This window comes from Lycium barbarum, chromosome 8 (assembly GCF_019175385.1).
Source record: "Lycium barbarum isolate Lr01 chromosome 8, ASM1917538v2, whole genome shotgun sequence".
NCBI classification, from domain to species: Eukaryota; Viridiplantae; Streptophyta; class Magnoliopsida; order Solanales; family Solanaceae; genus Lycium; species Lycium barbarum.
The window spans coordinates 124,836,366-124,908,454 of record NC_083344.1 but is presented as its reverse complement, the minus strand read 5'-3'; the positions used below and the strand labels follow the sequence as shown (position 1 = coordinate 124,908,454).

At 33.4% G+C, this 72,089-nt stretch overlaps 5 protein-coding genes across 7 annotated transcripts; 2 read left to right on the top strand and 3 right to left on the bottom strand.

Annotated features, from left to right (window-relative positions):
* The first annotated feature begins 25,531 nt into the window (after positions 1-25,531).
* On the top strand, positions 25,532-33,154 carry LOC132607153 (F-box protein PP2-A15-like). 2 transcript variants are annotated; one of them, XM_060320993.1, is made up of 3 exons: positions 25,532-26,074; positions 30,450-30,568; positions 32,426-33,154. In XM_060320993.1, exons 1-3 carry the CDS (start codon positions 25,760-25,762, stop codon positions 32,886-32,888), a joined length of 897 nt encoding a protein of 298 aa, XP_060176976.1. In that variant the 5' UTR covers positions 25,532-25,759; the 3' UTR covers positions 32,889-33,154. The 2 variants fall into 2 exon arrangements, with proteins under 2 accessions (XP_060176976.1, XP_060176978.1); XM_060320995.1 differs by lacking the exon at positions 25,532-26,074 and adding an exon at positions 27,488-29,206.
* Positions 33,155-48,557: 15,403 nt separating this feature from the next.
* Positions 48,558-50,643, bottom strand: LOC132607152 (large ribosomal subunit protein eL24). The gene is made up of 5 exons (XM_060320992.1): positions 50,550-50,643; positions 49,679-49,754; positions 49,467-49,568; positions 49,111-49,259; positions 48,558-48,931 (listed from the first exon to the last, which is right to left on the bottom strand). Exons 1-5 carry the CDS (start codon positions 50,558-50,560, stop codon positions 48,781-48,783), a joined length of 489 nt encoding a protein of 162 aa, XP_060176975.1. The 5' UTR covers positions 50,561-50,643; the 3' UTR covers positions 48,558-48,780.
* A 622-nt stretch (positions 50,644-51,265) lies between these two features.
* LOC132605421 (probable glycosyltransferase At5g03795) lies at positions 51,266-56,149 on the bottom strand. Its single transcript, XM_060318573.1, has 4 exons — positions 55,748-56,149; positions 54,397-54,608; positions 53,106-53,451; positions 51,266-52,306 (listed from the first exon to the last, which is right to left on the bottom strand). The coding sequence occupies exons 1-4, from the start codon at positions 55,904-55,906 to the stop codon at positions 51,629-51,631; spliced, it is 1,395 nt and encodes a 464-aa protein (XP_060174556.1). The 5' UTR covers positions 55,907-56,149; the 3' UTR covers positions 51,266-51,628.
* A 2,399-nt stretch (positions 56,150-58,548) lies between these two features.
* LOC132607150 (probable glycosyltransferase At5g03795) lies at positions 58,549-62,720 on the top strand. 2 transcript variants are annotated; one of them, XM_060320991.1, is made up of 4 exons: positions 58,549-58,876; positions 59,441-59,637; positions 60,424-60,769; positions 61,559-62,720. In XM_060320991.1, the coding sequence occupies exons 1-4, from the start codon at positions 58,670-58,672 to the stop codon at positions 62,225-62,227; spliced, it is 1,419 nt and encodes a 472-aa protein (XP_060176974.1). In that variant the 5' UTR covers positions 58,549-58,669; the 3' UTR covers positions 62,228-62,720. The 2 variants fall into 2 exon arrangements, with proteins under 2 accessions (XP_060176974.1, XP_060176973.1); XM_060320990.1 differs by having other exon boundaries at positions 58,552-58,876; positions 59,438-59,637.
* An 829-nt stretch (positions 62,721-63,549) lies between these two features.
* On the bottom strand, positions 63,550-69,378 carry LOC132607149 (threonine dehydratase 1 biosynthetic, chloroplastic). The gene is made up of 9 exons (XM_060320989.1): positions 68,950-69,378; positions 68,662-68,813; positions 66,484-66,663; positions 65,916-66,392; positions 65,161-65,409; positions 65,003-65,076; positions 64,582-64,699; positions 64,148-64,282; positions 63,550-64,033 (listed from the first exon to the last, which is right to left on the bottom strand). Exons 1-9 carry the CDS (start codon positions 69,239-69,241, stop codon positions 63,893-63,895), a joined length of 1,818 nt encoding a protein of 605 aa, XP_060176972.1. The 5' UTR covers positions 69,242-69,378; the 3' UTR covers positions 63,550-63,892.
* Positions 69,379-72,089: the final 2,711 nt, after the last annotated feature.

Sequence of the window (72,089 nt, the reverse complement as noted above, 5' to 3'; positions counted from 1 at the left end):
GGGGTGGGGGTTTCATGTGATGTCTGGTACCAGATTTAAAGCCTCGATTAATTCGGATTCGCGGTGCGTAATTCCTATTAAAGGAAAGCGCTCTCTACTAGAATTTTTTCCTGTCCCAGGTTCGAATCCAAAACTTCAGATAAAAAAAGGGAGGGATCCTCTCCATCCAATCCCAATCCTTGGTGGTTCTATCTGTCAATTTCAACTAGGTCTTAGAGTCAGAAAAAAACAAAACAAAAAATCACTTTGGAGATGCAAGCAGATGGTTTTTTTCTTTTCCTTTTCTTTAATTTGTTAGTAATGTACATTCCACGAAGACCATCAATTCGGTTTAACATGATGTCCTCAAGGAGTAAGACTAGTCTTGTTGTCATGTCTTTTTCTCAATTTTGAAACGGACCAAAAGAGACACCAAGATAGATAGGCATGTGAATTAATAGATAAGAGAGATGACAACGCTAGGCGTTTGGACAGTACTGATTGATTTTAAAAAACGATATATGTATTTGTACATATATTTTTCATAGAAAAGAAGTCCAAGATTTGTGTTTCAAAACCGTTAATTTACTTGATATATTTCTCAAATAAGTTTTTTTTGTTAATTAGGACTTTAACTCTATTTCAAATACTGAAGCTTCATATTTACAACTATCGAAATATCAGTTATAGCAAACGAAGTACAGAGATGGATCCAAGATTTTAAATTTATGAAGTTTGAATTGTAAGTCAGAACAACGACTTAATTGGGGATAGATATTGTATACATTTTAACTGAGTTTCTTAACACAAATAAGATGTTGGGCATATAGCCAGGGGCGGAGCCAAGTGTAACCGAGGGGGTTCGGAACCCTCTCGGCAGAAAATTACAGTGTATATTGAAGGTCAAAATTATTTTTTTATGTATATATGGTAGGTGTTGAACCTCCTTGGCTTCTTCGTATGTTTACCTCTTCATATTTTTGAACCCCCTTACTGAAAATCCTGGCTCCACCACTGCATATAGCTACCAAGTTTTGCTCAACTCACGTAACTTGTGGTGTAGATCCGCCCCAGCTCTTCGATAAGCATTGCATGTCGATTCGAACATATTAAATGGTGTGTGGCTAGTTAGTTAGATACGTTATTAAAATGTTGTTGACAATAAGTAAGGGTGTCAACCGGTTTGAACCGGAACCAGACCGGTAACCGGTTATAAAATCGGCCGGTTTCCGGTCTAAAAACCGGAGCCTGCCACCGGTTGCGGTTTACCAGTTAAAAATCCGAAACTGGAACCGGTCCGGTTCAAAACGTCCAAAATCTCTTTTTTTTGTTTTTGTTTTTTGTATAGTATATATATATTATAGTATTTATTAGTATATTGTAGGTATATTTACATATGTTACATAAGTTTATAAGTAAAGTTTATATATTTACTGACTAACAGGCTAACGGCAAGTCAGCATATATATATGTATATATTAAGTTATATGCTTAAGTTATACTACATATACCTAAAATATAGTAAGAATATACTTATATATATCAATATACTTAGGTTATACTATAACTTAAACATATATATATATATAAGTTATATGCTTAAGTTATACTACATATACCTAAAATATAATAAGAATATGCTTATGTATATCAATATACTTAGGTTATATAACTTACTTACATATATATATATATATGTTTAAGTTATATGTATACTATATATTATAAGTATATTCTTAGTATATTTTAGTTATTTTTCAAGTATATAACTTTCTAGTTTTTAATTTAAGTAGATGTATATTATAAGTATATTCTTAGTATATTTTAGGTATATTCCTAACTTAATATAAGTAAAAATATGAACACAAGTAAATAGAAGAAAGCTCAATGAGCCATATATTTTATTCATTCTTGGATAATATTTATTTGCAAGTTGTAGTTTTTTTTAACTTGCAAATAATACATGAGTTGCAAAGAAATAGTAGAATAATAAAATCACCAATTCTCAATCATTTGGTTAATTTCCCCCGTATCATATTCGGCCATGGAGATATCTTCAAAATCTTCCATTTGGTCCGGTCCACTTGCTATCAAATCTTCAATCTCTTCCTCTTCGCCTTCCTCCGCTTCTAAGTTTTGGTTGCGTCGCTCCGATCTAATCCAATCGCGAATGCACACTACTACTTGCAAGCTAAAGCCGGATAATGAGTGTCTATGGTCTCCAATTTGTTGTCTTCCCTGGCTAAATGCACTCTCCGAAGCCACGGTTGATACTTGAACCGTAAGGATATCTCGAGCCATTCTTGAGAGTATCGGATGACTATCCTTGTATTTCTTCCACCATGCTAAGACGTCCAGCTCATCTAGTTCCTTGATATCCACATTTGGTTGCATCAAATAAAATGATATTCATCAAAGTTTGCATTACAAGAAGGAGTTGGATGTGAATGTAAAACTTTTAAACCCGACAAGCCCTTTTTGCTACTTTGAGAAGTAGTAGGGCGTGGAGCAACGGGTGTAGCATGTTCTTCCAAATTAGAATAATGAGTAAAAACTTTTCTAAACTCGTCATCAATAGAGGTTTCGGCTTGAGCTAAAGATGGTTGAACTCCCTCTTCAATTTCTAAAAATGTATAAATTTGACCAACCAATGCTTTAGTATAAGACACTTTTAAACAAGGATTTAAAAGAGGACCCAATTTTCCATCGTGATGACCTTTTCCTTCATCATATAAAAAAGCTATAATTCTTTTTTGCATAACCCAATTGTCATCAACCCAATGACATGTAATAGCAAAAAAATCTAACTTGTTAAGACTAAGACCCAAATCAGCGGTAAGACAAACATTACAATTTAAAGAATTAAATACATGGCGCAAATAAAATCTATATTTTTTTATACAAATCTATAACATCCGCTCTACAAGTACTTCTAGGAATACCCTCAAATAATGGATTATAACAACGTTGAATGTAAGTAACAAACCCCAAACCCGAAGGAAAGGAAAATGGTAAACAATCATAAGCTACCATTTTAGCTATTTCTACACGCTCTTTTTTCTTGTCATACTTAAAATTTTTACCGGTTCGGGGGTCTATCGTCATTTGAATACCCCACATTTGAACCCCTTTGCTCTCCCCAAACATCCATATGTTTCTTTCTCATACGAGCATTTAGTGTACCCGTTCCACCATCATTACTAGTTTCTTGCTTAAAAGTAAATATTTGTCCACATAGGGTACATTTAGCTGTTTGACTTTCCCTATCCTTAGTCATAAATTTCCAAATTTTAGCGGTTGGCTTACGAGTTCTAGGCGGTTTGTCTTGTGTATGTGATTGTGCAGGACATGTATCTCCTATGAGATTTTCGGGGGGTTGTGTTTCATCATCATCATCATCATCATCATCATCATCATCAATTTCATTAAAAGTGTCGGTATAATGTTGTTGCATTGCCTCATGACCTAAAAGTGGATTATTTCCACCAATATCAATACCTAAATTAGGTGTTTCTTCCACAAATGTTTTCTCATTAAGCCCACACCTAACAATACCACTACTACCGGCACCACGTCTAATCTCTTCGCCATTATTAAATAGAATTAATTTAAATCACACTTAAATAAATCACAAGAAAATGAATTGCAACAAATTAAATTGCTAGAATTAAATTGCGAAAAATAAAGATAGAGTTGGAACGAAGGTACCAAATTGCTGGACTAATTTCCAACAAAGTGAATGGCGGCTAGAATTGCAAATCCACCAAAGCTATTTCGGATTGTTGCAAAATCACCAACTCCACCAACAATATTATAATTGCAAAATTAATAATTGAAACTATAATAAGACCTTAAAATATTTATTTGAGAGAAATTTAAAGTGACTAATTGTTGCAAAGTAACTATAATTGAGAGATTGAGATTTGAGAGAAAGAGAAGAATGAATTGATGTGGATTAAAATGGAAATGGAGAGGGGTTTATATAGGGGTGGGAGATGGGTTAAAGTGTTAAAAAAAAGTTTGGGGGGTTTGGGGGGGGGGGGGGGGGGAATGAGTTGGGGACCATTGGCAACGACCATTTTTGCAAATGGATCGTTGCCCAACGGTCCAATTTGGGGCCCAAGCCTGCAACGGCTACAAACTTTTTTTTTTTTTTTTAAATTCCACCGGTTTCAAAAAAATTAAAACCGGACCGGTATAAAATAAACGGTTAACCGGAACCGGTTCCCGGTTTGAACCGGTAAAACCGGACGGGTTTAACAATAAGTAACTGGCCAAATTAGAGATGAACAATCAAATCACCTGATCAAACTTGAAAGATCACGACAAATACAAGAATCAAGATCAATCACTTATTAAGTGAAGACATGCATGCCAGCTCCAATTTAGGAGTGAACATGTTGCATCAATCACTTCAAAAATAGTAAAAACAGTGGTTGCCATGAAAATGAGGTACTACAACAAAAGGAGTTGCATGAGAGAGAGAAGTGTGAAAATCGTTTGGTTCTTAAATGAGAAACAAAATGGAGCCCATTTAATTTGGTTGGATCTTGGTATTAGCTGTACACCTCTTGAATATATTCACCACAAACTAACATGGTAGGTACTGAATAGGAGTACATAACCTAGCGGATTCAGAATTTTAAATTTATAAATTTTGAATTATATATTTTTTTTTTTGCTTATTGCTTCCGGATACATAATTTATATATATTAGTTGAATTTCTTAATTATAGATATAGGGACTGAACTAAAGCTGCTGAATTTTCCTTTAACTTGTAACTTCTATTTTGTTGCTCCACCACCCTGCTGGAGTATGATGGGATGATTGAATCTTTTATGTTTAACCATAATTCTCGAATTCAAGTTTTGTAAATGAAAAACCTCTTAGTAGAGAGCGTTTTACAATTGCTCAATGAACTTACCGATGCAAATTCAATTAGTTGAACCGGTAAATTTCAAATACCGGATATTTTTTTTAAAAAAAAAACACTATAGGCTGAGAATTGAGATCTTCCCAAGAACAGATGACAAACATCGATCATATGGCTTTTGTTTTATATATGTGGAAAAGGTTTGCTCATGGCTTTGTGTAGGTCCAATGAATAAGGAAATTAATGGCCAACATCCTCCCCCTAACTGGAAAAAGAAAAGTAACGTCGTGGCTGAATATTAATGTAATGACTAGGATATTATAATTATTCAATCAACTCCTTTTACTTAGGAAATAGATCGATTTTATATCATCGGACATCGGTCATAGGAATTAACAAAAGTGATATCTCCTTGCATAATATGAATCCGAACATTTATGATATGGATGCGAAAGAGCCGAATAACTTATTCTTTGGTCTATTAGTGAACTTTCTCTACGGTAAATAATTCTTGCTTTGATTATTATTTTTGCATGCTTTTCCTAAATATTATGTTAATCTATACTATATTAAAAACACGAAGGCCTTAGAAATGTTATTTAAACTTTTTGCTTTTCAAGGCTCTACAATAGACAAAATTGTCATTTACTATTTACTTCAAATAATTATTTATTATTTGCCTAATATTTATTCTGTAGTGTTTGTTGTCGAATGATGTACTCGATTTGGTCACGCGCAAAGCTCGTACACCGAAACTACTTATATATAAAATTGTGGGTTTAGTACTCTAGCTAAATGTAGTATCTGAAGTATGAAAACAAATTTCATCTGAGTATGGCCTTTGACTTTGTTACTCGTACGTGGCTCTAAATGTAATTGCTGTATCCAGGACCACATTATCACAATGACGCACTGCTCCATGATTTTATGGAAAAAGGATCAAAGTGACATCCATGATGGTTAATTTTCTTTTTTATAAGCAGAGAGAATTTACATGTGAATTCCATGGAATCTGGTTGCAAAACGACGAGGAATTACTTCCAACATATTTTCATCAGCAAAATTTGAAAGCCATTTATGATTTTATTTTGTTATCTTCACGATAGCTTGTACTATATCATTCTGTAAAGTATTGTTTTTCATTTTGACAGCGAACGCTTTACTTCTTAGTGATTTGGTTGACGCAAATTTGAATTAGTAGTTTCAGATACTAATTGGTTAAACAAGAGAGACCATTGCCTATATATCTTCTCCGATATTCATAATTAATGTCCACAAAAATTTTTATCAGACGAAACTGAAATTTTCATTCTTATAGAAGAAAATAAAATAAAATACAACGCCCATAAAACCATATCACGGTCCAGTAAGAAAGGTTGGAATAACTAAAAAACAAACATGTGGTATAGGAACTAATGTGTTGATGGGAGAGTGATAGTAGTTAATTTATCTATTGCATCTAACGATACTGTGTGGTGATTATAGGTTAAGTGGATTATATGGAAAATCATGAAGTTTTAGATACAAATATCAGCGGGTAAAAAAGAAATGCTGAATCATTTCTTTCCAATTGCTTAAGCTTTAATGGACAGAATCATTTAATATTTTTTGTTGATGAAATATTAGCTTTCGATCAGGTTACTGAAATAGTTTAGGTGTACGCTAGACAAACGGATCACCGGTGACAGAGCCACATGCATCCAAGGGGTGTCAACCGACACCTTTTCGCCAAAAAATTACACTGTGTAAATACGTAAAAATAATTTTTTTATGGATATATACTATGTGTTAAATCCCCTTAATTTTGTTGTATATTTATTTTTTTATATTTTGACACCCCTTAGTAAAAATCCTAATTCCGCCACTGCGAATCACCATCTTCATCGAAAAAAGAAAAGTACTTAATATAATAATTTATAATCATATGAAAAGGTTTATACGTATCTCAATATTGTATTTCATTGTAAAGATCGAAATGTTGCTTTCAGTTTATTTAATCAAACAAAACTAGAGGTTGTTTTTAAATTTCATATTGACTTTCATGAAAATAAATTAAAATTTGAGTCCCAAAATTTGGCTCTATTTTTTACACCACTTACTAGTTCTTTTCAAACTGATCAGGAATGCTATTCATAGTCATTACTAGATTTTAGTGTTTAAATTTTATATATATAACAGGTTAATTAGCATCCTATTTAGTACATTTTAGTTCACTTAAGTATCCCCTACCAATCATAAATAAATAAGTAATTAATCTACATTTGAGACACGTATTACAAATATAACAACTTTTATTTGTCGTGCAGGTTTATATACTTCTATCCTATTTGTTCATAAGATGAAATGTTAAGTTATAATATAGCATCATATTAAAAAAGAACTAATTTTAATTAGTCAAGTTAATTTTTTCTGTAAGTTTCGACCATTTTTGAAAAAGTTCAAGACTCAATTTCAGTTAACAATATTAATTAAAAAATTGAAAAAGAAAGTTATCACAGGATCATGACCAGCCCTTTTACTTCAATTTAGCTACGGCAAGTATCCTGATATATATCACAAGACAAATAAAGAAAGAGATATTAAATATGTTATCTGTCTCAGTAGGAAGACTACAAATTTTCTTTGGGTACATACTATATATGAATTTATTTATACACTAACTTGTTCTTATGAAAGAAGTTTATTTTCAGAGAGGTATTGGCACGTACGTCTCTATTTTGTTTTGTGTGAAAAAACAAAAAATTTTATTTTATTATAAACACCAGTACGAGGTACTAATGCGAAGTTAATTTGTCTATCTGAAACAGAAGGGTTTCTTTTTTCTTCTGAAGTTCTACCAAAGTGTCAAGAAAATTTAGGTTAATAATTAAGACAACACAAAATTTAAGTATGCCCCAAATAAAATGTGTAAAATTTACAGAGCTTTTAGGTATTATATTTGACACTTCTCCAATATCCTGGATGAGCGGTATTCAGAAAATCATGAGGTTGAGACATATAGACCTCCTCCTAGAGAGAGTGTGTTGTACTGCTCATGAGAACAGCGATATCAGTGGTGGTAGAGAATTATCTAAGATTTTAAGTTTTGGATCATAACTTATTTTTGTTTACCAGGTTTGAAATTAAATAATTGATACAGTGAATTCTTAACAGAAATATAGGGCATGGATTAAATTTCCTGAATTCAAGCCGTAACTTAAGTGCAAATCCGGCCAGGGTGGCCGGTTCATAATCCTAAAATTAATGAATTTGAATATGTGTCAAATATTTATTGACATACTAGCAATATATGCCCGTGTGACGCACGGGTCGAACATGTTTATTCAATTTAATTAGCTAGTCTTTATGGTTTGTATTTTGAAAATAACTTTTAAAAACATTCTAATTGTTATTATATATAGCAACATATACAAAATGTATTTTATGTACTATCACTTTAGTTATAATTAAAAAATAAAGTTTAGAAATTAAAAACATATGATGGAATTAAGTCTTTGACATGGAAAGAGTCGAATTTTTTTCTCATTCTCATGACAATGAAAGTTGTTCATCTATGAGGGAAAATTAATATTTTGATTCTAGATTTTTTCTTTTAAATTCTTTGATATCTTATATGTATATCGATAGGTTGATATCCATCTCAATTAATTAACTGTTCAGATCCAAACATAAGAACCACTGTTGTATATATTGAATGTTTTTTTTAAAAAAACAAAACTAATAGAATATTTTTATTAAATTAATTTAAAAATATATTATAATTTTTTATATTAACAATTATAGATAAAAATAATTGTTACAAAGAAATTAAGATTAGAAAGATATATGTTATATCGTAAATCACCAAATTTTAATTTCGAAAAGAAAATATAAACTAATACATTTTATAAATGTAAAAAAACAATAATCAGTGAATGCAAATGAGAGTAAAATAAGTAAAGTATTGACAAAGAAGGAAAACGGGAATAAAAGTCACTCCCTCCCTTCACTTTTACTTATCCACGTTAACATATCATGAGAAAAAAAAATTCTTCTTCTTATTTTAATTTTTTCTTCTTATTATTTTACCCTTCACATTAATTATTCATTTTCAAATCATTTTCTAAGGCTATTGAGACTATACAACAATAAATATGGATATTATGATAGAATATATACTTCATTTATTAATTCTTAAAGAACGTGAAAAATCAAAAGTGGACAAGTAAAAGTGCACTGAGGGAATAAATGTGTAGGAGAATTAAAATTGAAGTGCATACATGTACACATGAGAAGATAATAAATACTCAGTACTATGGCATATGTCCGAGTGGGATAAAAAAATAGTTGGTTAAAGTGTACAATTTATATATATCTTTTGGTACAAATTTGCATTGCTATTGTTCGTCATCTCTTCAGGTTTAAAGTATTGTCAAAAAAGGAAAATGAGGATAAAAGTCACTCCCTCCATTCACTTTTACTTGTCCACGTTAACATATCAAGAGAAAGAAATTTTAGTTCTTATTATTAATTTTGCCCTTCACATTAATTACTCATTTTCAAATCATTTTCCAAGGTCATTGAGACTTACACTAATAAAAATGAATATTATGGTAAAATATATATTCCCTCCGTCCCATATTACTTGTCACTTTCCCTTTTGCACGCCGTTAAGAAATCATAAATAAAAGATATATTTTACTATCTTACTGCTATCTCTCTCCAATAAATACAATCTAATCAAAATTGACTATTTTCAAGAACATTTATTACTAAGGGTAAGATGGGAAAGATTTAATTATTTTATCTTGATTTTTGCAAATGAACAAGTAATTTGGACATATATTTTTAGTAATTTGGCCAAGTAATATGGGACGAAGAGGGTAAGATGGGAAAAATTTAATTAATTTTATCTTGTTTTGTAAATGAACAAGTGATTTGGACATATATTTTTAATAATGTGGCCAATAATATGGGACGGAGAGGGTAAAATGGGAAAGATTTAATTAATTTTATTTTGGTTTGTAAATGAACAAGTAATTTGGACATAAATTTTTAATAATGTCGCCAAGTAATATGGGACGGAGGGAGTACTTCATTTATTAATTCTTAAAGAATGTGAAAAGTCAAAAGTGAACAAGTAAAAGTGCACAGAGGAAATAAATATGTGTCAGAGAATTAAAATTGAAGTGCATACGTGTATACATGAGAAGATAATAAATATTCAGTACTATGACATATGTCCATGTGGGATAAAAAAATAATTTAGTAATGTGGCCGAGTAATATGAGACGAAAGGAGTACTTCATTTATTAATTCTTAAAGAACTTGAAAAGTCAAAAGTGAACAAGTAATAGTGCACGGAGGAAATAAATGTATCGGAGAATTAAAATTGAAATGCATACGTGTATACATGAGAATAAAATAAATATTCAGTATTATGACATATGTTCACGTGGGATAAAAAAGTAGTTGCCTAAAGTGTACAATTTATATAGTTTTTGGTATAAGCATTCATTGTTATGTTATTACCTCTTGGACCCTTATATATAATAGAAATTTTGGTCCTCCCCCACCCACGCAGCCACTTATTGTTGATAATTCTAGCAACTGGTATGATTATCATCCTCTTGTCATGAATATAGGGTGTTTTGGAATTTGACCCATCGAAGTAGAAAATGTGTAGATTATACATAAAATTATTTGAAATTTCTCTGCCTCTCTGGAGGTAAAAAGACGGACACAATTATGGTCTGTGAGGTATTTTTCGTTTTTAACATTTTGAAATTATATTTTTCTAACTTCTTATGCATACTAGTTTCACGAGGCCCGTTCTAAATTCAGGCTCAAATTCAAGATATAAAAGTAGATATTTTAATTTAAAAATATAATTTATGTTAGTAATAATTAAATTTTAAATAGGTATATTTTCAATATATAAAAGCAAAACTTTCATTTCACTGATTTAATATTTTAACTTTTGTTTTGATGAAATTACTTACTTCAAACTAGATGCGGAGCCAGAATTTGAAGTTTATGAGTTTTGAATTCTAATGTTTGAAGTTATTTAGTTCTAAATTAATAATCTATATATATTTAATGAACTTTTAAGACAAATATAGAAATTGAACCAAAGCGCTACCGAATCCGACTAAATTAACCTGTAGCCAACACTCTAACTCCGCCCTACTTCAAACTTATTTTGTGTTTAAAAAGATTAACTATCGTTAACCAAATAAGAGATTTTAACGATAACCCGATCTTGACTGGTGACACTATTTTCATTGTCATTTAATAATTTTTAATTCTATCTGAAAATCACTTTAGTAAAATTCTTTGTAAACACATATGAACTAATTAAAGTATAAATATAAAGTAAAAGAAATGCCTACATGTAAGTAAAAGAATTTTCAGAAGTTCTCAAATTTCAAAATACAATTATAAAGTAAAAAAATGCCTACATGTAAAAATCTATAGTACGCAGCAAATGAAAAAGGAGAAAACGAGAGAGCAACAAGAAGAAAGAATCTAGCGAAGAAATGACTATTGTTTAGGTTAATAGATAAGATCAAGAGAAGAAAGTAACAGGAAAAATAAAGTGTAGCGGATGGGGTTGTTACTCCCTTAACAAGGGATCTCGGGTTCAAGCTTGGGTATGAAAAAATTCTTAGTAGGGAGCGTTTTCCCCGAATGGTCCCTACATGACGTGAATCCGGATTAATCGGGTTCCGATTCGGATACCGAGCACTGAATATAAAACTAAAAAAACAGGAAAAATACGATAGAAGGATCGATAACTTTTAAAAAGTAGATCATAAGAATAAAAAATAAATTTTACTTTAAAAAATAATATCATGACCTAAAAATAATTAATTAAAAAATTAATATTTTATTGAAAACTTTAGTGAGGACTACAAAAGCCACTTGTTGTCTCTTATTTATATTTTATAGTACTAATATAGGTCCCTACATTCAATTCATTCTTGTCGTCCACAGCAAGCAACAAGTTAGATATGCGATTGAGATGTTGTTTACATTTATCATGAGCCAAGTTGTTAGAAATTACAAATCTATGATTCCAACGTTGAGAAAGTTAAAACTTGCAAGCGAGCTAGTTTTTCAGGTATAGAGAGTGAACGTACAGTGGAATTTGTTGCAATAATCATGCAGCACAAAATAAAAATAAAAAATAAAAAATAGCAATTCCATTTAGTGCAGAATCAAAGTTTTCAGTAAGGGAATATTCAAAATAAAAAGAAGTAATGCATCAAACAGTCAAGAAAATTATATACACACACATTGCAATACACTGTTAGGATTATTTAAGGAAAAATGAAAAATGGGTACATTGCTAGCTAACATAATGTAGGTTAGCAAAACCCATATATATTATGTTTTTATATATATATATATATATATATATATATATATATATAGTGTTTTGATCATATATATATAACATAATTTTCCGACAAAAAGTATTCAGATCAACCTCTTGACCTTCTAGTGTGGGCCCTGGTTCCATTAGAATGAGCTAATATGACACAATTTGATGGAATATATGAAATATCTCATCCTAAATTGAGATGATCTTACGTTCGAACCCAGTAAATAAAAATTTCTAATAGAGGGTGATTATCCCTTAAATGAATCATATGTGATGCGAATTTGTATCAGTCGGATATGTAAGTTCCTAACAAAATGATAAAAGAGAAAAATAATACGACAAAAGGAGTTGCATGGGAGAGAAGTGTGAGGAACAATTGCTTTCTTAATGGGAAATTGAAAGGATCCCATAATTTGCTGGAATTGTGGTGCTAGCTGTAGACATCTTTAATTTCATCACAATTATTAAAAAAATACAGCTGCGGATTGACATGCATATTCCCAAAAAATGACAAACATCATGTGACTTGATTTTATGTGGTAAGGGTTTGTTATCCTCTGTTTTGGTTCTTATATATGTAGGTCCAACGAATAAGGAAAACCAATCGCACCCTTGAAATAGTAATAAAATAACACGTAGCTAATATTAATCTAAACAAGATATATCTCGTTGACTATACACAATAAAATTGGCTTGTGCATGACTTTTTTAGTAAGGATGTGCTGTATAAAGGTAATTTTTTTTACAGGAAATGTTTTTCTTTTTGGAGAATATTTTCTGAACGATAAGTGATTTTCTTATTTATTTTTTAGTATTTGGTACGTAAGCACAAAATATCTTAGAGTAAGGTGGAATAATGGAGATTTGGTTGGTCGGGGTGGGGAGGTGGGAGATTGGAGTGTTGTCGAGTTCAAAGTTGTGGTCGATAGAAGTGGGTGTTTGGGGTGGGGAGGAGACAATTCATTTGACATGATATTTATTGAACTTATTTTCCAATTTTCCCGAGGTAAATCATTTTTTTGATTTTTAAGAAATCCAATTTTTGACCAATCAAAAGAAATAAAAATCTTCCTTATTACCAACATACCCCAAGTCCCGTACTCGGAGCTAAATGTGAAATAATGAAAGACCAATTTGCACATGCTACTTTTCCTTAAAAAAATATCAAGAAGAATGAATACAAATCACTGATTGAATTATTAAACATAGAACAATTTCATTTTCACATACCGACTCTTTAACTTCATGCTAATTAATGAAGTTTGAGGAAAAGGTTAGTGCCGGATTACGTAAGCTAATTACTGAGTGTTAATAGCCTCATAGCTAGACTTGTAGCCTTTAACAGTTGTCTTTTCTTTTTCTCCAACTGGGCTTCAATTGCCATCGTTTTCCAGGACCTAATTTTATCATAATGATGAAATGGTCCATGATTGTAGGTAAAAAGTAAAATATAATCCATAATTGTTAACTTTTTAATGTAGAAACATTTTACATGTGATACAAACTCATGATGTAAAGATTATAATTTCATTATTACTGCATTTTAGTATATGATATATACAGAGGCGGAGCCAGGATTTGTAGCTTGTGGATTCGAGATTCTAATTCGTTTAAGTTACTGGGTTCTAAATTAACAATTTATACATATTCACTGAATTTTTAAAGACCAATACAGAGTTTAGACCAAAGTTACTGGGTTCGGCCGAACCCCCGACTACCATGCTAGCTCCGCCCCTGGATATATAGCACTTTATTTATATTTTTTTGTAAGTTACCCATTCATGCTTATTGAATGAAAGTATTTGCAATTACCTTTTAAATATTCTGATGGTGCAAAAAAAAATTAAACTGTCGGTGCATTAAATTTTAACTCTATTCTTAAAACCAAGAGTCTATATATATCAGATGATTTTTTTAATCTCTTAATCAACGAAAACTAGAGGTTGTTTTAACCAAGAGTCTTATCAGATTTTGTTATCTCTTAATCAACGAAAAGAAAACTAGAGGTTGTTTTAACCAAGAGTCTTATCAGATTTATTTTTTATCTCTTAATCAACGAAAACTAGAGGTTGTTCTAACCTTTCATTTTGACCTCATTAAAAAGCATTAATAATTTTGTCCCCATTTTTGCTCAGCGTGATACACGACCTACCAGTTCTTTTACAAACAGAATAGGAATGCTATGCCAAGGGCGGACCCACCCTATTAGGAGGGGTCACGTGTCCCCCTAACCTCGGGAATATTCTGTACATATATGTTGTATATACCTTAAAGAATGTATATGTATTTAAAAGGACCCTTCAGAGATATCCATTGCTTTGGTGCATTTGGTTGTTGTGCCCCTTAGGTCCTTATATGACACCTAGGTTTGAGTCTCGCTTGCTAGGTCCTTATATGACACCTAGGTTTGAGTCTTGCAGCATCTTTATTTCTATATTTTATTGAGTTTGTTTTGTTTCCGTTCTAAACCTATTTTCGTTTCTTCCAATTTTGAAGTTTATACTTTATACTACTACTTTACCAATAACTTATCATAATTATTAAGTTTTCAAAGAGTTGCACACCAAACTTTCACATGATAAGTGACATATTTATATTAAGGCAGTGGTCATTGATGCCCCCTCTGCGTCAAAATCTTGGGTCCGCCTCTGACTATGCACATGACAAAAAATTTCCTCTGATTATTTGGTTTTTCATTTTATTTTATTCTGATGAATGAACAATGAATTAAGAAAAAAAAGATAGCGATATAATCTACATCATATAACTTACTTAAATGAAAAAAAAGTTAATTTTCTTATATGGTGTTGACGCCTCTCTCACTGGAGCTATCTCTAATTCACTATGATAAGTTTATTTTCTAAGACAGAAGGCTTTTATTTCTTATTATTAAGTTTTACAAATGTTTCAAGAATGGTTGCTTGACGGGTAAAAGAAAGATGAAAGGAACAATAGAGTAATTATAATATCAGCTCGCACTATTAGAGTTTATTTCTTAGATTAATAATTATGTTATAAATATCCCAAGTAGTGGATATCCATTAAGTTATAAATATCCCAAAATATCCCAAAATATCCCATGTCAATTAAATATATTAATCCTTTGTATATTGCTCCTATAAATAGGATGCACAGATGCAATGTTGAGAGAGTAGAAGGAAAATAATCTGATATCTCTTTACATATTCTCTCTACATATTTCTTCTGTGTATTTACTTCATAGTTTTTATTTTATAACACGTTATCAGCACGAAGCTCTAACCAACTGAGTCAATAACCTCCAAACATGAAAATTGGCACCAGGTGCAGAACCTCTTCGCTGTCCAGGTTTAATTATTTCAAATTAAATACAACATCAAGGTAAGTGATTTATTCAATTAAGTTGAATCATGTGGATTACTATGCAAGTAAGTATAGTAATCATAATAAGCATAGCTATGGCAGTACGTAATCCATGTCTATATGATAATCAAGTGATAATACCCAAACGTTGTTCTTTTATGTACTGATGAGAATTCAACAAATTTGATGGTATTCACTTTATGATTTGTTTGATCTCGGGGAGCTCAATGGTTCGCTTGGCTATTTATATGTCTTTGGTTCCAGAAGAACAATATTTTAAGAGGGATTATGATGTTAATTTCATATCCCTTAATAGCAAAATGAAAGGTCACCGAAAAGTGACAATATTTTCTATGTATTGTTATGGCCACTATTGAATATGTGTTAGAGAAAAATTCTCTACATCATATGTATGCCTTGATTTGCTTCTAGAGTAGCAATATCTTAAAAGAAATTCTAAGCTATCACAATTTGATATGCTTAAGGCCTGCACGTTCAGATGATTATGTTCCATTTCTGAAGAATGAGAACTTTTGATATAAGCTATAAATATAGATCCATTCCCTGAAGTGAATGTGATAATATGTAATAAAGCCTATAAATATAAACGTGCATTTGATTGTGAAAATATCATGATCCATCTCCAGAAGAGGTAGAATAATTGAGAAGAAATATTCTGAATATTATATGCTTTACTCCCGAAGTGGTAAAACTTGAAACTTTACTCCTGAAGCAGTAAAACTCTGAAACTTTACTCCTGAAGCAGAAAAAATTACCAAAATATCTGAGAAATACTCTGAAGTAATGTCTTCTTGTGTTTGAGCAAAATAACGAGCTATTAATGAGCGTCGTATTTCAAGCACATTTAAATAATCAGGTTTCATTCCCCGAAGTGAATGAAGAAATACCATAACCTGCCTCCTGGAGAGATAAAATACAAGGAATATACATGTTATTTTGGTGGTATGAAATTAAGACATAGCAACACGTACCTGTCGTACGCAGAAATATCTTAAATAATTTTATCAAAGTATCATTCTAAGGAAAAGGGAGCAGAGTAGAATGGTTCTACTATAACCACATTAATACATTATGGTTAGTTGTTATTGATTTCCTCGAAGGAAACAACAATTAATGTATTTTCCCCTGAAGGAATTAATAACTATGTGGTTGCCTCTTTGATACAAAATGTTCAGATGTTAATGATGAATCTCCCTGAAGGAGATGTTTGAAATATTGAAGTTTAGAATTCAATGTTTATTTCGTGACACCAGTAGTGTTGAAATTTGCTTCATGGTACCAGAAGTATTTAAGAAATATTTGGTAATATAAATTAATGATCATAGGCTCCAGAAGAGCTAGTTATTTATTTACAAGTATCATGACACTAGCAGTGTCCAAATAATATATGATCATGATAAATAAATTAAAGTCTCTTGAAGATGTTATATATGATAATACCATTCATCGTAGATCGTAATTGGTACGATCGGAACACTGTAGTAGACCTGAAGTTTACTAACAATAAAAATGGTTATCATATTGAGACTACAAATGATCGGAATATTAAATATCTTCAAGTTACTACCGGTAAGAAATACACAAGTGAAATGTTACCCAAGCATGATAAGATCACATACCACGATAAACCAGAAGTTTATTGATATATAATTTCATGCAATAGTAAACCAGAAGTTTATTAAAAGAAATAGCACTCGTGATAGTAAAATGGTCTTGTCAGTTGACAAGACCATTTTGATCGTCCTGATTTAAATCTGATGTGCTAATTGAGTATTAAAAACATATTGAAGAACTAGAAGATTCTTCAAGAATTTGTTTGTGTTGCTTGTTCTCATAATAAGTTGATTAAACCAGCTAATGTTGGGACTGAATCCCCAAAATTCTGAAAAATATATAAGGTGAATGTGGACCCCTTCACCTGTAATGTGATGTCTTAAATAGATGCATCTATGAGACGGTCATATGTATGTTAATTGTCAACTGGAAGTTTGACATTTACGAAGTTGCTCGCTCAAAATGATTGAGTTGGAAGCACAATTTTCAGAATATGTAATCAAGACAACCATCTTGATAAATGCCGGTTTATATCTCAGTTGGTTTGGCATTAAATGCCTCCATAATACAACTAAACCATTGCTTATGAGAACAGAGTTTCAGATGTTGGTCTGAGATATAATATATTGCATTCAATAGCACTTGTATGTTTTAGATCAATAAATTTTGATAAATTCTCCCCTCATATTTGGTTCAAGGCGCATGTAGTATAATCACCTAAGTGAGTACTTGATAAATGAAGGATATATAAATGATGTCATTTGTCCATGTGTTTTTATTAAGAAAACAAAATCAGGGTTCATTATACTTGTTGTTTATGTTGATGACATAAATCTCATTGGAACTCCAGAAGAGCTCCAAGAGGCGATTGAATATTTGAAGGAAGAATTTGAGATGAAAGATCTCGGAAAGACAAAACTCTGTCTTGGTCTGAAAATTGAACATTTCACAAAAAGGATCTTTTACATGGACAATGCGCATCCTTTAAGTACTCCAATGGTTGTTCACTCACTTGAAGTGAGTAAAGATCTGTTCCGACCTCAAAAAGAAAATGAAGAGCTTCTTGGTCCTGAAGTACCATATCTTAGTGCAATTGGTGCACTTATGTATCTTGCTAACGCTACAAGACCTGACTTAGCGTTCTCTGTTAATTCGCTAGCAAGATATAGCTCTTATCCTACACGAAGACATTGGAACGGAATCTTGTTGGTTATGCAGATGCAGGTTATTTATCTGATCCACATAAAGCTCGATCTCAAACAGGCTATCTGTTTACATATGGAGGTACTGCTATATCATGGCGATCGACCAAGCAGTCCATTGTTGCTACTTCTTCAAATCATGCTGAGATAATCACTATTCATGAAGCAAGTAGAGAATGTGTGTGGTTGAGATCAGTGATACATTTCATCAGAGAAAGATGTGGCTTGAAGTGTGATACAAAAATACCCACAGTATTATATGAAGATAATGCTGCATGCATAGCTCAATTAAAAGGAGGTTTCATAAAAGGAGATAGAACAAAGCACATTTCACCAAAGTTATTTTTCACACATGATCTCCAGAAGAATGGTGATATTGATGTGCAACAAATCCGTTCAAGTGACAAATCCTGCAGATTTGTTCACTAAATCTTTGCCAACTTCAACTCTTGAGAAGATGATATTCAAGATTGGAATGCGAAGACTCCGACATCTGAATCTTGGTCTTCGTCAGGGGGAGTGAAATACGTGTTGTACTCTTTTTTCCTTAACCAAGTTTTGTCCCATTAGGTTTTCTTGGTAAGGTTTTTAATGAGGCAACTCTCAAAGCGTATTTCTAGATATGTGCACTCTTTTTTTCCTTCATTAGGACTTTTTCCCACAGAGTTTTTTTTTTTTTTAATAAGGTTTTAACGAGATACATCATCTATTAATGGACATCCAAGGGGGAGTGTTATAAATATCCCAAGTAGTGGATATCCATTAAGTTATAAATATCCCAAAATATCCCATGTCAATTAAATATATTAATCCTTTGTATGTTGCTCCTATAAATAGGATGCACAGATGCAATGTTGAGAGAGTAGAAGGAAAATAATCTGATATCTCTTTACATATTCTCTCTACATATTTCTTCTGTGTATTTACTTCATAGTTTTTATTTTATAACAAATTATAATTTTTTAGAGATATGCCCTATTGTGAATTGTATAGGGGCGAGTACATGACCACGTATTATGTATACTTTTTCTCCACCTCAATAGCTGGACTGCTTGTGAAAACCACAATCGAATAGATTAATGAGAATATACTTTTAAGTCATATATATCAAATATAAAGAGTTTTTACAATATCAGTGCAATATAATCCATTATAACATATTATTGTTTTATTTCAGAATAGTGAATTTATCCGCGTTTCGCGCGGTCATAAAAAAACATAAATAATTTATTAAACATAATATAAATAGAAGAGATTATATATATTTACTAAATTAGAAATGTAAAGCACTTCCAATAATATGATGGTAATTTTCATATTTCAAGCAATTTGTAAGAATGTAAGAAAAAAACAACATACAAAAAAAATAAAGAAGAAAATAATACAATACACATCATTCTTACAATGTTAATCATAAAAATAGAAGAAAAAAAATATGGAATCAATGTATAATTTTTCGAGCTCTTGTTGATATTATCCACTCCTACAAGTCGATCATCATTCATGAGTCTTCTCCTCCTTTTTCTTCATCTTAAACTAAAGCATGAATATAATACTGCAGTAAATATAACAACATTACTACGTACTTCAAATATGGAATGAATGGATAACCTTAGGTAGGATCTCACGAAACAGAAAATATAAATTTACAATATGTGATGCTTTTAAGAGGGTGACATTCTTGACTAATGTGATAATTTTCTTTGCAACAAAGTCTTACAATACTTCTATTTATAGGACTACAATATGGAATATCAAATAATGTCATGATCATGGCAATTGATTATTTAGAGGTTATGGTAATAAAAAGTTGTGGGAGTAATGGAAGTAAAGACTAATTATTTAGAGGTTATTGTAAAAAAGAGTTGTGGGAGTAATGGAAATAAAGACCATTAAGTTTTTACATCAATTAATATGGATGAATGGAGGAGTAATTGATATATTTGTTTTTGTAAAATAAAAAATAGAGAAGAAGGAGAAATTGTCAAAAAATGAGAAGGAAAAAAAGATAAATAGGATTCTTGGCTAAACAGAGGCGCCACATCACTCTCCTATTTCCTAGTTATATATATATATATATATATATATATATATATATATATATATATATATATATATATATATATATATATATATATATATATATATATATCATAACTTATACATCAAATTATGAATTATGAAATTAATTACTAATACTAATTAAGAGTAGAAGTTAATTATGAAGATGAAGGAGTGTGAGTTATGGAGATGACTTTTTAATTAAAATAAAATAATTAAAAATGATATAAAAAATCAAAAAAAAAGAGAAAAAGATAAATAGGATTCTTGGCCATAGAGCTGTGCCACATAGGAATTGATTTTGCACGGTCGTGAGCAAAAATCCAAATATTTCATTAGTTTTTATAAGAAAGCTAATATTCCTTAATCAAATATATCTTTGTGATTCTACCGTGAAGTGTATATATTACAACATGTAATATGAATAGCATATTATAACCGGTATATCTTAATGTGGTCTCATCTTTTATACTTTTAATGATAGTGTAATTAAAGTCTTTTTAAGCACTTGAAAATGGAAGTCAAAACTTCAAATATTACACTCTAGCTTCATCTTAATAAAATGACTCTTCCATTATCAAAAAGGTTGTATTGGACATTACCTTTTTTTTAAGAAGGGGATTAATACATACCTGTCAAGAAAATAACTTTATTGAACTCTTTAAAGTAATTCAAAATTGATGTTTTGAAAAAACTCTTAATAGTACATTTTATACTAAATGGTGAATAGTGAAGTATTATAAATTTACTCATATTTAAAATTTAAAAAAAATATAACATCGTCAGAAAATAATAAATAAAACAAAAGTACTAAATAAACTAATGAAAGCTCAGAAGAATTTTGCTTCAACCACTATTTCCTCATAACTCAACCTCCAAAACTCATATATCCTCTGTGTGTACCAATCAACGTTCATTAATTGGTGAAGTATAGTAGTTGTTGAATTAAGAAAAATAACTTTCAGTTAATATTTGGAGTATAAACCGCTACAATTTTTTTATGAAAGGTAATAAGATGATATTTATACTCTCATAGTTAGCAGACATCTTATATGAAAGTTCATCTCATGGTATTCAACATTTAGTAGTCCAAAAATATGAACGGGTGGCTGCAACATAAATCACCATTTTGGGATGCTTCTTCACTGCCTTCGCTTTCACCTTTGTTTCTGTTAGGATATACTATTAACCATGCGGTTTGATTATAGTATTATTCTTTTATTTCTTTTGGAACAATTGTTTATTTATTTATTCAATTCAATAAAGTCTTAATTTAAATAGATCATTTGTTCATATGTGTGCCCTTTACTTATATAGTAGACGATTTAGTGCATGGAGTTTTAGCTCATGCGCAGAAGATTAAATTGTCGGTTCTTATAAGTTATAAAGTTAATGTTCACAATCAAAGATGAAATTGGGCAAAGTATCTTGATGATTGTAGCATAAGAGTAAAATATAATCTATCTTGATTATGGGGATGGTTATGTTCCAACTTCTTATGCTAGTACATTTTTGTGTGTATTGGACGGACCAAGTAGAGATAAGTGTTTTTGTGCTGAATATATAAAACTACCTCTCTAGCTCGTTAAATGTTCTCATACTCTTAATCTTGATATGATTGTTATGATCAGTGTGCTTAGTTCATTATTTTGATTCATAAAAAGGTACGACTCAACTGCGAGTTAATGTATTCATGGTAAATTGGATAATGGCGAAGTGCATTTGTGAAATGACAATTAGTTGATGGAATCTGTGTCTCGACCTTGAGATTGATGATACCCCTTTATGGATGCTTATAAGTTTTCATGTGAAAACCCTGCAGGTAGATTTTGTATCCGTCACGTGAAATAAGTTAAGCAAAAGTATAAAGGATTAAATTAGTCGATGAGTTAAATTGTCAGCAATTTAATTTATTTGATTGGTGTCTGTAATCTTAACACGGGGAGTTAAATGTTTTTTTTAATGAATGATTTTGAAATTAAACAGAGGAGTGCAATTACAGTTTTCTAGTGGAATAAATTGTAATTTATTGTGGTAAGATTAATTCATTCATATTCCGAATTAATACCACAATAGGAAGCCTCGTTATTAAATCTGTGGTCCCTGCTGTGCCTGAATATTCTAGAACAAGGAAAATAAAAGGAAAAAATAATATCCTTGGTGGGTTAGGAAAGGGCTACACGTTTTTTGCTAGGGTTTACCCTAAAAACGTGTGTATATAAAGAAAGCCATTCAACCCTAAGGATATTATTGTTCTCTAGCCGAATACTTGCCACTCAAGTATTACGTTCATAAAAGTTCAGGAAACACAGTAGAAGATCGTAGACCTGGAGAGCACGGACGTCATTGAAAACTTGTGCAACAGCTTCAAAAGGTTAGTGTTACAATCTCGAATTTGATTATATTTGTCTAGTTTACATGTAAGAATATGATCTTGGATGTTTGCTTCCGCATATTTCCAACAGTTTCTTCATTTCATGTTGGCTTCTTCTTGACAATTCTTTTCTGCTTTCCTTCTCTGCTCATAATTATTCAATACACATAATAACAAATAATTAATGGACCACACATGTAATACAGAACCTCGAAGTTATAAATCCAAAAAATTCAGGTATTTCATTGCCGTCACAACACCTAAAAAGCGGACAAAATAAAAAAAATTGGTACATAATTTATTTAGATATATGATAAAAGAAACCAAACATATTTAATTGAATTATGATAGTTCCCACACTCTTTTTGATCCTCATCTGAAAACTACCGAGTCTTTTCAGGTTCTCCACGATAATTTATCTTACCATCTATATGGGATAACTTATCTCATATAGATGAAATTGAGTGATACGGAAAGAGTTATCCCATCAACCAAACATAGAATAGTTCAAATTCCTGGAGACTAATAATTCAATCCCATCATATCTCTCCTACCAAACAACGTACAAAGTATGTATTGACACCAACCACTATCACACATAGCAATCTTGAACCTGCAATAGCACCAACGACAACAGATAGATCCAAAATAAAAATAAAAAAAATCAAACCAACACATCAAACGAAACAGGACATAGAAAACATAACAAAATGCAACCAAAAATAAAGAATATTACTCTCTTAACCTGCTGGATGAGCAAATAATGACCATTGTTCTACTCCATTTTATGCATAATTTTAACTAGATGAACCAATCGGTAGAGGAAGATCCCTACGAGTTACAACATTATATTTCTCACCTTAATAATAAACTTATATAATGGATGAACCTTAGAAGACAAAATGGCACATAAATGGACATTAGTATGTAGTATTAATTATTCAATTTAATTGGAGATTAAAATGGTTGTTCATGAACAGCAAAATGACCAAAAAAAACAATCGATTAAGAAGATGAAAAGGCATAGGTAGTAAAATGTATTAATTGCTGTGTTTAATTAGAAATAATGATTATGAAGGGAAGAGATTTTTATGCTTATAAGCTAAACTAATAGGATAGATGAGGAAAAATTGTCAAAAAAATGTTAAAAAAAGAAGAAGAGAAAAGACATCATTTCATTCCTGAACTTGACACGAAAACTCAGTTTAACAACTAAACTTAAGTTGTATTTATATACCCCCTTAACAACTTTCATTTTAATTAATTACAACCCTAAATGCTGACGTAGCAAAAAAAAAGTCAAAAAAAAAAAATTAAGAGAGTGAAAAATACAAAAACGTGGGCCCGCTGATATATATATAAAAATATATATATAATTAAAAAAGGGTGGTGGGTGGGGGCAGGTGGGTGGAAGTTAATGTTGGAAAAAATGTGATTTATGAATTTTAATAATTGATTAGGAATTAATTAAAGTGGAAATATGATTAATAAAAGATTTTTTTTGACAAAGATGGATTTTTTCAGTTGGCTTGATTTAAGGAGGCGGTGGTTATGGTGGTGGCAGCGGCGGCGACGACGACGGTGGTGGTGGTTGCTACAAGTGTGGTGAGGATGAGGAGAAAGAAGAAGAAAGAGAAAAAATAATAAAATAAAATAAATGAAGGGTTGGTAATTTTTGACATGGCAATGATGTGACAATGACGTGACGCGAGTGTACTACACTTCACATTGTGAGAGTGGTCTTATTTTTATAGGGTGAAAAATAATTGAAACATATGTTCTTTAGAGGGGTAAATAATTAGAAGTTAAGTATAATTGCTAAATTGAATTTTCGTGCCAAGTTGGGGGAGGGGGGAATGATGTCTTTTCTCAAAAAAAAAAAAAAAAAAAAAAAAAAGATAAATAGGAATGGAGGGCAAAGAAGCATGCCACATAGGATTGTCTATTCCTAACTTTACTATATATTTTGATTACCGCATTAGTTTATTATGAAATATTATAATCGTAAAGGTGTCTGAGTTGGTTGAGCAGGTAATATCTCAAAAAAGACGTTTCACGTTTAAAATCCCCTGCATGTTTTTCGGCCGAACTTGTCTCACGAGGCTTGCCTAGTACGGTTTATTTTTCTTGTGTGATTTGCAGGTTATTATAGAAACGGTAATGGAATGAAGTTTACTCTGTGTGCACTTGAAGGATAGCGGCGACAAGTTTCCTAATAAAAAAATTAATAATATAAAAATTCACTAAACAATTACAAAAAATGAGTTGTAGTAGAGTTCTAAACTCGAATCCATAACGAATACGTGTCAAACACTATTTGGTCACCATTTATTAATTAGTGATAACTGTTAGCAACTACTACGAGCATCATCCTCATGTCATGAATATTTCAAGCCTTCTAGAGTTTAACCTAATTCCTAAACAAAAAATTGATGATGTTTTATGAATAGTAAAATTCTTTTACTCCTTCCGTTTCAATTTGTTTGTGCTGCTTTACTTTTTAGTTTATCTTAAAAAAAAATCCTTTTTTCGAAACTCTTAATTTCAACTTTCCACGTGATATATGTTTCAGATCACGAGATTAAAAAATATTTGAAGATATTCTATTTATCTTTAATTTAAGAATACGAGATATAAGAGCCTTTTTTACCTTTTTAAATTCCTTATCAAAACAAAACTAGACAAACAAATTGAATAATTGGAATAACATGTCATTTGACGTGTATATAATATAACAGTATAAATTCCCAAAAGAATCAAGTTAAAAAGGCTAGCAAGCACATACTTTTAACGTGACCAAACGCAGAGAACTTTTAGAAAATGGAGAATAACATAACAAAAGCAAAAAATTCTTAGAAAAAATTCCATCTCCTCCGTCCTTTACAAATCGCCGCCCCACTTCCACCGTTACCCCCGCCGTAACAAAACCATGAATTGACCCGAAATTACCCTATTTCCCAAATACGTAAAAAAGAAGGGAATTTGCATGGGCGCATCATTATCCAACGCGGCAGATAACGGCTCGGGCCTCACTGCCGGCGTAACGGGGTTAGGAGACATGCCGGAAAGTTGCGTGGCCCTTGTTTTCATGTACTTAACGCCACCGGAAATATGTAATCTAGCTAGGCTTAACCGTGCATTTCGCGGTGCAGCTTCTTCTGATGCGGTGTGGGAATCTAAACTTCCTCTTAATTACCAACGCATGCTTGACCTACTGCCTCGTTGGAGATATGAAGGTCTTTCCAAAAAGGGTATTTTTGCCCTTCTCTCTGGACCCGTCACGTTTGACAATGACTATAAGGTACCCAAATTTCTCTATGATCTCAATATTTGCTACATTTGGAATAGTCTAAGAGTAAAATTGTTTTTTTTTTTTTTTTTGCCAAAGTCATAGATGGACCCCGAACTTGTCCTGATTTTTCATTTAGACCCCCCAACTGAGGGTCGTACCATATGAACACTTCAAGACAACTGTTAGTGTGCCATTTAAACACAAAATAAATATGCAGCAACACACAAATTGTGCGTGTAATTCACACTCAAAAATAACAAATAAGACGGAGCCACGTGGATTTTAGCTTTAAAAAATAAAAATAAAAGGATTTTACCAAAAAAAAAAAAAATAGTCATCTTCTTCCGCCCCCACTGCCCCTCTCCTTCCTCTCTTTTTCTTCTTCCTCCACTAGCCATCCGTCATCCTCCCACTCCCAACTAATTCTTTTCCTTCTAAACAATTTACTTTAAAAAACAATAAACATCAATAGCAGTAGCAGGAAGAAAGAGGAAAAGCAAGAAAAGTAAAGAGGTGTGTTTGGATGAAGGGTTTTTTTGTGTGTTTACTTCAAAGGACTATTATTTTTTTGGTTAATGGAGAAATCATGTACGATTGATTTTTTTGGTCCATTAAGGGCTCGAATTTGCTGTATTTGAACAAAGCAAAATAGAAGAGCGACGCCGGCGGCGGCGGTGGAATCCGGCTTCACCGGAAAAAATTGACGGCAGCTGCTGTGGATTCCGGCTTCGGATCGGGGGAGGGTGAGCTGGGTTTTAGGATTTTTTTTAAAATGTTTTTTTGTTAGTTATATTGTTTTAAAATAAGTTTTTTTAATGATTAAAAAAATTAAAAAGGAAAAAATTGGCATCTCACGCCCTTTTAGAGCAGTGCATTGCACGCGCTTTGCCACCTCAATAATGGTGTTTAAATGGCACATTAACAGTTGTCTTGAAGGGTTCATATGGTACGACCCTCAGTTGGGGGTTTAAATGAAAAATCAGGACAAGTTCAGGGATCCATCTATAACTTTGGCCTTTTTTTTTAGCGACGGTAGGAAAGATATTTTTGAGCTAGTTGTTGGGTATTTTTGACCCAAAAACACAATGGCGAGATATTTCTTAGGCAAAAAATGTAATTGATCGCAAAATCGATTTATTTTGAATAGTTTAGGGGTATTTTTTATCTTTTCCCCTCTTTTTATGCTTGCATCTTGCACATATTTCAATTATACTAGAATATTTTCTGTCAACCTTGACCATCACAAAAAATATTCTGTATTACATTAATTTAAATAACAAAAATGTTACTATAGTATAAGATTATATCCACTTAATATTTCTTTGAGAATCATGATCTTGGTATGTATGTTGTTTTCCACACATGAAAACATGTTGCGACTAAAATAGTCCGATATTAGGAATTAAGTAATCATATACCTACTTATTGTATTTTACAAACATATAAGTGTTGAATCCTAACTTAACAAAACTAAATCATGAAAATATCTTTCAGTTTTAAGAATATATAGTTATTTATTGTAAACAAATTTATGTTTTCACAAAATGAAATATAATATTTATTTTTAACAAACCAAGTGCTCCCTTCGCTTAAAAATTTCTCATTTCATGGGAGTTTTCATGATGAACTCCCATGAAATAGGAATTTTCGCTTAAAATTATAGCGATTTATACTCCAAATATTAACTGAAAGTTATTTTTCTTAATTCAACAACTACCATACTTCACCAATTAATGAACGTTGATTGGTACACACAAAGGACATAAATCGCTTAAAATTTTCTCATTTCATGGGAGTTTTCTTGTTTTTCTCATCCTCCTATTTTATTTACGCATATCCCATATTCGTATTGATTCCCACAAAATATTCTAATCGATGGTCATCCAATTTTGAGTTTATCACAGAAAATTCACTTTTCTATTATTATTTTTAAACGAAAAGTCATCCAACTTAAAGTTGATCACGCAAAAAATAATTTTTCTAGTTTTCGCGATGTAAAAGCAATTTCTGGCATTCCTATCTTAAATTTTAAAGATAAAAAAGAAACCGAGAAAAACTTGGAAACAAGAATATTGGAAGAATATTTTGATCAACCAATATTTATATTCATGCTTTTATAACAAAAGAAATTAAGTTTAAACAAAAAATCAAAAGGAGAACAAGCACAAACGGAACACAAAGCAGGCCTCAATAATGAAATCTTAAAACTTTTAGTAATTAATTTTATTGAAAAATTGACTACAATTAAACTTTAATTAAAATCAAAATAATTATAATCTCCAACCTTGGTGTTTGATTCTGAAAACTACTGTTTTCAAGAATTTGATTGGGAATAGGATAGGAATTGTGATATATACGATTTTTTTTTTCTTTTGTTTTGTTAAGATACGAATAAACCACAATTTGATTTGGACTACACAACTAATGAAGTAGTTTACATTTGTGTACATTTACATTATAGAAAAGAAATAGGATTAGAGTCTATTAAGGGTATAAAAGTCATTCAATATTTGAACGATACTTATTAATAGTAATTTGATATTCTTTTAAACATATTAAAAAGAAATACATGTCACGTAACTTTCACCTTATTGGTGAGAGTTCGAATCCCCACATTATAATCCCCTCCCCCATTTTTCCTTCCCTAATCCTATGTAATAAAAATAATTAAAAAAAAAAAAAAAGAGTTGTGTTGAATAATGGGAATAACATGTCATTTCATTTGACGTGAATATAACGGTATAAACTCTGAAAAGAAGCAAAATTGAAAAGCTAGCATATTCTAACAAACATAAGAAAAGCAAATCGCAAGAATAATTCCATCTCCTCCTTAATTGCATGGGCGCGTCATTATCGAACACGGCGGATAACGGCTCAGGCGTAACGGGGTTAGGCGACATGCCGGAAAGTTGCGTGGCTCTTGTTTTCATGTACTTAACGCCACCAGAAATATGTAATCTAGCTAGGCTTAACCGTGCATTTCGTGGTGCTGCTTCTTCTGATGCCGTCTGGGAATCTAAACTTCCTCTTAATTACCAACACATGCTTGATTTATTGCCTCATTGGAGATATGCTGGTCTTTCTAACAAGTGTATATTTGCCCTTCTTTCTCGCCCTGTTTCGTTTGATAATGACAATAAGGTATCCTAATTTCTTTATGATCCCCATTTTGCTCTTTTTTTGTTTTTTGGGTTTCGTTATTCTTTTGATATAACCATCCTGCATGTATCTCAACTATTCCACTGGAAATGTACCGGCTAGTCAGCAAATGGTTAGGCAAGATTAAATTACTTAGTGGGCATTTGGACGTTTCTAATATAATTAAAAGAACAAAAGGAATATGTCAAGTTTCTTGGCGCAATTGAGTTCATTGTGTTTTCTTATGACTTGCAAATTTTAGGCACCATTTAGTCAGATTAAATCACTTATTTGGCCTTGGATAGTTTTCACTTTTTTCCAGAATCATGTTTGGACATAGAATTCTTGCAATTTTCCGGAGTTTAACTTCAATTTGGATACCTGTTTTCACATTTTTCACTCCAAATCACTCACAAAAATTCAAGTTGTATTCAGTTACAAACACAACTCCAATTTCCAAATAGAGTACTACCATATTTCAACTCTTTCCCAAATGCAATTTTTTTTTTTTTTCAAATTTCACCTTTTTTTAAAATGCGCAGACACCCACTCAGCTTCATTGGCTCTGCTGGGATTCGAATAATCTGTCATTTGTCATTTAGAGATTTTATATGATATTCTCTATTCTGATGGTAAATGGGTAGCTGTTAATTGTGTTTTGGGTCAAAATTGATGTTGGTCATTTTTGGGACGAGATTGATTGTTGGCTATTTGTGATTTTGGTCACGGTATAGTGTGTGAGAATCTCTGAGAATTTGTTTAGACTTATATTTTTCAAATATTATGTCTTTTATTGGAAGGAATTATGAAATTTGAGTTATCACTGCTTAAGTAGGTTGTTGATTGTATGGATACACTCCTTTCTCTAATGCCTTCCATCTGCGTTCTTGAACTGGGGAAAAGGGAGTGTAAAACATGTCAAGCTTTGAGGAGGGAAGGAGAGCACAGTGAGAAGCACCTCGACCTCCAACCATGAGTTAGAGGCTTCGAGTCACCAAGGAATCAAAGGGGGGAAAAGGGCCCCGTTAATTCCTTAACCCGGGTTTGGGGCCGTGGGGGGGGGGGGGGGGGGGGGGTTGGGGGTTCTTAATATAATAAAATGAAAAAAAGGAAAATGTCAAGTTTCTTGGAGCAGTTGAATTTCATTGTGTTTTCTTATGCTTATGACTTACTACAAATTTTAGGCACCATTTATAGTGATTATTTGTTTTACTAATGTACTTTTCATTACATGGGGAACTAACAGGAAGTATGGTTGGACAGAGTAAGTGGAAGGATTTGCATGTCAATGTCTTCAAAAGCAATGTCGATAACTAGTAGTGAAGACAGGAGACATTGGAACTGGTTTCAAACAGATGAATCAAGGTTAGATTAATCTATTATTTGTTCAAATCATATCCAACAATATCATCATTAAGCTTAGTTCTTCACTGTTGAGATTATATTAGATTCTTAAACTGGTCGGATACTATCTGTAATGCTATTGATAGGTAATCTTTTTCCCCACTGACCCCAGTATTTGAAACTGAGTTTCCTTGTGCATCATGGTATAAAATTTGCTGTCAGTGACACATGCAAAAATGAGGTAGATTTATTGAACTTGAGACGAAATTGGATAGGAACCAACCAGAGAGTTAGTCATTTTAGCTCTCTCAGTTAAGCCTTTTCTTCTCATTAACCCCCATCACATGCAGGACCAGATTGTCTGAGTGGAAATTTTTCGATTTCATTGCTAATATATATGGTGTATTGCATGAAGACATATAATAGCTTCTACACTAGATTAGGGTTATCAGTGGTTATATTTGAACCAAAGGGTTATTAGTGGCTCTATATCTACCTTTTCCTCCCACATGGTATTCTAACTCACAAAGAGATATGGTTTCTACAAACAACAAACAATCTTCTATACAAATAGGGACCTCATGGGTGCACCAAAAAGCAATCTTACAGGCTATTCAAATCCTTTTCTACTCCCTTAAAAGCTCTCCTATTTCACTCTCTTGACTGTCCGCATAAGTGTTAGAAGCAACATCCCACGTTCTATGTTTTCTCATCCATTCTTCTAAGAGCCCAATAAACATTCTTTAACTGTGCCTGGAATCACCTACTGAAGACCGAACCTTCTCAATGGTTCCCACCACAAATGTGACGCCATATTTAAAAGGAGGTGGTTCCCATCTTAGCTTTTGCACGTAAAGCACCAACTAATATACGTAATCTTCCTCATTTTCAAATTATTTTTAGCTGTCAAAATCACTCCCCGCAGCTAACCAAGTTTAAAAATACACTTTTTTCCGAACTCTAGGAATCCGTACCGAGAGATATGGAAATGTTGACTCTTCCCTACCCTAAAGCATCTCAAAATAGGACTTCAGTAAAGACACCATTACTCCCTATCTCCATACATTATGGCTATCCATTGTAAAACTGTGTTTGAAGCAACTCAATCAAACTTTGGAATTCTATGACCCCATGTTTGTGACAGCCTTTGTTTGTTCAAAAGTATAAATTTTCTTTTCGTATTTTTCTAATTTTGATTGATATGAGCTGATTGGACGATGAACATGGGAATTGTTAATTCTTCTTTTCATCAACTCAATCTTCAATGAATAAGCTTACTGTTGAAAAGTATACAACCCAAAGGGCCAGTGCCTTTGCTTGTCCTATATCTGAAAAACGTTGAGAATCATGTTTATCCTAATCTTTGTTAAAAGCAAACAGTGTTTCCTTCGAGACAAATAGGTGTAGTTCTGTTAAATTCTGCAAGGCATGAGAAGTATCAGATGACGGCATAGGAGATTGTTTGGACAATGCTATCATTTCATGCTAATTCGGTAGCTCGTACTGATAAATCCATTTTTATGGATGGTTTGAACCTTTTTCCTTTTCTAATCTTGATACACAATATCTGATGGCTCATGAAGTAGTACAGTACAGACATAAGTAATAACCACTCTTTTTTCGAAAAGAACTTTCTTTTGGGGGTAAGGAGGCAGGGACGGCATTGAAGGTTCTGTTCTGCTAGTACCTGGCCGGTTTCTCCTCTTCTAAACCATTTAAATACATGGAAGTAGTTGGGATATCTTTTTCCCGTAGGCTTGTTATCTGCTTGTCGAACAACTTTGTTTCTGACCACTTGTAAACATTTAGCTGTTGGAAGACACAATGAGATATCATAAACATCTACATTTCTAATTTTCAGCTGATAGTTTCTTGCAGGTTCCAGGTTGTGGCGTATTGCCAACAAGTCTGGTGGTTTGAAGTAAGTGGATCAGTGAAGTTTCCTTTTCCTCCGGATATATACACACTAACATTCAGGATCCACATCGGGAAATTCCTAAAGAGACTAGGCCGACGAGTTTCCAACTTTGAGCACACACATGGATGGGATTTGGGGCCAGTTCGCTTTGAACTGTCCACTTCTGATGGACAGCGCGCAGTCTGTGAGTGCCTCCTCCATGACATCGAACAAGATGATGCAAAAGGGAATATTAAGCGTGGATGCTGGATTGAGTACAAGGTGGGTGATTTTATTGTCAGTGGGTCAGATCCTGTAACTGAAGTTAAATTTTCGATGAAACAGATTGACTGCACACATTCCAAAGGTGGGCTGTGTGTAGATTCTGTATCAATTACCCCCAGTAATCTCAGGAGGTCTAGAAAAAACAGGGAGTTTCTGTAAATGATATGTTTTCTAGTTTATCAGCACTTGTAGAAAGTTTTAAATTAGGTTCCACTACACAGCTTATACTACCTAAAGATTTGGTACCCTGGAGGATGTCATTGTGTTTTTTGTCTTAGGTATGTCCCTTGTCCATGTAAATGTTAATGCTTTGTATTTGATCCAGTTTTGTTGCATAGTGTTTCTTCTATGGAAGATCGGGAAATGTCACGAGTAGAAAAGTTTAATTATTACTATTATTTTATGTATATACAAATAGTTATATATTTATATCCTTACTACACATATGCATTGTTTACTTTTGATCCCATTGACCAACTATGTTGTATGGGGCGGAGCGTTGGCCAGTCAAGAACTCACGTTCAAAAGATGAAAATTGCGGAAATGAGGATGTTGCGATGGATGTGTGGGTATACTAGGAGAGTCAGGATTAGGAATGATGATATCCAGGACAAGGTGGGAGTGGCTTCGGTGGAGGATAAGATGCGGGAAGCGAGGCTGAGATGGTTCGGACATGTACAGAGGAGATGCACTGATGCCCCAGTGCGGAGGTGTGAGAGGTTGGCTACGGACGGTTTCAGGAGAGGTAGATGTAGGCCAAAAAAGTATTGGGGGAGGTGATTAGAGGGATATGGCGCAGTTGCAGCTTATCGAGAGGATGACCTTAGATAGGCGGTTATGGAGAACACAGATTAGGGTAGATGGTTAGTAGGTAGTTGAGTGTTGTCCTACTTACCTTTTCATACTGGTAATGGTAGTAGTATTCTAGTATTTCGACTATATGTTGTCTCTTGTACTTCGTTTATTGTATTAGTTTGCAATTACTATTACTTTCTTCATAATGCTTAGCTATAGTATTTTGTCATTGCTTCTTTTCTTTCGGCATTTCTTATTTGACCCCTTTTGTCATGCTTTCTCTTGAGCCGAGGGTCTTTCGGACCCCACTCGTGGATTACACGAGGTGTGTTGTTCTTGTAGTACATTTTATCCCATGTTTTGGGCCTATACATTTGGTAGAATCCCTACAAGCTAGCATAGCTGCTATGTCTTCTTTTACTCTTTATATTCCTTGATGCATTTTCCATATGCTGTGGAAGATTTTGTAGGGTCTTCATCGTTGAAACAACGTTTCTCCCTCTGAACCCTAATCAATTGCACTAGATAGTACTTAAGATGGCAATCGGGTGCAGGGGCCACGGACCTGCCATGTATGGGCAAATGTGGAGTGGGTACGAGGTGGTGTTTTGCAGATGGATGGGAGGGAATAAGACGTACAAGATATTTTTGGTTTCATTGATGAGACAAATGTTAGTTACCACCAGCACAAGTAGGGCTGAAGTGAAGTAATCCGTGAAGATTAAAAAGGGATTTTTGTTCGATCAAACAGAATCAATCATACTTTCGCTGTTTTTTTTTTTTTTAATTTTTTTTTATAATGGTTACAGCCATACTTCCACTGTTGTGGACCAATTTTCATAATCATACTTCCACTGTTGTGGTTTCATAAAGCCTTTTGCGCAGCAGCTACTATTGGGATTCAATTTCGGGATTCAATGATAATAAAACCTCTTTAAGGAATGATTTCATGTATGTCTTTTCTCGACACAATACAAGAGTCAACTTCGCCCCTGGATAGGTTCATTGATGAAACACAAATTAATTCCGGAGTTAAAATGGGTTTTTTTTTTTGCATACATTGAACAAAAATGGTATTTTTTTTTATAGACCCAAATGGGCAGTTCGTGATACAATCCACGAAATAGGTGGTTTTTTTTTTTTTATTTCGTGAATTAAATGAAGAAATTGATTTTTTTTTTTCTTTGCATTTAGTGTATCAATTCACGAAATGCCTTTTTTTTTTTTTTTTTTTTATTTCCTGAATAAAAAAGAAAGCAATTTGTATTTTTTTTTTTTAGAAGTTAGATTTATTTTATGGTAAATGATGTATATGTATTCATGGTTCAATTATATGTTGTATAATAATATTTTTTGTCACTAGCTATGTCCATGGTGCGAAATAGGTTTTTTTTTTTTTTTTTGCAATTCGTGAAATAAATGAAAGAAACATTTTTTTTTTTTGGCATTTCATTGCATGATTCACGAAATAGCCTTTTTTTTTTTTTGCAATTCTTGAAATTAAAGAAAGAAACTGTTTTTTTTTTTTTTTTTGCATTTCGTGACACAATTCACGAAATAACCTTTTTTTTTTTTTTTTAATTTCGTGAATATTAATTAACTTAACCTTTTTTTTTTTTAGCATTTCGTGAAATAGTCAACGAAATGGGTGTTTTTTTTTTTGTATTTCTTGAATAAAAAAAAAAGGAAATTATAATTTATTTATTTTTGCATTTCGTAATCTAATGAAAGAAATTGTTTTTTTTTTGTATTTCGTGAATAAAAAAACGAAATAGGAAATTATATATATATATATATATTAAAAAACAAAATAGGAAAATAATTTTAAAACATACATACATACATACATACATACATATATATATATATATATATATATATATATATACCAATGAAATAGGATGAATATATATATTTTTTTTTTATATTTCATTTATATAAAAACGAAATAGGAAAATAATTTATTTTTTTCGTTTATATACCAACGAAATGCTTTGTTCCATTTCGCAGGTATATAACGAAACCTCCCCCCCCCCCCCCCCCCCCCCCCCCCTTTTTACCGTTTTTCTGCTCTCCATATCGCTATGGTTTTAATTTTATTTTTTTGTTTCATTTCTGTTGGTTCAATCAGTTTCAAACAAGCATTGAATACTTGTCAAAATAATATCTTTTACATTTCGTGACTTAATTTGCGAAATTTTTTACTTTTCTTCATTTATAAATATTGTCCTATCTTTACTTATGGTATATCCTTAGTCTTTCAATTTTATTTTATCCATCTCATATCTTTCATCTATTGTTTTCTCTTATCTGTTTCATATCCTTCAACTTTTATTTTTTCTCTCATATATTTCATAAAAGATGACGGAAACTCATGTTAAAGTGTATTTATTTTGGGGTGGTGAAGTTGTGTATGAAGCTGGTTCGGTTAGATACAACCGTGGTCCTGAAATAGGGCAAAGGTTTCCAATTTCCCTAAAATATGATCGTCTGCAACGCGTCTTAAGGAGTAAAATTTTTGTAAATGATCCTGAACTATCGGTGGTTATAACCGGACGATGTCCAAGTTCATTTACAGCCGATGGTTCACCAATTTATGGTGAGATGCCAATTACGGACGATGAATCTTTATCGTCATTTCTTCGTTGTCCTGAGATTTTTAAAAATCACATATGCATAGCGGCGCTTGACATGTATGCTACAGTTCAACGCTCTACCCAGGTCGAAGTACCGACCGACAATGAGTTCGATTTTGGAGGTACTACCTATCTCCCAAGTTTGAATATTGGTTTTTCAAGGGGTGTAGTTCAACAACAAACAATTGTAGGATTTGGTAGTCAGTCAAATGATACAACTAATTATGGTACACAGTATGATGGTATGGCTTCAACGCATGATCATAACTTTGATTGGAGTGGACAGAATCGTGAGACGGGAGGACCAAATAATGCTACTACGCAGTTGCATAATTTGAATTGTAATGTACGACACCCTTCACATCCTGGTCCAAGTGAATTGGACAGTGATAGGTAAATATAATCATATTTTATTCACTTTATTCATGGATTGTATAATTGTATTTGACTCGTAAATTCTATGAACTTTTCTTATTTATAGGCATAACGATTTTGAAGATAACCCCACGTTGACTCAACTCACACAAATTGTGAGCAATAACGATTTAGCTAATGATATAATAAATGAGTCGGATAGCGATAGTCCATTAGATCATGACGGGACGGACGATGATCAGTCGTCTGCTGACGGTGACGATTCTGATGAAGATGTTGCGGCCCCCAGTAATGTTAGTGATAGTTATCATTCAAATGTGATCCCATATTTGGATAATACAGAAGAAGTAGAACCGGAAGATTTTGCATACATGAGAGATAACGGGTCTATTCGGGCTGCACTTTGGAATTCTAGTAATCCTAAAGTTATCAAATCAGGTTAGTTTCGTGCGACTAATTTTTGTAATAATATATTATTTTTGAATTTTGTGATTTTAATTGGTGTAATTAGGAGTTGATATTTTTTCTTGGACATGCAAATAGGTATGTTATTTCACAGCAAGAAGCAAATGAAAGGTGCAGTGAGGCTCTATAATATAGCTCACAAAAAAGAATATAAAACAGATCAAGCCAAAGGTACATTTTGGAAGGTTATTTGCAAGCGGCATGAGGAAGGTTGTAGTTGGATGATCCGTTTTTCGTTGATCGGAAGTGGTATGTGGAAAGCAGGAAAAATGATTGAGCCACATAATTGTGATACGGGTGATTATAAAGAGGATCATTTCAATTTGAATAGCAATATGATTGCTACTTCGTTGATACCATATGTTATGATCAATGCACAAATCAGTATTAAGTTTGTTCAGGAAACTATAAAAGGCATCCATCACTATACTCCTAGTTATACAAAAGCGCAAAAAGGGCGTAAGAAAGCTTTTGAGATGGTGTATGGTGATTTCGAAGGTTCTTTTAGGGCATTGCCTCGATACATGGCTGCCCTAGAACATTTCAATCCGGGCACTATTGTTGAGTGGACACACGAGTCAACTACAATGCAAGGCGAACACATCTTCAAGTATATTTTCTGGGCCTTTAAACCAAGTATCGATGGATTCAAAAGTTGCAGGCCGGTCATCTCAATAGATGGCACCCATGTCTATGGTAAGTATGAGATGAAATTGTTGATTGTTGTTGGCATTGATGCAAACGGAAATATTTTTCCACTTGCATATGCTATAGTAGCACGTGAGAGCTATGAGTCATGGACTTGGTTTCTCAGTTTATTATGGAGACATGTTGTTTGTTATAGAAAAGGCATTGGACTAATTTCTGACCGTCACCAAGGGATCTTGCAATGTGTAATGACACACATGAATGGTTACAGCCACCCACCACACATCATAGATTTTGTGTTCGACATTTAAAAAGCAACTTTAACAAAAAGTTTCTTAACTCTGATCTTGAGAAGCTAATGTGGTTGGCTGCTACAGAGCACCAGAAGAAGAAATACCAAATGAGGATGCAACAAATCAAAACTTTGTCACCTGCAGCGCATATGTGGTTAAGCGAGCTTCCGAAGGAAAAATGGACATTGTATAAGGACGGTGGTTATAGGTGGGGGGCTATGACGACAAATGTCTCTGAGTCTTACAACGGTTTATTGAAGAAAGCCCGTGGATTTCCTGTTACTGCCATGGTTCGCTTGACCTTTAAAAATCTTGTTGATCATTTTGTTAAAAAAAGCGCCCTTGCTGCTCTGCTAATGATAAATAAGAAGACTTGGCCGCCCAGTGTTGATAAAAAGTTCCATGAATATTGGGATAGGGCCGCTATGCACACTGATATGATGAACTATAACATTGTGACTGGGGTCTTCGAGATTCTGACATTTGCACACGAAGGTAAGGGTGAAAATGTCCATAAAGTCTCTGACAATGGAAAAAAATGTTCGTGTGGGAAATGGAAAAACTACCACATGCCATGTTCCCATGCAATTAAATTCTGTCGGATCCGTAAAATTCAGCCTAAGGACTATGTTAGCAAGTACTACAGTTGTAGGTATTACAAGCAAACATACAGTGGAAAGTTTTCTCCCTTGGGTGATGAGGCATATTGGCCTGCAAGTCCCTTCTGTTTAATTGCAAACACTACATACGAGCGAACTTTTAGAGCCCAGAGAACAACTAGAAGGAGGAATGAAATGGATATTGCTCCTGCTCGCATGGCTAGGAGGTGTGGAACTTGCAGGCAAACCGGTCATAACAAAAATCGTTGCCCCAATCGTACTCAGTAATTGTTGTTGCTTGTTTACTGTTAAGTTTTTTCATGAGTTCTATGTTATTGTTATTTTATGTAATCTTTGTTATCTTATGTAATCTTCAATAATATGTTGTCGTCCTTCGATAATATGTTGTCGTCCTTACTTTAAAATATAAACGGTTCGTATTGTAGAGTTTAATTTTGTCTTTAATTTAACAGTTATTGTTGGATAGAACTTACACAACACTTTATTGAATGAACTTAAAATTACATTATAATTGAAAATTAAAAACTATAACACGTAGTTGGTCAAAGGAAGTTCGTTAGGCATGTCATCATTCGATTTGTAAAGTTCGTGTGCTAAAACACTTGCTCTTTCATGTTCTGTTAGCGTTCGATTTGTTGCTGCAGCTTGTTCTTCAGCGAGCTTGAGGATATAGTACCTACAACGTCTCACCAACATCCTATTATTCTCCTTTCGAATTTGTTTCACAGCTATCTCATATTCTACCATATCCCTGCGTTCAATCCACACAGAGAATCGACGTGGCTTGGGTGCCCCCAGTTGCTCAAGCTCATTCATGAGCATATTTGACTCATGGTACCTATGCTCCCATTCACGGCGTAATCCGCAGTAGTACTCACATGGATCTGATTTTTTCAGCATCCGAAAATCATCCTCTCGTTCGTCAACCATGTGCGGGTTGTACATGTCCATCTCAAAATCATATGGATCCCATGTTCCCCAGTCGCTGTTGGGTGACTCTGAACTGGAGCTATAATTTCTGTTTTCCGGGAATGCCCAAGCAAAAGGTGAGGAAGAGCTTCCAGGAGTGTTCTCATTTTTGTTCGACATTTTTTGGATAGTAAATGGATTTTTAAGTCTCAGTCGAAGATTTTGGATAATTTACGAAATGCAAAATAAAAAAAAATGGCTCTTGCTTGTAAACGCTCACCTGAAGATAACAATGACCGGTTAGAGTTATTTATAATGTAAATTTTGTTGCATTTCGTTGCATATGCACCGAAAATGTAAAATAAAAAATTGTCAGAAGCTTGTCAATAGCTTTTAATTTTATTTTTTTTACTTGGAAATTATTTCTTTCTTTTTACATGGACAAGTCAAATCCAATTTTTTTTAAGAATCTTGTCAAAAGCATTGTTGCAGTTATCTTTTTCCAAGCTTTTATATTTCGTTACATACTTTGCGAAATGCAAATCTAAATAATTAGACAAGTTAGAAGCTAAAAAGGAAGCTATTTAGTAGGTTTCAATTCATTTTAAGAATCTTGGCAGAAGCATTGTACACTTATTTAATTTTCTCCAAGCATTGCATTTGTTCAGAAGAAGCTAAAAAGGAAGCTAGTTAGTAGCTTTCAATTCATTTTAACAATCTTGGCAGAAGCATTGTTGTTATATTTAATTTTCTCTAAGCATTATTGCATCCGTTCAGAAGAAGCTAAAAAGGAAGCTATTTAGTAGGTTTCAATTCATTTTAAGAATCTTGGCAGAAGCATTGTACACTTTAACAATTTTCTCCAAGCATTATTGCATCCTTCAGAAGAAGCTAAAAAGAAAGCTATTTAGTAGGTTTATTGTACACTTTAAGAATTATCTCCAAGCATTATTGCATCCTTCAGAAGAAGCTAAAAAGGAAGCTATTTAGTAGGTTTATTGTACACTTTAAGAATTATGTCCAAACATTATTGCATCCTTCAGAAGAAGCTAAAAAGGAAGCTATTTAGTAGGTTTATTGTACACTCTAAGAATTATGTCTAAGCATTATTGCATCCTTCAGAAGAAGCTAAAAAGGAAGTTATTTAGTAGGTTTATTGTACACATTAAGAATTATTGTTGTTATATATCTTTTATATTTCGTTGCATACTTTGCGAAATGCAGGGACAATTTTTCTAGCATGGGCAAGTCAAATCCCAATTTTTTTTACACGGATTCCTTGGTCTTGACAGTTGAAAGAGCTAACATTTTCTTACAATTGCATTCATCCAATTTATAAATAATCGGACTACCTCCATTCTCCATTCTCTCTTCTCCATTTTCCGTTCTTCCTCTACCTCCATTCTTTCTCTTCTTCCGTTCTTGATTCTTTTCTTCTTCTTCTACTAATCCTATCACAAGGATTTCTCAACTTTTGCTCCATAATCTTCTTCAAATTGAGGTAATTTATTAATTTTATAAGTTTTTACATATATGTTTTCATTTAGTCATTATAAATTAGTTCACATTTATTGTTTTGATTTATTTATATGTTATACTTAGTGTACTAGACTATAATAAAGAAAACAAAAGTTACAAGTTTAATTAATCAATAGTTGGTAATTTCAGTCGTTGCTTCAATTAAAAAAAGCTTTTAAAAAATGTTAGTAGAGTTTATTGGTTAACGAACTACAATTAAAATACTTAAAAAATCGTTGAAGCTACTGATTAAAAAGGTATAAATTTATATTATAAAATGTTCTTTTAGTTAGTCATTTTCACAGAACAACAGTTAAAAAAAAGATGAAAAAATTGTGAGGAAAGTAAGATTGTTAAATATAACATAAAGATATTTGTATCATTTGTTGGGTCATTTTCTATGTTCAAATTGTGAGTAGTCGTTGGAGATTATTTTCTGTTGATAAGCATGAAGAATTTTTAATTTTCAAATTAAAAGTATAAGATCAAGAAACTGTGAGGAAGTTGGAGTTTTTTTTGAAGCTAATAGACAAAAATAGCATGTCCTTTTTTTTTAATACCAAAATGGGTATTTCGTTGGATAACTAACGAAATACTATTCCGATCCGTTAAAAAAAAATATTTTCCTTGCATCCCCTCTCCAGTCATATGCTTTGTTTTAAATAGAAAAGAAGTAGTTATATGTAAGATGAATACTATTATGGCAATTAATTATGAGCTTAACCAAAAGTTTAATTACATTTCGTTCACCACATAGGGAACTGCAATTATTTTTTGACAGTTGTACTCTTATTAAAAAAAAAAATCTTTTCTCACGTGATAATATATCTTATAGATTGACCTCTATTGACTTTCCTATTGAATATATAGTAAACAATTCTGTAATGTGTTGTCCATTATTCTAATAGCAGTGGCTTGGTGTTGCAATGTTATAGATATGGATCGCCCCAAAGTCACTGTACATCCAGGTCCAGAAAACTATGATTTATTAATACTCCAGCATGAGCATCGATCCCAGGCTGTGTGGGATGGAACATTGACTGGAAAGAACACGTGTTTAACTATACGTCGTGCGGATCATGAATTCTGGAATCACGTGAGGCAATACCCTTTACATAATCGCATCCTTAATTACTTTGAGAGGTGTGGATTTGGGGGAGTTTTAGCAGTAGGTAATGTGCAGTATGATGAAGGAATCATCACTGCACTTATTGAGAGATGGTGTTCAGAGACGCATACATTTCATATGCGGACTGGCGAATGTACTATCACACTGCAGGATGTCGAGGTGTTATATGGCATTCCCGTGGATGGCCACCCATTGGTGCAGAGAAATGTTAAAGATATAACTAAATCAAGGTGGCGAGAATTGATGTACGGCCTTACTGGTTGGTTGCCCGGAGAAGAAGCAATTATAGGTAATAGCATGTTGGTAATAACACAATTACCTAATCATTTGGAAACCTTGATTGCCAATAATGATATTATTGATGAACACACTGATGAGGCTGAGGTACAAAAGAGGGCCAGGTTGTACCTGCTTTGGTTGATTGGTGGCAATATATTCCCTGATAATAGTGGTTCAAAGCTTAGTTTACACTTTTTGCTTGACATAGTAGACCTTGATGCAATAGGCGGGAAAGCTTGGGGAGCAGCAGCATTATCATACTTGTACAGTTATTTATGCCGTGCTTCGATGGCCAATAGCCGTGATGTTTGTGGATTTATTGCTTTGTTACAGGTACGTGAATTTCAATACTATATTGCTCTACTTCAGTAGAAATAAGAGATGAAGCAACATTCTTATAACCACCATTACCCAAATTTTGAAAAATGAAATTAGGAATCGAAAGTCGAGCTTTATTATAAACACTAAATGTACCACTATATATAATGCAATCTGGATTATTAATATTTGTGTATAATTCTAAATGTCAACTAACCATATTTCCTTGAGTTGTCACGCTAACAATTTTAAAGTATTGCTTGATACACATTTAAATAGTCAACTTCTCTGCTATCTTTTAAATAATATTTTAGATTTCCTAGTGTTATAATTTGTATAATAAATCATTAAAAATTATAATATTGTCGAATAGCTTGCACAACAATATTAGCGCATTATCGGAACCCAACCATAACAACACAATTTTCATGTGTATTTTCGGGTTATTTTATTTAATTCAAAAAATATTTATATAGTTAAATTTACTTATACAGGTTTGAGCTTGGGAGCGAATAATCCCGATGCAGCCATTACTTCGTCCCCCAAGAGTAAACGAACGAGATATTGTATTTGTGCAGAAGTGGACTCGTCGTGGAGTTCGTGAAAGCGAGGCACGAGCTGTGCTACTAGTTTGTAGGGATGTTTTAGACAACCTAACTGATGATCAGGTATTTTTCCTTTTAAATTTTTTTGATAAGAAATGTGAAAAATATAACAACAATAGAGTTTTTATAGATTTGTTCATTTTTTGCTTAATCGTACTATGATAATGGGTTAATTTTATTTTAATTTGTTATAGCTAATTTGCTACAACTTGCTACTTGTTGTGATATTTTTTAGATCCCATTTATTCTTTTAGCATAATTAGTATTTTGTCTAGGTTTGTTTTAATGGCTAGAAGGTTACTAAAGTATTTTATTTTGTTTTTATTTCCATCAAAATTCATTATGGAATTTTCAAGTTAGCCTGTTCTTGTTATGCTTTGGAACTGAATAAAAAAGAAAGTACTCCTAGCAAGGATTTGGTCATGATACGCTTTCTACTATTGAGTATTTTTTATTCTTCATTTGCATGGTTTGGAAATGATGAAATTTTGTGTATTTAGAAGGAAGGAAATTGCTTGAATGTTCTAATCTTTACTTAACTGAAAATGCATAATGGGTGTTTGTTGTAATGAGAAAATTTATAATTTGTAGTATAAATTATAAATGACTGTATAATATTTTTGCTATCGTAGTTTGTGTGGGAGCCTTATACACAGGCCATCAATGAAGGACTTCCGGAGTAGTGCCGACGTGGTCAAGACATTTGGATGGTGCAGTTGCCACTCATTTGTGGGATCTACCGAGAGTAGCACATGGCGGGTCGGGTCAACAGACAATTTGGTAAGGAGTTGTTTGTTCCGGGACCAATCCCCCCACATGCACCATTTCATTTTTCACTAGACAAGCGATTTAAGATAAGTCAGGAGATGTGGCAAAAATTTGAGGAAGCTGAATATTTGTGGGAACGCCGTCGGGAACTAATAGTTGAAGCTCCATATACTACTGTAGCTCCCGAACCGGATTCTGAATATTTTAAATGGTACCGGAGGTACTCCCGCACCTTGATAGGAAATCCAGAACGTACCGTGGATAGAGGATACTAATACCTCGCAGGGAGGCATGAAGCACTGGTACGTAACTTTTGGTGCATGTCAAGTTAAATAGACAGTTAATGATGTACTATATAGTTTTCTAACATTTGAGTAGAAACAAAATTACTGGTAGTACTAATTTATATATCTTGAAAAATAGTCTAAGAATTTGACTTACTACACTCATCCAATGCCAGTATTCAGGCAAATTTACCATGAAAATCTTAACCTAGGTGCTTCGATTTTTATACTTTATCTCTTTTGTTATTTAGCAAAAAGACTGTATAATAATAAATTGACCATGATTATGAAAGTAATTTAATTATATTTTCTAACTAAATCATCATATAAAGGATTTGGAACCGATTTACATGCAAATACATGTGTATCATATGTATTAAATATTATAGTAATAGTAATAACTATATCGTATATGATACACATTAATTTCTTTTTGTCAATCAGTGGCTTTCTTACGTCACTGTTTGTTATATATTTTTTTGTAGGCTCGTGGAATTCATGGAGTTAGACATTTGGCTTACAGTGTTCAAGAAAGTCCGTTAGAGTGGCCTTCAGATTCTCAGGGTATGAATGCATTGATGCAAAGGTTTATTAACATGTCAACTAAGTCTCTAAATGCTGCTGCAATGGGGACGAGGTTGACATTTGATCCCGATTATATACCACTAGCAGTTTATGAGGCACCGCCTAAGTTACCAACTGGTTGTCGGGATCGTGCAAATGTACGTCGTGCTGGTAACCCACGGGGTCGAGGTCAGGTGGCGCATCAGCTTATTGATGACGATCAAGTTGACGATCTAGAGCCACACCCAGACCCGGCTCATGCATTCTGTTGTAATGTCGGCCCATCTATGACTGCTTTCTCTTATCCACCTACGCATTTACCCACCCCACATCACCCATCCAGTCCACATGACCCACATACGAATTTATCTAGCCCATATTATCCGTCGATGGAATTTTCCGACCCATCTAATATGGTCACTCCACAAGGTTTCACCCCATTTAGACCTTCCTCACAACCTTGGAGCCAACAGGCTTTGGACAACCTCCTTTTCCAAGTTCCTCAGACTAGTACCTCATCTCGACCTCCAGCTAATTTTCCCTGTGATGGAAGGAGGCTCAGTTTTAATGATGCATATGCACCTACGCCAGATGTTCAGGACTTAGAGGCACAGGTTCGTTTTGAATTTAAATTTTTATATATATAATTTAAGTGTCGCATTAAAAAGTAACTTTTATTTATGTATGATATTTATAGGGTGCGGAAGGGATGCATGAGGGGGTTCCTCCGCGCAGATCTCGTAGGGATCGCCGGCCAACACAATGTGGCACTGGTGGGAGGAAAAGATGCACACGTAGGGATGCATGAGGAGCTTTAACAACTTATTTTGAAAATTTATTGTGTATCTATGACTATATATGACTTATTATAGCGACATACATTCCGTCAATATGAATTATGGTGTATTTCTGACTAATTAGACTTCTATATGAATTATTTTTTTAATAAATACGAAAATTGCATGTGGGGTTTAGACCTTTCTGCACCATGTATTTTTGTATAAATAGTCTTCCATAGTACCTTATTCATCTCACCACGCTAAAACAAACTCTTTCAAAATGTCATTGTGGAATCCATTCTTCTGGCAACGCGGCCCAATGACATATCACCCAGGTGACATTTTTGAGTCAATGGGTTTTGGAACGTGAATTTGAGTACTCGCTTAATCTGAGCGAGCGCTACAATAGACAATACATTAGCAAAATGAGGAGAGAATGGAACTATCGCCTGGATGAAGCTCATAAGAACTGAATGTTGCATTGAACCGCATTCGCGAAGAAAATAATAGGATGCGTTTGCGATGGTTGCGTTTGGAGGGACACAGATTGAGGTTAATAGTTACCCCTGATTGGAACTCAGACTGCGAAATGTCTGATGAAGATGATTTTCCATAAGCATTTTCTATTGTTATGTTGGCTAGTTAAGTATTGTATTTGTACCTTTTCAGTTTTCAATGTTATTTCAATTTGTATTTTATGCGAAATGCTATCGTATTCATCTTCATCTTCCTCTCCATCTCATCCGTCTTCATTATCGAGTGAGCGATTTCCTCTCCTTTATGTTTTTTTTTTTAAACCATCCACTGAAAAAAGGTTTTTTAGACATTAATGAAGTTAGTTCGATTGAGATATAGATAATCGAATACGATGAATATTGGTTGAAAGTTTATATTTTTTTGGTTGAAATAGTCCGATTATTTATAAATTGGATGAATGCAATTGTAAGAAAATGTTAGCTCTTTCAACAGCCAAGACCAAGGAATCCGTGTAAAAAAAAATTGGGATTTGACTTCTCCATGCTAAAAACATTATCTCTGCATTTCGCAAAGTATGCAACGAAATATAAAATATATATAACAACAATGATTCTTAAAGTATGCAACAATGGAAAAGATAAGTGTAGCTTCTGCCAAGATTCTAAATGAATTGAAAGCTACTAACTAGCTTCCTTTTTAGCTTCCTCTTAACATATGCAATAATGCTTGGACAAAATTAAATAAGTGTACAATGCTTCTGCCAAGATTCTAAATGAATTGAAAGCTACTAACTAGCTTCCTTTTTAGCTTCCTCTTAACGTATGCAATAATGGTTGGACAAAATTAAATAAGTGTACAATGCTTCTGCCAAGATTCTAAAGGGGGGGGGGGGGGGGGGGGGGTTTCGTTATATACCTGCAAAATGTAACAAAACATTTCGTTGGTATATAAAAGAAAAAAAATTATTTTCCTATTTCATTTTTATATAAATGAAATACGAAAAAAAATATATATATTCATCATATTTCATTGTTATATGAATGAAATATATATATATATATATATATATATGCATTCCTATTTCTTCCTATTTCGTTTTTTTATTCACGAAATACAAAAAAAAAAAAAAAAAAAAAACCTATTTCGTTCATTAGATTACGAAATGCAAAAAAAAAAAAAAAAAAAAACAAATTAGTTTCCTTCATTAATACACGAAATACAAAAAAAAAATTAAAAAAAAAACTATTTCATTCATTAATACACGAAATGCAAAAAAAAAATATATATATATATATATATATATATTTTCCAATTTCCTTTTTATATGAACGAAATAAAAAAAAATTATCCTATTTCGTTTTTTAATACACGAAATGCAAAAAAAAAATTATAATTTCTTATTTTTTTTTTATTCAAGAAATAAAAAAAAAAAAAAAACCCCCCCATTTCGTTGACTATTTCACGAAATGCTAAAAACAATTAAGTTAATTAATATTCACGAAATTAAAAATAAAAAAATAAAAAAAAAAGGCTATTTCATGAATTGGGCAACGAAATGCAAAAACAAAACAAAAAAAACAGTTTCGTTCTTTAATTTCAAGAATTGCAAAAAAAAAAAAAAGGCTATTTCGTTAATCATGCAACGAAATGCCAAAAAAAAAAAAAAACTATTTCGTGATTTGTGTCACGAAATGCAAAAAAAAAAATACAAATTGCTTTCTTTTTTATTCAGGAAATAAAAAAAATAAAAAAAAAGGCATTTCGTGAATTGATACACGAAATGCAAAGAAAAAGAAATAATAAATCAATTTCTTCATTTAATTCACGAAATTAAAAAAAAAAAAACACCTATTTCGTGGATTGTATCACGAACTGCCCATTTTGATCTATAAAAAAAAAAAGCATACCATTTTTGTCCAATGTATGCAAAAAAACCCATTTCGGCTCCGAGCTCAATTAATTCCCACCCACAGAAGTACAAGTTAACTCCATCCACCAAGAGCTTAGGCAAATGAAAAAGACGTTATCTATCATCTTTATTAACTCTGGTACCGATAATTTTCACCAAACTCTTTCATGACTTTGATCTCATTCCATTGATGCCCAAGTCAGTCTTACGGGCAACATAAATAAATACAGTATCCAACATAGACTAATACATTAAGGGGATGAAAAAAGGTAATGGACATACACCACGAGTACCATATACATGTCACGCCACAAGATTATGAACAGCGCTTCTATTTGGACACACACCCACTTTAGTGCCAGTTTCATGCCGGTTCATTTTTCTGCTAAAATTAGGGCAGATACTTGAATTGCCCAACAAAAAAAAAACACAAAATAACTATCTGTCAAAGCACACATTTGAAACAAAACAAAATACGGAAATATATTGTTAAAGAGTGAGAAAACTGCATTTAACTGAGTCTATCAACAAATCAAATAGCAAAATTTAAATGCAAAACCATTTGTTTCGAGAAATTGCTGACTGCGGTTTTGACTACAATACTACTGATAAACGATGCCGCTTACAGTGCCTTTGGAAAAAACTCAACTCTGACTTACTAGTACAAAACAAACTATTGCTTAACGTTTTCCACCGCCGCCGCCAAGCTTAGGACCTTTCGATGCAGCTCCCTTCGAGATCTTCCCTCCAGCTTTTTGTGACTTGGCCTGTACCTCTGCTTTCTTGGCCTTCTTCTCATCCTTTGTCTTCTTGATCCGTTCCTTGATTTCACTGCAATGAAAAAGATTAAAAATGAAGACCAATTCACTTCCATCAAATAAAGAAAATCATATTGTTATTCATTGTTTTACAACTATTTATTTTTCTCCATGGTATACCAGCCACATTGGTGGTAGGTGTTTTGCATGTCTTATCTGACAAAACAATGATGCAGGAAATGTAGAACTAACCGGAGAGCAGCCTCCCTAGCAGCATCTCTAACTTCTGGTCTTTCAGTTCTCTTCTTCTGGATAACCTCCAAGGTTGCACCCACAATGGACCTGGAGTAAGGCTTCTTTGTTGCACGTCGTCTCTTCCTGGCGGCTTCTTGTGCAATATCCTAATGTTATCATATAAAAAGGCCAAATTTAACTAGGGATGAAAATATACAGGCAGTTATACAAAGAGAAACTTTCCATGGTACAAGCTAGCTAATTATGTATCTCAAGGCAGGATTCAACTTTGCAATCATTTTTCAGATGTTAAAGCATAATAAAGCTTGAATAAGTTCAAACGTATTTGGTATTGAAGCTTTATTGAGACTAACCTTCTTGTGTTGCTTCCTATACATAGCTGTCCAAGTAAGTTTGGATGGCTTCAGCTTGTTGTGGAAGTAGTGTTTGCATTTTGAGTTAACAAATAGGAACACCTAAAATACGACAAAATAAAAGTGACAATTGATAAGAAAGCGTGATATTAACTCTTTCCACTAAGTCACAATCACGAGAAAGAAGAATGCAAATTCTCTCCGAAAATTACCTGAGAATCTGAACGAATAAATCTGATGCCCCTCCCAGGATATATCTTGGCACCACTAAATCGACAGAGCTCCGTCCTGAACTCAGAATAAGAATAAAACGATGGATTTAATCACTTACACTTTACTTTTGTGTTACCATGAGCAAAATCCAAACTAAAGGAACCGAGTAGAAGCTAAGTAAGTTGATGCAACATAAAAACTAATCCCTCCTTCCCAATTTATGTGACACTCTTTCCTTCTTAGTGAATCCCGAAAAGAATGACATTTTTCTATATTTAGCAACTTAATTTTAAGCTTCCCATTTTAGTTACGAAGTTCCGAAAGTCTTCTTTTTATTTCTTAAACTCCATGTCCAATAATAATTCACTGCTCAGGAGCAGGGACCATACATAGGTGGACTGTTTGAAAATTTTCAATAAACCAAGTCTGCAAATTTTTTTATTTTTTTTTGAGTTTCTGCAAAACTTCAAACCTTGTTTGTTTGACTTGTGCTAAAAACAGTTAGGTTTTTCTATGATTTTGAATACCAGCTTTTCAAATCTCTCAAAAAACTCAAAACTTAGCTTTTCAAAAATGTTGTTCTGAAAGCAACACTCAACCCCCATCAAATGCTAATATGAAACAGATATTGAGAATTTTTCATTTAAAAAATGAAATTCCACTGCAGATTCACATTTCATTATGCAATACAACTATATCAAGCAAAAAAAACATATCAACAAACTAAGAATTTATCTATAACTGGTACTCAGATTAGCAAACGAACAAAATGGACTGAAAACAGGTACTAATATTTAAATCAATGAAAAATTGAAAAGCTCATAGATACTAATAATGTATCATAAAGTGATAATCAGAATATTTACTTACTTGAGAACCATTGTTGATGCAGCTGCGAGCGAGCTCTTTTTAGCGTATGTCCCAAAAATGGAGGAAAAAACCCTAGTTAACAAACCATTATATTCCAATTTGCCGAAATATTTGGGCCCAAAAGAAACAGCAAATCTATTGTAAGCCCAATAAGTGGAATGACTTCCTTATGGGTCTCATGGTCTTTAATTTTTGTCCCTCGAATTTGTAGTATTTAATTTTTGTCCTTCAGTACTTTTCCCGCGGCATAAGTTTATATTTCGTTCCTACAAGTCATGCCCGACACGGCAAAACTTTAAAGGCTGAAATCACGTATTGGGTCAATCTTTAAAACCATATAACAAAATGAAGGCGTTAGGTAGGGTGGGCTAGCCCATGGGCTTAGTATCCAATAATACGCATAAAGTGCTTCCAAGAAATTTCACCGAGTTTCCTCCTTAAGGATTGTTCTTAACTTCTGACCCCGGTAATAGCTTGTTTAGATAATTGTTACATATCACATTATCTTCTATTGTATTATACTGTATTATTTTGATGAATACGATATTTATGCATATTACATTGTTTTTTGTCGTTCATAACCACGCACTAGCAATCTGAAGAATAAGCTTACAATATTATTAAAAAGGATAGAATACGAGGTAGAACTATTACAAAAAAGATAGGATTAAGGATAAACAATAGGGTATCTGTGCAGTTCCCCAATTCCTAAGGGTACTATTCCAAGACTAGCCCAACAGTTCCCAGCCCAACAAAAAGTAACCCAGTCCAACTTACCTGATGTCAATCCCACAAGAAATAAAGGCTCGTCTATGCCCTATTATGTGCATATTCCGGAACAGGGTTATCAAACTGTCACACCGTTGAACATTTCTATTCAATCGCAACAGACACTTCAGAGCAAATACATAACAGAATAGCTTTTATTATTTTGTATATGGTGCACAAGCATGAAGTATAATGATGTATATTGATCTATATTAGCGAAATCATAAATTGTAAAATATAATCCTCCAAAAAATAAAATAAATCTAAATGACAATCGACAGTTTCCTTTCTCACAAATCAAAACTGTTAATTCAAGTTTCATCCACATCACGAACTCGAAAATTGAGTCTTCGAAGCCAAATTGAATGAAGAATCATATGAAACACATCATATCGTTTTGGAGGAGAATTAACCTCAAAATGCCTCCTCATTTGAATCCCCCTCTTTTGCATCTCCAAATACTTTTCTTGAGGAATATCCATAAGAATTTTCTTGAGATTAGGAATATCCTTAACAGGAATTGTAACAGCAAATGTGTCCCAATCAAGAACATCACTAAAAGGTGTCACATAATTATCCTTAATTAGGACAGGTACACATCCCATGTAAAGTCCCTCAACCATTCTTGGACTTGCAACTTCATATCCACTTGGACATATACAATATTTGCTCTTTCTTATCATATCATAATATGAGACACCTTTTGGTAAGTACTTGTGAATTTGAACATCTTCATCTGTACTATTTTCCCAATGTTGTAATAAAATTGGCCTAATTGGTCCATGAAGACCTCCGGCAAAAAACACGAGAACAGGGCGGTCCGAGGGCGGAGGGCCGCCTAGGAGGCCTTTAGTTGTGCCTAGAGGAAGGTGGATTTCTGGAATTGAAACATCCTTTGTTGGATTGAAGTTTTCTGAGGTATTGGCATTGCATAGAGCTCTAATTGAGTTTTTGTACAAGTGTGGAATAGCAAAGGAAATTTCAGGCCCCTGTATATATCAACAATTCAATTAATGATCAGACACTATCATAAAAAAAAGGTCATATAAGACGATGCATATTATACGACGGTCTATAATGGACCATTATAAGTTTATAATCAAAATAATATTATAATCAACAAAGGATTAGCCACTATCAACATGTGTGACTTTGGCACTAGTTATAATCCAACATAATATATTAAAGTTTTAGATCTATTTAATTTTTTACTATAGCTTTACAAGAGCTGCCTCTGGTTCAAGTTTATGAGTTATCAATCATTATTTAGAATTAACTATTCAAAAGGAGGAAGAATTGAAGAGTATGGGGGGCCAAACACATGCAAGAAACGTATTTGAACTGCAATTAGTCCATTTACTCTATAAAGAAACATACTAGTAACACTTTTTGGAGAGAAACTAGATATTTTTAGCTTTGAAATGATGATTGTACTCCCTCCGTTCTAATTTGTTTGACACTATTCCCTATTAACACGATCCAAAAAAAAATGACAGATTTTTATATTTGTAGACAATAAATTTTTAACTTTGTATCTTAGCATAGCCTTAATGAAAAACATTCATAGCTATACAAATGTTATGACATGTTTAAGACCACACATTTTAAAAGTCTCATAGCCACACAAATGTTGTGACATGTTAAGATCACAGATTTTTAAGGAACTTCATTTTTTTCTTAAATTTATGTCAAGTCAAATTATGTGAAACAAAGGGAAATAACAAGTCTCCGTACTCCAAATCTAGTCATATTTATTTTTTCCAGAGAGAGCATTGTTTGGAAGCTTACCCAATCATGACAAGCAAGCATGAAATGATCAGCACCAAGGCTTCTATTCCAATAAGGATACTTTTGAGAAATGATATTGACATAATCCATTGCAGTGTTCTTCATAAGACCCCATTCATGTGAATCAACCACATATACGAATTGAGTTAACATTGTAACACTTAATGGGAGGAAGTACACATGTGCTTTGTTTGGATCTTCAGTTCGGAATTTGCTAACTTCCATTGCTTGAATAAAATAACCCTCAATAGCATATGTGTGCTTGCATGGACCAAAATGAAATACTGGGGGTTCCCCTTCATTGTACACATATATCTTGAATTTTTTCTCCATTTCCAAATAGCTCCTGCACTTTTAGAAATGAATCTAAGTTATATACTTGTAATAAACCAATTTTTTTAACACTATAGTATAATTTAACATGTTATATAATGAGTCAATTATCATTTTTATCAGGTTATCAATTAGTAATACTTATTACTAAAACTTACCTATATTTTATACTAGTTATAATTTTAATAGTGTACCAAGATAGGACGAGTCAATAACTTTTGTATACTTGATACTTTGTGATTTTTTCGTGTCAAAGTATAGATCCATATTAGCCACCTTCAAGACAGATAATGTGCACATTAAGATTCCTTTTATATTTTCCTAAATTCTGCTGATGAATGATGCCTTTCACAGCCAGCAAGTAACTGTAAATTTGGTTCCTAATTAACAAGAAAATCTGAAGACTATTTCTTCTCCCACTTACTTTTTTGGATTTTCATTTATGTAGTTATTTATGAGTTCAAATTTTATAAACTGACAATAGCTTAAAAAAAAAAAAACTTTTATGTTATTAAGTCACCTAAAAATACGTCCTTAGTATTAATTTATGTGGCGGTATTTGATTTGACACAAAATTTAAGAAAGAAAGGAAATTTTTTAAAACTTTTTGTCGAAAACAAGTTAGATACATTTGTGTAGCTATTACTACTTATTATGGGAAAAATGAAAATTTAAAAGTAAAATTATTTCTTAATAGAGAAATATGATATTCTTATTGGAATAGACAAAAAAAGAGAATATGATACATAAAGGGACTATAAGTAACTGCACCTAATAATTACTGGAAGTAGTTAGCGAGAAGATAAAGTAAATTACTTGCTAAGAGGACAAGTTACATTACACTTCTAGATATATATATCGTCGGACGTCAGTGTATGTAATAAGTTAAATCCTTTATTTATTTTTATAAATTTCAAGAGAAAGTAACTAGTAGTGAATGGTATAATATAATACATACCTGTGGAAGGCAGTAGCATTCAAGTACATAGGACCTTGAGGGATATACTCATCTTCTTCTGTCTGATTATTATTCCAACTTTTGTTTTCTCTTAATAATATTGCAGCTCGAGATTTTGCAAGGCCTGCTTCCAATTTCTCTAATTTGCTGTATCTTTTTGGTGCTGCTGAGCTCTTGGTTACATTAATAGGGACCTCGTCCTTCCGATTTACCTATAAAGTTAACAATAAACGAGCAATTAGCAAATGGTTCCTATTTATAATCAGCTCATAATTAAACTTCTAATACCATATAGTAATATGATCATGGTTCATTAAAATCTAAAGATAACGAGAATCCCAAAAATTATTTATTGGTATCTAACTATGACTTTTAAGGATTATTATGATGAAATCAGGGTCGAATGTACAGTTCGGTGTAGGGGTTCGACAAAATTAAGTAGCATGAATTTGTCTTAAAAAAATTGTTTATTATATACATATATTATTAATTAAGAACCAGTATCTCCAAAGGCGTGAAATTCTATTTAAACTCATAACTTCAAATCCTGCTCCGTATGAAATACAATGTTTGTTCGGCTGAACCTGACATTTTCTAAGTAGAAATTAGGTATATGCATGAAAATCACTAATAATTTGATAATAAATATCAAATTATGAACACATAATTTCAAAATTGTAATGGATTCAACGGTAAGAATATAAAGATTGAACCCATCAAATTTATATTTTGGATGGGCCTCTAAATATGACAGTTATAATTTGGCCCCTATCACATTGAAACCGGATAACAAAGAAAGCATATCAAGATCACAAGTTCTAACTCCTAAGCAAAGATTCTTTTGTACAAGGGCCATTAATGGATGGTATCAAATTCTTGATCAGGGAATTAAAACCAGCAATTAACAGCTCTAAAAATTCAGCTATTGATTTCATAGCTAGGGAGAAAAGATCGATTTTTTTATTTCCACAATGTTTATGGAATGAAGTATTGATCATCAAGATAGCAGTGGAAAATGCCTAGAAAAAGAACATGCACGGAGTAGGAAAAAACAACTATATGTCAAGATAAATTTTGGGTTATATGCTAAGCCTTTGCTCCAAGAATTTTAAATCAATCTGTAAAATCTTGACATATTGCCAAAAAAAAAAAAAAACAGTTTAAGTTATGTGACTATACTCTTCCGCTTCGCAATAAAATCAAGAACTCCACCATCAAAGTTCTTGAACTGGAAATTAATATCTTTACTCAACATATGGAATGACATTTTTTCAAAAGAAAAGAAGATGTACATAGTGAAGAATAAAAGTAAGTAAAAAAAGTACTTTAACATTTAGTAAATATAACTCACCGTTGTTGAAGAACCATTATTGAGAGTCTCTATATAATGATTAGAAGTTGATAGCCAAATTGAACCCTGTGGACCAGTGATAACAATAAAGACAGCGACCAAAAGCAATGGCAAAATAAACCATAAACCCCTTAAGGAGTTTGAAGACCATGTCATCATTCTTCTTTTTCTTCTGTTCTTATTTTTTCCCTTTTACCTTTCTTGTTCCTTTGTGGGATTTGATTGATTTTGTTAGAGTTTTTTATAAACAATAAAGAGACTGACGACAGATGGAATGAAAGAGAGAAAAAGGCAAAGTTATGGTGGCAGAAAGTTCTAAAGTTTGGCTTTGGTATGTCATGTGGTATTTCTCAGGCAAAAATATGGTAACTAATAGATTCCTTACCATTTTAGTGTGCAATGTATATCTACCTTTATTATTGTAATCCCTCTCTTTTTAATATCTCCAGATTTTGCTTTTTACCTTTAGGAAAAGTGCAACTGAGAGATACTCAGAAAAAAGTGATCGGACTATTTCACTTCTTTAATATAAAAAAATAGTGTTCACCACTTTTCGGTTTTGTATTTAAAAAATAATTATTACTCCCTCCGTCCATTTTATTTGTCCGTCATATTAAAAGCAGATGTCCACTTTTACTTGTCCAGTTTGAAAAACCAACACAAAATTTATCACCTATTCCCTAGTTTACCCTTATTATAACTATATATATAATCATTTCTCAAAGCATTTAACTTATTATATTCAAAGAGTGATACAGTAAACTTATTATTTTATTAATTATTTTTCAAGGGGCGTGTCAAGTCAAACATAGACAAGTAAAAATAAATAGAGGGAGTATGATTGGGTGATTTACAAGAATAATCTTGAAGGTGGGTGATCTTGAACTTTTAACCCCACTTACCTAATGAGCGGAACTTCAAGTTTATAGTATACAAACTTTGCCCAAGGCAATATTTTTGACTTTTGACTTAGAAGTTTGCCCATGAGACAACCAAAGAACAAAAGTTTAAGACCCAATTTTCAAGATCATGGAGTATAATTTTCTATTCTGAGTTTTAAAGCTCAAAAGTAAAACTTCAAGATATGTAGAATTATATAAAACCTCGTTAAAGTAATTATTTTTCAATTACAATGGCAAAAAAATAACTATTTGTGATTTTCAGTGAACTCATCCCACTATGAATGTGATTCAAGTCATCAAAGGTTCTATTCAAGGGAATCCAAATTAAGTTTTTTAATTTGGAATTTTTATTTAGAACTGCAACCTAGCTAGTATTGTCACAATTTCACCCTCTATAACTTAAGGGACCATTTGGTTAGACGATTAAGAAAAATAATTCCTTTCATAAAATACCTGCACGAACTAATATAGTGTTCGGTTGTAAAGCATCGATTAGAAAAAATCATTCTAGCATAACTAATGCATTATTTGGTTAATTGCATCAATGAAAAATAATTCTGCGTCAACCAATTAATGCAAGATTTGGTTCGTGGTAAATACCCCCATTAAACTATACATGAGTGATGTATTATTTTATGTATGATAGATTATGAATAATAATATATGTATCAATACATGGATTAACATATCCTTAGTAGGTAATTCTTACATAATATACCTACATACTATTCACAACATGACAATACTTACATTATTATTCATGGGATACAATATACTCCATATTAATGTACCGAAAAAGAAAAATATATATATATAAGAGTATATATTACTATATTCAGCTCCTTAAACAATCTATACATTGTAATCCCTGCATAATTAGATTGTAAACTAAATGACCTCTAGTCATTACATGGTTTGATTCTGGTTGGACTCAGAATCAGACTGTTCGAAGCAGTTTTGTTCAATTTCAAGATAAACCGAATTATACATAACCAAGCACATGCCTACTTAGAAATACTTATCATTTCTACCCAAGAGGAACTATGGGATGTTGAAAATATATCATGTTTTAAGTTAGACAATTCTTAACTTGAAGCCTTTTTTTCCATGTCCAAATAAGCTTATTTGTCATAAGTTGGTAATCGTATAATTTTGTCTACCAAACATAGACAAATAAAAAAAATCATCTAGTATGTGTTAACTCTATTAAATTTGAACCGATTTCTTATGGATATGGATTGTTGTTTACCTCATTTACTATTATGCCGCATCCTTGGATGCTAATAAGAAGGAAGATAATAAAGTCGAGCAAAAAGATTTAAGTTAATACACTGATAATTAAAGAAAATTACACCGTGGGTATAATTAACCTATTATAGTTGTTTACTTACAAATCAATGCACTTTATTGAACGGAGTTATATGGAGTCATATGCAATTATGTTTTAATTGACTTGATTGTTTTAATTTCTTTTACCCTGTCAATGTATAGACAAGGGCCGAGCTAAAGTATTGTGTACCAGTTCGGATAAACACACTATCTTTTGCTTAGGCTCTATATTTGTATTAGGAAATTCATTAATTTTAATTGCTAACCCATCAACTAAAACAGTTACGAATTTGGTGATAAGTTCAACCAATAAAGACATAAACTTCGTTCAAATCCTAGATCGTGGATGTGTATAGATCATACACCCTAAATAAGAATAGGCCAAGTAGAGTAGGCCCAGTTAGTTATTTTTCTCATTATTTGCATGGAGATTTGCAATTTGTTGACAAATTATGAGTAGCAAAGAAGCATGACAATTGGCAAGAGGCCTATGGCATGGACCCTTTGTGAAGTGACATAAATATACTAGGAATATAGTTGATTCCTTATCTTTCACTTCACCTTTTAAAAGTCGAAATAAAACGGACACGCCAAGAAGTGTATATGTTTACATAATATACAAGTTTTGTCTTTTTGCTGGATAATAACTGAGTTTAGTGAGTAACTGAAAGAAGAGAAGTTAAGAAAAAAAATGGACTTGATCTACAATTATCGTCTTCCTTCAAGAGTTTTGTGGCTAATTTTAGTGCCATTATTACTAGTGGGTGCATGGTATTTGGGTGTACAGAGTTCAAAAAGCTCTTTTTTGGTCCTTTCTTCTCAGCCTTCTGATAAAAAGTTTACATCTACTAACCTCTCTGCTACTGTAGAAACGGAATTGGCAAAGGATCAATTACCGGTAAGCCCATTTCTTGTTTTCTTCAACTAATTAAAAAGACAGCCCAGTTCACTAAGAATCAGCGTCGAAGTCAGAAATTTCGTTTAAGAACGTTTTAGTGGAATTTCATTTTATTCCGCCTTTTTAAAATAGTAAGAGGGGAGTTGAGTAAAATATCCTTGTCTAGTCTTGCAAACCCCTTATTTTGTACTGCTCAGTTCTTGAAAGGATATACTTTCAAGGTTTGATATGTATGTATAAAAGGGTACTTTCAAAAACCAATATACACAGTATAATTTTCCGACAAAGGGTGTCCAAGAGGCCATCCTCCGCATACACAGCTGCGCCCATGCCAAGCATCCGGCATGCATGTAGGGTTTTGGAAAGGGTCGCACCTCGAGGAGGCGTAATGCAGGAAGCATACCCCGATACAAGCATGAGTGGCTGATTCCACTTTTTCAGCTACATATGCTAATCTTTTCCCCTGAAATATGGATATAAGTGAATTGCTTTCTCTTGTTCTCTTTGTATTTTTTTTATTTGTGAAAATAGTTAATTTTAGTGTAATGTTGTTATATGTAGAAGCAAGTTGGCTTAGATGATACAAGGGAGGAAGCGCAGATGATTTCTTCCAAGAAAAAGTTGAGCAATTTAGAGAGGATTGAAGCTGGTTTGGGACAAGTGAGGGCTGCCATAAAAGCTCAGAGTAGAAGTCGAACATTAGATGACCCTGAATATGTCCCTAAAGGTCCATGTTATTGGAACCCCAGTGCCTTCCACAGGTATTAGCAAGCCAATTAGCATATCTTTTGAATATGTTCTATTTATGTGACGAATTCAGAATTTATACGTTGTGAGTTCTGAGTTGAAAGAGTGGGTAGTGAAATGTTTATCTTATTCAACTTACATGCAGGGGCGCACTACCTTTGGTGAAGGGGGATCAACTGAATCCCCTTCGCCGGAAAATTAGACCATACAAAAGGGTAAAATATTTTTTGTGATATTTTTACATTTTTTTTTTTAAAACGCACGACTCAAATTCTGGCTTCGCAACTGCCTACATGTGTTATTTTGGCATATGAATAAGTTTTTAACTCAAAATACTAAGTTCTGTTGAACCACGGATGTATTGTTGGATAGGCCACTATTCTATCTGATGAACATGTAGTTCTAGGCCATTTGCTTCTTTGCTTAAAAGAATTTAATTAAGACTTCAAGATTAATTATTTTTTAGGCTTTGGGTCCTAGGTTGCAAATTTATTTCACTAGCTTTTCCTTAGAGTAAACTATAGTATAACACTAGGAAAGACTAGTTCTCATAAATACTAGTAGAACAATTTGCTGTTAACATGCATTCTGCATTTATATTGATAATTTTTGCTGCTTGCATTGATAGTCTGAGTCTATGTTGCTCGGACTCTTCAAAAATGACACCTGGTGTGTGTCCGATCCTCCAAAAGTAGTGCATTTTGGAAGATCCGACACAAGCGCAGTAACATTTTTGAAGAGTCCGAAGAACAGAGTTTTGAGTACAGGTTTCTTGAATTTTTGGCTACTGAATTTTGCAGGAGCTACTTGGAAATGGAAAAACATTTCAAGATTTACGTATACGAGGATGGCGAACCCCCTGTTTTCCATTATAGTTCAAGTGAAGGTATCTTAGGAATTGAGGGGATTTTGATTAATCAGATTGAACTTAGCAAATTTCGGACGAATGATCCTGAGAAAGCTCATGTTTACTTCCTTCCATTCAGTGTGTATTCCATTGTAAGCTATGTTTATGTTGTTGATTCTCATGAATGGGACCCTATGAAGAATACAGCTTCTGATTATATTGATAGCATCTCCAGAAAATACACTTATTGGAATAGAAGCCTTGGATCTGATCATTTCATGCTTGCTTGCCATGATTGGGTAAGAAACCTCAGCTTTTTTTCAAGGGTTAGATTTACTCTTCTATTGTACGAAATATCTTGATTGAGGTCATTCACACCTTGTTGTTAGCAAATTGTCTCGTATTTGCCCTTGATCTTAACCGAGCTCCAACCGAAATATGACGAAGGGTAAACCATAGTCTGAAGTAAAGGGGAAAATTTGGACCTTTTTCGTGGAATCCACCCAGACTACGTTGTAACTTTGTTAAAGTCAAGGGCCAAGACAAGATGATTTGCTGACAGTCATTCCCTTTTTCTAGAACTATTCTAGTACTAAAAGGCAATTGAAGAAAAGCATCAACACACCAAAAAAAAAAAAAAAAAACCTTCGTAAAGCAAATGCCTAAGTAGGCGTTTGGCCATATATACCAAAAATAAATTTATTTTTTTTTGGAATTTTTGAAGTTGGATTTGTGTTTGGCCATAATTTTTGAAATTGTACTTTTTGGTGAAATGTAGTTGTAAAAAAGTGAAAAAAAATTGAAAAACAAGTTTTTTGAGTTTTTGGTATTCCGGAATACAACTTCAAGTTATATTCGGAATATTTATGGCAAAACGCCCAAAAGTGAAAAAAGTGAAAAAAAATCCGGAAAAAAGTTAATAATTTTTATGGCCAAACGGCACCTAAGAATCACAGTTCATTAACCCATTTTTGGGCAGCATTTGCTTGGTAAATGGTAGGTCTTGAGATCATTCTGATATTTTCTTGAATGTACATGAGTTAATATATTACTTCCTCAAGTCTTTCTAAGTTACAGCTATATTGCAGGCTCCTGAAATTTCAACCGCCGTTCCATACTTGTACAAGAACTCAATTAGAGTACTATGCAATGTGAATACTTCGGAGAGATTCAATCCTTCAAAAGATGTAACTTTGCCAGAAATCTATCTACCTCATGGTTCACTGAAAGGCTTAATTGGAGGGCCATCTCCGTCCCAGCGTTCTGTTTTAGTCTTTTACGCTGGAGGTATTCATGGCTACATCAGGCAAGTACTAATGGAACAGTGGGGAAAGAATGATGATCCACAAGTCGAAATTCACGAGTACCTTCCTAAGAATGTTTCATATTATGGCATGATTAGAAAGAGCAAGTACTGTATTTGTCCTAGTGGTTATGAAGTGGCAAGTCCAAGAATGGTTGAGGCACTTTATATGGGATGTGTTCCAGTACTATTGAAGGATCATTATGTTGCACCTTTTAGTGATGTGTTGAATTGGGGAAGTTTTGCTGTTGAAATGACTTCAAGTGATATACCTAATTTGAAGAAAATCTTGATGGCAATACCTCAAAAAAAGTACAACAAAATGCAGAGGAGAGGAAAAACAGTAAGGAGGCATTTTGAGGTCAATTTTCCTCCTAAAAGATATGATGTTTTTCATATGATTCTTCATTCAATTTGGCTCAGAAGGCTCAATATTCAAGTCCATGATACGTGAACGACTCACAGGCAGATCTAGGGTGGGCTCTACAAGTTCAGCTGAACACACTGCTTTTGGCTCAAACTAGGTATACATGTGCAGAATTTTTTTAAATAACACGTACAATAAGATCACACTCATTCTGAATTCACTGACTCTATCTTGAATTCGCCTCTGGAACGATTATTCCTATTTCGGTGAGGGAATCACTTGCAATTGTATGACAATTGTGGTGACGGTTCATCACTACCATTGATCATGTGAAGATGAGGTTGCAGTTTTGGCATGTTTTGAGTAACACCCAATTGTTGTGGTAGAAATGTTCATTATTCATGTTAAGTTGTATGATTCATGCCGTTTAACAAGTTTAATTAAGGTGTAGGAGAGTCCACTGGTTTGTTGTTCAGTCAATTGAAATCCCTTTCATAAATCTGTCAAATTTCTACTCTTGAAGTAACTGTCAACAGTCAACACTATTGTACTTTAGCACTATAATTCAATTACCCACGAACACTTCTGATTAACAATATTAAACTGTCAACAATCTGTGGGTTGCTGCACTCAACCCCCAAGGGACTCAATGCCCTCACTGAGGTTAGCTCCACCATTCTACTATGAGAGATACCAGCTTTGATACCACCTTGTGACGGACAGGTACAACTGCCAAGTTATTGATTTGCCCTGGCCAAACCTTTCGGGGGCCCTATTTTTTTTCCCTTGGGCTTTAACCTAAGCGCCACAACAGTTGAATTCGGGAGCTCACCCTTTATGGTCCCGAACTTGCTTTCCCATTTCAATGTGATATTTGCAAACGCCTATATAACAGCCTATACACTGCAAACGGTTGAACACGAAATGCTGATGTGGGGGATTAGGGCATTTTTATTAGCGAGATATCATATTTGGTATAAGGCGTGACATGAGAGAATTAGCTATAATGTATGATGACTAGTACCTGTAGTTGATGCTCTAAAGAAGAATGAAAACTGTAACAAGAGAAGCATGAACTATGGGAAAAGGGGTGCATTTGAAGAAGTGTTTCTAAGCTTCTAATACTGTACTTGTTCACGTGTTGGCCAAGTTTTACAGAAAGTTCTCATCCTCAGAGTAAGCAAACTTTATTTTATTTTATTTTGTTTACAGAAAGTTCTCGTCTTTAGGTTCTTTTGCTCTTAAAAAAGGATTAACCTTGGGTTTCACAACTGTGTCAAGACGGGACATCTCTTCCAAAGTGTGAACTATTTTCCTCTACGAGAAAAATTCTTTAAGATTCAAATGCAAACACCCCCGGAAAAAAGAAAAAAAAATGGCAAAATCGAAAGCAAAGATAAAGACCAACATAAAACAGAAACCTTTTTAATTGAAACACATGATGAAGTTGGGATTGAAGACCAAAGTTGAAACGCAAGAGACAACTCCTAAAATTAGCTTTAAAGTGAAATGGTTTTGTTCATGGAACTAGAGGCCTTTAGATAACTTACAAATAGCTATATACACAAGATAAGACTAGCCCAAAATTATCTAGTACACTTGGTCTATGAAACAAGCATCTTCCATTGACAAGGAGGATTCAGAATGATCTGACTAACCAGGCGAAAGTGAAGTCGGCGAATACCACTTTATTTTCTTTGTAGTGTCTCAGCAACTAGATCCCAGAACAAGCCATAACATACAGCACATTTTTCAATGCATTATGATCTGGAATGCCTCATTGAGACTCTCCACTGCATATTCATAACCAAGACTGTCTGCCCGTCCCTGGAACTCATCTACCTCATCCTGTGGAACTTGGATCCCGACTAGCACATTTGCACCAGTATCTCCCTTCCAGGACGAAAGAAAAGATAGAACAAATTACTTCAATATACTAGAAGATAAACTACAGGCCAGCACCAACAAAGGGAAGAATGGAAGTAGAAAAATGAGATTCCTTGTTACCTGTGCACGATAATGAAACAAACTTATATTCCAACGCGGGCTGAAAGCATCTAAAAACTTCATCAGAGCACCGGGCTTCTCGGGAAAAGTGAATCGACACAAAAGCTCATCATGAACATTTGTTCTACCACCCATCTGGGGAGAGAGAGAGAGAGAGAAGATCAATATCCAATGAACACCGCATAATGCAAGAAACCAAGTAGAACAAAAGCAAACATCTCGTCACCTAGACGAAGTTAAACCTAATCTCTCGATAATCTACTCTTTAAGAATTAAAAATCTCAAGAGACGAAAACATTATTTTATTGGATTAATTGTCATTGGGTTTCTTAACATACTAGTAAAAGCTATACTATTCGAACGAATGGAGTACCTACACATGCAGTTTTATACTAAGGATTATATCAATATGATAAAGAGACTTAAAGCATTACCAAATGCCGTAGATGATCTTTGACCAAATCATTGTTTGTAAGATTAATGGTTTGCAGATCTGCTGATTCCATCCTCTCCACCATTCCTTCAAGTTCTAATTTTGTGTGAAGACCAACACTGCGCATTAAAAAAAAGGCCATGAAACAATGAATAAAACTAGCTTTAATTAAAATTCAAATATAGTAAGACTGGTTCTTAAAGGCCATGAAACAATGAATAAAACTGGCTTTAATTAAAATTCAAATTTAGTAAGACTGGTTCTATCACAGGTTATAACAGATTGATAGAGAGGCAAATAACTAGGAAATATTTAATAATTCGTTGATGTCTTTTCATGAAAAAAGTAATTAGTGTTAATAAATAATAAAATTAACACTAAAATGACCCAAAAATCTCTTTAAAAGATCAAGGAGAGCTTGCCTGTAAAGTACTAGAGCTCTTTCTTTATCAGAATTGTATCTGTACTTGAATTCAGTGATATTCATTGGTCCTACCTGTCATCAAGTATATTCTTCAGTCTGCTAGTCAAAAGAGCGCTACTTACTAAATATCAATATTAAGTGCTCAAGGTGACCAACCATTTCAGCGAACTTTTTAAAGCTCCCTGACTCTTCTGGCATAAAAGTAGCAAGAACAGCTTCCCTCTGTCTACCAACATCTGCGAGTTCAGTTACCAATCTAAGTCTGTCAAAGTTCATGTTGGCTCCACTAGTTATTGCTACTACGTTTTCACCCTTCAGGCCATAGTACTTGCAGTATGCCTCAGCTCCAGCAAGAGCAAGTGCACCTGCAGGCTCTAGTATGCTTCTTTTCTCTTCAAACATATCCTATCCAAAGGAGCAATGAACTGTCACTTCAAAAGTTTAATAACTCACGCATAAAAGGCTTTCTTGCCAACAGATAATATAGACTTGCTGCATGAAGAATGATCAGGTATATATCAAAAAGCATTTCCATTCGACAGAACTTGGGGACAGAAGTTCTATGTTGGTTTCAACTTCATAGCTTACTCGAATTTTTTATACTTTTTCCAGAATGTTTCATTTTCTTTTACGACTCATATTCTTTCTTAAACGAACCCACTCCATGCCATCTTTTAAAGCATTGCTACATAGCATCACCATATATAACACAAGAGGGCGGAACAAAGTTGAAAAGTGTGATACTTTATTGCAAAGAAAGAGAGGTAGCTGACAAAAATTGTTCAACTGTAAGTCTAACTTGACCGGTAGTGCTTCAAGGAGCACATATGTAGGCTTTGAGAAATTTAGTCCTTGGTAAAAGATTTGATCCAGATGAAGAGTAACATGAAAAATAAAAAATGATGGCTAACCTTTATAGATGCACATATAGCATCACGACCAACTAGGACTACGCCATCTATTAATTCCTTGCAGATACGATAAGTTTCTTCACCAACCGTTTTAACAGCTACACCATCTGCAAAACCCCCAACTTGGTCCAGCATTACTCTCTGACCATGCTGCAATGATAATGCCATTGCATTTGCATCAAGGGGTTCAACTCCAATAATCTTTATATCAGGGGCAACCCTCTTCAAATAAGCAGCAATACCGGCTATAAGACCTCCTCCTCCAACAGGCACAAAGATTGCATGAATGTTTTCTTTGAGTTGGCGATTTATCTCCATTCCTACGGTACCTTGCCCTGTGATGACATCTGGGTGATCAAAAGGAGGGATGAATGTGCGGCCTTCAGCTTCGGCCCGCTCTTTGGCGTATGCTTGAGCTTCATCATATGAGTCCCCCACTAGAACAACAGTGGCACCCAATCTCTTAACTGATTTCCACTGCACAATTGGAAGAATGGATAAGCTTAAAATAATGGGAGTCATTCAAAACGAAGCTATCAAACCAAAAATGTAATTCAACAATCCTAACTTTAATGTCTGGTGTAGTAACAGGCATGGCAATCACAGCATCACAGCCGAGTCTCTGAGCGGATAATGCAACACCTTGTGCATGGTTTCCAGCTGATGAGCATATAACCCCTCTTTCCAACTGCTCCCTAGGCAGTTTTGCCATCATATTGTAAGCTCCTCTGATTTTGAACGAGAAGACCTGTCAATATGTGTACATCAGATTTACCGTGCCAAAGATTTGTATTTCGTTTCTTTCTTCTTCTTTTTTGGTGGTGGTGGTTGTGGGGGTTTTTTGTGTGTGTGTGTTGGGGGGGGGGGGGGGGGGGGGGGAGTTGTTAAGAAATTTTCAGCAGAATAACAGCCTACAGAAGTGGAACAAGCTTTAACTTTTCCATGTCAAAAGTGTACAGGAATAATATGTAGGGGAACAAATTCCCTTTGGCTTTATCCAAAAAAGGATAAAAAGGACTTGATCCCCTTGATCTAGGACACAGAAATTTAAGGTTGAGCTGAATAAGAAACCAGGCAAGCTCACATACTCATAAAGCTGAACATCAACTAATCCACGAAAATGCAGCATCAATAGCAGACAAATTCTGGTCCGAGTCCAGAATCAATCAGCTAAGCACAAACCCACTATCTATTTTGCCTTATCTTTTCTTAGGTACTTAACCTCATCTAACCCCAACAAGAAAAGCCCTAAATCATCCCAAAGTTTAACACCAGTGGATCAAAGCCAAAGGACTAACAGATTAGAGCCAATTTCCTCTTTGGGTCTTTGTGGAGAAAAACTGTGATAAGAGAAAAATGTCTATCGTGCACATTTTTAAGCAATCGGATCACAGTAAAGTGACTTATAAAGATTCCTTAAATTTCAAATATTTGAAGCATAATCAAAGTAGAACGAGACGATCGTTGAACAATTTAGAATCTTACTATCAAAATACAAAAAGAATAAATTACAAGAATATTTTGCATAGAAAAATATTCACTAATCAAGATCCAACAACTTGAGCAAATATTCAAATAATTAAGATCCAAAGCAACCTGACTTTTCCACTAGCCCCCAGCCCAGGAGGAAGCCCAACTGCTTCACTTTCCACAGACTATCTTAAAGGTACAACGGATATATAATAACTTATAGATTTCTGAACATCTCTGGCATATCTCTGCAGCCCGCTAATTGTCACTCCATGGAAATCCATATCTAAGCAAGGACCTCATCCCAAAACACAACCACAAAAGAAATCCCTCTCCTTACGTGATTGCTCTGTACATTAAGGTATAGCACCCAATTTAGTCCTAATCCATTTCCCGACCTTCCAACCACAAAAGCAAACGCCAAATTCCCAAAACTTGCTCTTGGTATAGCTAGAAGCCTCAACTTTTCCAAAACCAGTCAGTTCAAAGAACAGAACAATCCTGACAGGACAGTCTTATTCAGTGAATTACATTGCAACTCCACAGGGAAAGGCAAAGAGAGTTGAAGCTACATCAGCCATTTGATAAGGTTATTGGTTCCAGACATTAAAGAGAATAGAAATGCAAACAGTAGCTAAATCACTAACTATCAGAAGTACTTCAGGACAATTTTGACTGTATTTTACCACAAAAGGGCTGCTGCATAATGTTTCAGCTGATTTTTTTTTTTGAAAAAGAAAAAAGAGAACTGAAGACACGCAAACTTTGCCGTGGATTCTCTTATCCAGGTTTGGAACTTTTCTTTTCTTTTCTTTTTCCTTTGGGCAGGGGGTGGAAAGAAGGTGAGATAGTAGTGTCTTCTAAACATCTTCCACCACAAGTCAAGGCGTAACCAAACACTATTAAATCATCTCTTTCAGAAGATTTTTTGACATACCAAATTCTCTCTTAGTAACAAAAATTTACAGTTAAAATATTAGTTCTAAAGATATTCCATTTACACAAAATCAACAACTACTACACCTCAATTCCAATCTTAAACCTTCACTAGTTAAAGAATGACAAGTCCAACAATGAATACACGAGTTGATTTCTCATATGGTCACCTTAATCTCAATCTTAAACCTTCTTGATTCCTAATTTCTTCAACAAAGAAAGTGACTTTCTAATAACGGAGAAATCAACCCGTGAATAAACCTATCAATTGGTAGAGAAAGTCACTTTCTAACAAAAACTCAAACTTTTAACAATTTTTATAAAAAAAAAAAATACATACAGGCTGAAGATCTTCTCTTTTAAGCCACACATTAACTCCAAGCCTTTCTGACAGCTTAGGCGCTTTCTGTAAAGGCGTCTCATAAGCTACATCATACACTTTCGACGATAAAATGTTCGTCAAATACTCGTATCCAGCCACACCACCAGTACCTAAAAAAGGGCAAGCATTATACATAATATATCAACCTCGCACGAAGTGTATAAGTATGGGCTACGAAGTGTATAAGTATGGGCTACGTGGCTTAAATATTTTCAATAATTAGACATAGAGCGTAATTTTCCTTACCTAAAACCGGAGTATTCGGTATCAAGTAACCCGGTTCACACTGCAACTCGCTCGTAGAAACTCGTAATAACGGAGCCGAAGGTGCCGTTACCGGTGACGCCGGTAACGGTTCCGTTACGGTAGAAGTTGGAGATGATAAGATCTCCGTTGCCTTAGCACGAATAGATGTCTTTTTTTTGGTTTTCCTTGTTACGGAGGTGTTAATGGGGATAATGACGGACGTTGACGGCGAGAATTCGGGACGGAGGTAGGAGTTTAATGGTTTAACGGCGGTGAAATGAAGAACCTCCATTTTTCACGTGTAATGGAGATTAAATGTGTAAGTTATGGAATTGGTGGTGGCCGGACACGTGGATATTTATTTATTTTTCCCGGCGGCTGAGGAGGTTGTTGGTCAAGGGTTATAGCTTGAGGAAGGAGAAATGGCAAATGGATTTTGTACTCTATTTATAGAGGTAAGCAAGGCCCTGTTTGTGATTAAATTCATTGAATGAACTGTAGAGTGTGGGAACCTTAACTGCTGAGGCAACAGATGAGTGAAGAAAGATATTTTTTTTTATTCAAATCGTAAGAGGTCAAGAAATTTTATTTTCTTAGTAAAAAAGTTAATTTTGGGAAAATTTTCATTTTTTCTCTTTTACAATTTGCAATATTAGAAATTTCCGTCCCAATTTAAGGGGTCATTTGGTTGGTGGATGGGATAGATAATTATATTTTATGAGTTGGGATATTTTAGGGAATTTAGTTATCCCACTTTTTATATGAAACAACTAATATCACCATTTTAGTATAAATAGTGGGATAAAATAATTATGGGACTAATCAGTATCAGCAACTAAACACAGGATGAAATAATCTCATAGGTTATTCCCGAATTATTATTCTTATCCCACTAACCAAATAATCCTTAAGTGTTTTAATTTGACTGGACATAAAATTTAAGAAACAAAAAGAGACTTTTGAAGCTATTTAAATCTTGTAATCTTAAATTTACTATATAAAATATAGAAATTGAAAAACTTACGAGATATAAAAAGAGATAATTTTTTGGACAAAGGGAAAAATAAGAAACTTAAATTGGAATCGGAGCAACTAGAAAATTTTGGAAAGCTGCCACTTGGGAAAAGTAAGCAGATTTAAATAGTGGTAAAACACTAGAATATGGCATTTATTTTTCAAGATGGCAAAACCGAGTAACCGACAACAAAATAAAAATAGTGCTTCATCTCTTTCAACTTATATGAGGAAGCATATTATTTAAGTATTTAAATAATATTATAAATTTATTTTTAGAAAGTTATGAAAATTTATATTCAATTTTTTCAAAAATTAAATACTTTGATTTTTTTTACTCTGAATATTTCATGTAAAGTAAAATGGAGTTTTCTCAGAAAAAATAAGGTATTACATGATTTGAAAGAGTTGTGGTTAAAATACCACTGATAATTAGATTATAATAACAATATACTCAACGTAATTTCATAGATGGAATCTGGGGAGGGTAGAGTTTACGCAAATTTTATTCTTATCTTGTGGAGATAGAAAGGTTATTTTCAAAAGACCCTCGACTCAAGTGACACATAACAAGACGGTTTGAAGAAGACGATACAAAAGTCAAAAGATATAGCACTAATAGAGAAAGTGTAACATAGCATTCAAAGTAAAATAAAGCGAAATGAAGTGATAATCGAAGCACGAGAAACAACTGGTAATAGCATAAATCTGTGTACAAAAAACTACGAGTGGTTTAGGGCGGTGGGAGAGGTGGGGTTGGGCATGCGGGTGTGTCTTGTGGGGGTGGAGTTGGGGTTTGTGGTGATGGAGCATGCGGGGATGGGTTGGGAATGTGTTGGTGTCTTTTTATTAATTTGAAAAATGTTTTTCCTCAAATTTTAATGGAGAACGTTTTCTCCTATTTTGGGAAATACATTTTTCAAGATCTCAAATGTAACCAAATAAGAGAAAATCGGAAAATATTTTTCGTCATACCAAACACACCTTTAGTAGAATGACCTGACACACTCTAGGTCGTTTGGTATATATGATGGATAAGAAAAAATAATCCTGAACTAAAAATTTAGGACCACTATATTCCTTATTTGATTACTAATCCTGGGATAAGTTATCACATAATTAAAAATAGTGCTAGGATAAGCTAACCCCGACAGAGGGTGGAATAACAACCTCAGGATAAAACAACGAAAATGACAAAAAATAGCTCTGAGGTCCCTCAAACCTCTTTTTTACTACATAAGATGGAGGGTGTTTTTTAAACAATTTTTTTTTTTTTGAAATTATGAAATGCAAATTACTTTTTAATATAAGAAATCAAACAAGCAATAAGAAATAATTTCAGGACAACATATCCCAACAATAACTAATTTCAATATAATTAATCCGAACAAAACTTATTCCATCATAACTTCTCTTTAAACCAAACGATGCCTTACTAAAACGACAAGTAAAGTGAATTCGAGAGAGTATTAAAAATTAGAAAATTTTCAAAAGCCGTGGTTGTCGCCTGGCCCTGCTGCAATCATGTTTTCTGCAAATGGGAAATAAGCACATTTAAATAGTGGGAAAATATTTTACTTTACAAGACAGCGAACCCGACAACAAAATAGTGTGAAAGCCCTCATCTCATTCATCTCATTGTAACGGTTCTGTTAAATGTTTTAGCGCAATATTTTACTGTTAAAGGAGTTTTTCTCTCATCTATAGCGTAGTAAAATACTGCGCTATATGACCCAACTAAAACCCCCTCGGGTTCCACCACTGGTCCCTCTAGTGGCAAAAAAAAAAATGAAAAACGCCATTGTGTTTAATTCATTATTTGTTAAATGTTTATGAATTGTTAATTTGTTAAATGTTTGTGAATTGTTAATTTGTTATATGTTTATGAGTTGTTAGTTTGTTAATTGTTAATGAATTATTATTTTGTTAATTGATTATTTGTTAAATATTGATTATGAATTAATTAGTTGTTAAATATTGTTGATGAATTGAAAGAAGTTGATTGGTAATGAATTATTATTTTGTTAACACTTTGTTTGGATGATTGTTATGTATTGTTTCATAATGTATGAAGATGAGTTGTATTGTATAGGACCAAATCAGTGGTTACATAAAATAGGACCTTT

Excerpts from the sequence above, each read along its gene's own strand:
- LOC132607153 (XM_060320993.1), top strand. The coding sequence starts at position 25,760 with ATGGGCGCATCATTATCCAACGCGGCAGATAACGGCTCGGGCCTCACT. Across the intron at positions 26,075-30,449 it reads CGTTTGACAATGACTATAAG|GAAGTATGGTTGGACAGAGT; the intron begins GTACCCAAATTT and ends GGGAACTAACAG. Across the intron at positions 30,569-32,425 it reads TTTCAAACAGATGAATCAAG|GTTCCAGGTTGTGGCGTATT; the intron begins GTTAGATTAATC and ends AGTTTCTTGCAG.
- LOC132607152 (XM_060320992.1), bottom strand. Across the intron at positions 49,260-49,466 it reads ATAGGAAGCAACACAAGAAG|GATATTGCACAAGAAGCCGC; the intron begins GTTAGTCTCAAT and ends TGATAACATTAG. Across the intron at positions 48,932-49,110 it reads GCTAGGGAGGCTGCTCTCCG|TGAAATCAAGGAACGGATCA; the intron begins GTTAGTTCTACA and ends TTTTCATTGCAG.
- LOC132607149 (XM_060320989.1), bottom strand. The coding sequence starts at position 69,241 with ATGGAGGTTCTTCATTTCACCGCCGTTAAACCATTAAACTCCTACCTC. Across the intron at positions 68,814-68,949 it reads ACCGAATACTCCGGTTTTAG|GTACTGGTGGTGTGGCTGGA; the intron begins GTAAGGAAAATT and ends GCCCTTTTTTAG. Across the intron at positions 66,664-68,661 it reads AAAGAGAAGATCTTCAGCCT|GTCTTCTCGTTCAAAATCAG; the intron begins GTATGTATTTTT and ends ACATATTGACAG.
- LOC132605421 (XM_060318573.1), bottom strand. The coding sequence starts at position 55,906 with ATGATGACATGGTCTTCAAACTCCTTAAGGGGTTTATGGTTTATTTTG. Across the intron at positions 54,609-55,747 it reads ATAATGGTTCTTCAACAACG|GTAAATCGGAAGGACGAGGT; the intron begins GTGAGTTATATT and ends TTAACTTTATAG. Across the intron at positions 53,452-54,396 it reads AATGCTACTGCCTTCCACAG|GAGCTATTTGGAAATGGAGA; the intron begins GTATGTATTATA and ends CTAAAAGTGCAG.
- LOC132607150 (XM_060320990.1), top strand. The coding sequence starts at position 58,670 with ATGGACTTGATCTACAATTATCGTCTTCCTTCAAGAGTTTTGTGGCTA. Across the intron at positions 58,877-59,437 it reads TGGCAAAGGATCAATTACCG|AAGCAAGTTGGCTTAGATGA; the intron begins GTAAGCCCATTT and ends TGTTATATGTAG. Across the intron at positions 60,770-61,558 it reads TGCTTGCTTGCCATGATTGG|GCTCCTGAAATTTCAACCGC; the intron begins GTAAGAAACCTC and ends GCTATATTGCAG.